A 72,089-nucleotide genomic window follows, 5' to 3' on the forward strand; every position below is an offset into this window, starting at 1 on the left:
AGTTCTGGAGCTTCAAAGAAATACTCAAAAGTAAAATGTCCATACGAATGAAGACGAGAGTCATGAACACCTGCCTACTGCCCTCATTAACATACGCCTGCCAAACTTGGAAATTTACCAGAAAAGTAAAAAACAAAATTATATCCAGCCAAAGGAGTATGGAGAGGAGCATTATGAAAATAAGGAAAATCCAAAAGATCCGCCACACTCATATAAGACAGAAAACTCAAGCCATTGACGCTCTCAATTATTCACAAAAGCTCAAATGGCGATGGGCTGGTCACGTAGCGAGGCTAAGCGACGACAGATGGACAAGAAAGACAACACAATGGACAGGCCCACTAGGACAGAGAAAGAGAGGAAGACCAAATGCACGCTGGGTAGACGATATCATAAAAGTAGCAGGTCCTCATTGGTTACGAGCGGCAGAGAATAGAGAGTACTGGTCTTCTCTGGAGGAGGCCTTTACCTTTCATGGAGAGGGTTCTTGCCTAAAAAAACATTAAATTGATTACTGCGAAGATGTTATGCAAATTATAACACTAACTTAAATCGACAACTAATGAATTTACTTATACATTTTTAAATGAAACTACAAAAATAAAATGGATTTTAATATATTATTATTATATTGTAATTATTTGCTAATCATAATCACATTAATTTTAATTTATTTATTTCTAATCTATTCTATATGCACACTGTAAATGAAATTGTACTATGGAACGCAAGAAATAAAAGGCTTTTTATTTTTATTTTATTATTTTATTTATACATATTAGGGTGGCGCAAAAAACAGACTAATTTTTTTTTTTAGTCTCACGTCAAAAAATATCGGTTTTCGATGTTGTCTGTTTTCGACGGTGGCTGTCCTTTGGAGACAGCTCAATAAAAATTATTAAAAGGTCGCGGTTTTTTTCTTGTTACGGTATATTTTTATAGACCAAAAAAAAAATTAATTCCTGAAGGTTTCAATTAAAAATTCAAATTTTAAAAGGTCGCTCAGATTTTTTTTTAATTTGCTAGTTCGTTACTTTGTATTTTGTATAGCGACCTTTTAATATTCAAATTAAAATTCCGTACATTTTTTCCTTTTATTTAATGAAGTTAACTACTAATATTATAAATGTGAAAACGTGGATGTTTGTTACTCAATCACGCAAAAAATGCTGAACGGATTTGGATGAAATTTGGCATGCGTGGAGCCTTTGTCACAGAAATTCAGAAATTATGAATTCCCGAATTGCCCCGGCCGGAAATTAAAGGGAGGCCGTCTATCTCGCCGACTAAATCCTTTACATTTATGTGTTTGTTTCTTTAACGTAACGAATAGCAGCGATTCAAAAAAAGTTTCCATAAAAAAAAAATTGTACATAATTTGATCAGCGGCTTCTGAATTTCTTAATACTGTAATAATATTTATTTCTTATCACTAGTCAGTGTAAAGTAAACTTTAATTATTTTGAATATTGCTCAGAATTACTGTAGATTGGATAGATTAAAAAGGGCATTGAATGTTCGACTCAAAAAAAATCACTGGGTATATAAATGTATGCATATTGTTTTTTTTTGTTTGTTTGCAATATAAGGATGCATTTTTATTGGTCGATAGGAAAGTGAGAACACATCGATTCGTGGTTTTTATTGGTCGCTACCTAATCATGAAAATTAAGCTTATTTGCTTTTTTTTGTTATTCTATTATTTATTTATAATTAAGAGGGGAAAATCCTCATGGACATGGATTGTGTCGGACTTCTACCGGCTAAAAATCCATCCTGCCTTCTACAGGTTAGTGTACCTGCCTTTTGGCCTACCACTTACGTCATTGTCCATTACCTCCCCCCCTCTTTCGTCACTTTCCTTTACTTTTATTATCTCTTCCATGTATATTTTTATACATTACCATTTCTCTGACGCCTCCAGCTTTATGGAGGTTAGTTTTTCTGTCTTCATTTCTTGCCGGCTCTTCTCAGTGGAATCTGCCTTCCGAACCGGTGGTAGAGTCACTACAAACAGACTTGACGTTTCATAAGTGCTTATTAATTAGGCCTACTTGAAATAAATGAATTTTGAATTTTATTTCACTTCCTATTTACTTCTTCACATTCTCCCTTTCTTTTTTAAATCGTGGCCAGTGAAAATCAGTCGAACATCTGCCTGGTCAGAGTTTGGTGGTTTTATTACGGTCAGATAATTTCTCTTGTCATCATCTTAACAGCGGGGAAGTCCGTCAATCGTAATATCCAGCGGCCAGCTTGTCACTGTCATAACTGCGGGGATTTCCCGTAGGTGGAACGACCAATAAGAATGCGTCCTTTTATTTTGTTAGGTAAGTTATGTTTTTTTTTAAAAAGGATGTGCATTTCGAGACAGTTTTACTGATACTATAATATCTATTTATCTAGATAGAAAATATACGTAGGGTTCAATAAAAACAAATCAAAGGTCCCGGCCTTGCAGTTCCCATCATTAAAACTAACAACTTTTGTTTTGCGCCTTTACAAAATTTAGTATTCATTTATTACATACAAAAGAAATTATCATCGTATCAACCCTTTACCGGCCCACTAAAGGGCACGGGTCTATTCCCACAATGAGAAGAGCTTACTTACTAGTGGAATTTAAAAAAAAAAAGGCATAGTTTTATGAGCTACATGGGCTACTTTTTATCCAAGCTACTAAAAATGCAAGCAAGCCAGCAAGCGAGAGCGCAAGCGTATCTTCTAACAGGAACTTTGCATTTTTCCATGATAAAAAGTAGCCCATACCACTCTCCGGCCCATAAACTATCTCTATGCAGAAATTCACTTACATCCGTTGCTCTGTTGCTGCGTTTATGATGGACGGACAAACACACTTTCGCATTTATAATATTAGTGAATAGTAAGTTGTTTGTTTGTCATGCCTTCACGCCCCAACTATGTAATCAATCGATTTGATTTATGGTATATAGTTAGTTGAAAGAACGGAGAGAAACAAAGACTGTTATTTATACCAGGACAATAGACGGTACCTAAGGGATTTGTAAAAAACGTAATAAACGCGGGCAACTGCTGTTATCTTTTATATTTATTCTGATATTATTATATATACAACGTGTAACGGAATTACGAAATAATATTGAAGTATACATAAGTATATTTCACAAAAATACCCACGGCTTTAATTATAGTGTACATTATTCTACAATAAGTAGGCAGTAATGAAAAAAATATTTAATCCGCCATTTTGTTACGGCCACCATCTTAGACTGGTTTTAAACAAACATAGCTAAAAACCCTCCCGACTTATTCACCTCTAAAACAAAAAAACATTTCAGACACACACACAGACACGAAACTTATAACGCTACGTCGTTTTGCGTCGGTTTAAGGACCGTTACCAACAATACCAACACGTAAGTACTTGCGTCCGAGGAAAATTAATTTAAAATAATATCTCTAGAGACAATACAATGTTGAGTGACTCAGTTAGCCATTTTCATCAACATTTCGACGTTGTTTGGATAAATTTTCGAAACGCTTTAAGAATTTCTATAAAAATGACGCAGTACCGAATTCCATTGCTTTAATTTGTTCTGTTATTTCAAAACATGAGGACGCTGCTGGCACTAGCCTTAATTGTGAGTAATATTCCTTTCTAATATACTAAAAAAACGACGGAGTGTTAGAAGTTTTACGTGTCTGTGTGTTTTGTGTTTGTCTGTGGCGTCGTATTTTGCGAACATATGAACCGATTTTGATTTGGTTTTTTTGTTTGAAAGCTTAATTAGTCGGGAGTGTTGTTAGTATGATGAAAATCGGTCTAAGATGCCCGCCGGCACAAAATGGAGGATTACATAGTATTTTGTTAACTCACTCAAAATGGGTGTCACATGAAAGGGTCTGACTAGTAGAATAATGTACACTGTAATGAAAGGGGGACCGAGTTCGATCCCCGGCACACCTCTAACTTTTCGGAGTTATGTACGTTTTTAATTTAAAGCAATTGAATGTAAGTGGCTTTAAACGGAATCACAACGAAATAAATAAATACGTATACTACGACAATACACACATCGCCATCTTGCCCCAAAGTGAGCGTAGCCTGTGTTATGGGTACTAAGATATACATAAATACTTATAATATACAAATAAGTACTCAGGCACTGAAAAACGTCTATCAAACATTATGCAGTTGTGGGAATCGACCCCACAGCATTGGACTTATAAAGCAGGGTCGCTGCCCACTATTGGGCTGTTAGGCAGTAGTCATTTCCCTAATCGGTTTCTACGCGACATCGCACCGGAACACTAAATCGCTTAGCGGCACGTCTTTGTCGGTAGGGTGGTAACTAGCCACGGCCAAAGACTCCCACCAGAACGGACTAGAGAAAATTCAGAAATTATAAATTCCCTAAATCGGCCCTGCCGGAAAACGTGCTCGGGACCTCCTACGGTATTAGGTCCCGGGTTCACACCGCTCACCGTTTCGTCAAAAAATATTAAAAATGTGTTTTTTATTCTTTTCCAGGGCTTGATAGCGGTGCATGCTATGCCAACCTTGAGTAAGTTTATAATAAGTTAACGTTTATTAGCATACATTAAAGCTTGGCTAAAAGATCACGATTATGAGGGTACAGAGAAAATATTCCATAAGAATATCTAATTTAACTAAAACAAATTACAAATTAAACATAAACACACACGCACACACACGCATATAAACACGCACACACACACGCATACAAACACGCCCACACCCACAAACAAATAAAATGTACCTACCTAAGCACCCGCCTCAAAAATTTATATAATTCTCTTCATTTATTTATAACCCCGTGAGGGGTTGCTAATCCCCCATCGGGCGCGTCCCCAGGTGGTGGATCGGGGAGTTCCTTCCAGATATGGATGGTACCGGGGAAATAAAATACTCGGCGCGAACCAAAATTAGCAACGACTGGAGAGTCGTTAAAAACTCCTGAAGGTTGGTATGTGCGCAGCACCTTCAGTACTGGGCAGAGCTGATAAGGACAACTTGGAACCGAAAAGGTCTGCTCAGACTAGCGGCTGGCGGGAGGAGTTGAGTTCACTCTGCTAACTCTGCTAAGCATATGTAGTTCCTATTCCTAAAGTTCGTAACCCTGTAAATCCTTCAAACTTTCGGCCTATCTCCATTCTTCCGTTTCTGTCTAAAGTTCTCGAACGTATTGTCCATCAGCAACTTAGCCTCTATCTTACCAGATATGATATTTTAAGCCCCCTCCAGTCCGGTTTTCGTCGTGGTCATAGCACAACAACAGCCTTGATCAAGGTCTGCGATGATATTCGTTTCGCTGTCGACAAGAAACTCCTTACCGTATTAGTTCTCTTAGATTTCAGTAATGCGTTTAACAACGTAGACTTTGATCTACTTTTGGCTGTTCTAAAGACAGTCAGCATTTCACCTCACGTTGTCAACTGGTTCCGGTCTTACTTATGTAATCGTCAGCAATGTATTCGTTCGGACAGTAAACTATCTTCCTTTCTTCCACTTCTTTCCGGAGTACCTCAGGGTGGTGTTCTCTCTCCGCTTCTATTTTCAATTTTTATAAACTCAGTGTCATCTGTTTTATCTTCGTCCTATCATTTTTACGCTGATGATTTGCAGTTTTATGCATCGGCGGCTATTGATAATCTTGCCGTTGCCATTGATAATATTAATACTGATTTAAATAAAATTGCGGCTTGGTGTCGGTCATTTGGTCTCCAAGTAAATCCAAGTAAATCTCAAGTAACTATAATAGGCAGCTCTTATTTCCTTTCCTCTCTATCATATAACAGGTTACCACCTGTTCTATTTGAAGGTACTGTTATACCTTGGAATAGTGCAGTCAGAGACCTTGGGCTAATTTTGGACAATACAATGTCTTGGGTACCTCAAGTTTCTGAAATGAGTCGCAAAATTTTTGCCGCTGTTGGATACTTGAGACGGTGGAAGAAGTTTCTACCGTTAAAAACTAAAATTCTCTTAGCTAATTCTCTTCTATTACCTATTTTAGACTATGCTGATATTTGCTACTTGGATTTATCAGAGACCATGCTCGATAAACTGGAGAGGCTGCAGAACGTATGTATACGGTTTATCTTTGGTATACGTAAGTTTGATCATGTGTCCGAGTATCGTTCTCGGTTAAACTGGCTACCAATTCGATCACGTAGGAACTTGCACGCTCTTTGTCTTTTATATTCTATTTTATTTTATCCTCAGACGCCACCATATTTAAAAGAGCGATTCAACTTTCTTGGTAGCAATGTTCAGTGCTATTTGAGGGCTAAGGATGACAACAGGTTGCATGTTCCTGCCAGTCACTCGCATGCGTATGGAAATTCTTTTACAGTCAAGGTGGTTATACTCTGGAATGGATTGCCAAGAGACATAAGACAGTCTAAATCATTAAGCATCTTCAAAAGTCGTTTAAAAGAATATTATTTATCTACGGAGTCATAAACTAATATATTTGCTCTGTATGTATTTGTGTATATTTATATTTATTTATATATATATATATATATATATATATATATATATATATTTGTTTATATGTGTATGTATGTTTATATGTGTATGTATTTATTTCTGTATTATTTGTATTTGTATTAACTGTTTATGTATTATTGTTATATATAGTAGATGTAGTTTATGTTATATATTTTTAAAATTGCACTATCCCGTTTCCATACTCCTGTTCTTCTTTCATTAAGGGTTGTCTGGAGGAGATCGCTTAAAGCGATAAGACCGCCTTTGCGCATTGTTATTCTTCTTGTATTTATGTTTTCAATTTATATTATAAATTGTGTGCAATAAAGACTTTATCTATCTATCTATCTATCTATCTAACCCGGCTGGCGCACTGCAACCATGGGAGGGAACTTTGGGGAAACATTTGGATGGCGGAACAAAAGAAAACATTTAAACTACCCCAGGAGGGTACCGACTGCACTGCAGAAGGAGAATCCCTCACTGACAATATGTCAGTCAGCCCCACGTATTCTGGGGGGGGCGATGTCCGCTCACCCAAATCGTCAGTTGGAGTTAGAGGAGAGACAGATAAGAAGAAAGAAGAATCGGAAAAAGGAAAAGAAGATCCATTCAAGAGAAGCGGACTGCAAAGGTCCCCACCATTTTCTAAGAATTATGCACAGGAGACGTACAAAGCAAATTCCGAACACAACCGCGAAACTAAAGAGCAGCCTGCTAAGAAAATGACACAGCAAATATTTCACCCTAGCCTTTTCCACAAACATCTGAAAAGAGACCACACATCAACAGGTGAGATCAGGAAGGAAAGACACATTGCTCAAAATGCAAATCCAATTATACACAAGCCAATGATAAGCAGTCCAATACCAGCTTCAACAGTTAACCTAACTAGACAGAGATCATCATCCCTAGGTGACACCGCAGGTATCATACAACAAGAAGTGGATAGAAATTTTATCATATCTCCAGGAACCGCTACTGCTTCCCAGACAGATACCCCTAACCACGTTAATGATCCAATAAATCCCCCAAGCTGGCAAAAAATGCCTAGCTCAAGAGGTCCTAAACGAAAACGGGTTAACACCCCTCCAATATCACCTAATGTAGAGACAAATAACAGCTTCAGCGATCTTCCATTAGACCCACCCGATGACAGTGGTGCAACAACAGGCATCCACAAACAACTAAACAGACCTCCTCCCATTATCTTGTATGGCGTTGAAGACGTTAATGAATTGTTCAAGTTACTGGAGTCAACTAGTAACTCTGAACACTTTAAACTCAAAATTGTAAATAAAAACAACCTTAGAATTGACATAGATAATGTTGAAGAGTACAAAAAGATAATTGATGTTATCAGACAAAAAGGATTAATCGGTCACACATTTACCAGGAAAGATACTAAATGTTGCCGTATTGTTATTAAGAATTTGCATCACTCAACCCCCCTTTCTGCAATAACTGAAGCTGTGGAATCTACGGGGAATAGAGTTCGAGGGGAAATAATTAACGCGAGGTATGGCCCAGATAAAAATCCCACATCTACCTTCTTTGTTAATGTAGAACCCAGCGCAAATAATAAATTGCTAAAAGATATTGAATACGTATTTCACCAGAAAGTAAAAATAGAAACCCCTAGAAAGTCAACTACAGTTGTACAATGCCACAGATGTCAACAATATGGTCACTCCAAGAATAATTGCATGAGACCATATCGCTGTGTAAAATGCGGCGAAGGCCATAAAACATCTGAATGTCCGAAAAAGGATAGAAACTCCCCAGCTAAGTGTGCCTTATGTCTACTTGATCATCCCGCGAATTACAAAGGGTGTCAGGTTTACAAAGAGATACTCTCGAGGAAAAAAGGTGCCTTTTTCAGAAAACCATTTCCAGTCATTAGCTCAGAGGGTAAACCACTTACTAGCGAAGTGAAGTATAGCTCGAACATACGCGAGAATCCTCAGACCTCGCGACCTGTAAGGAATGCACCTCAAACATATGCGGAAGCAGTTAACTCTCGTAGATCACCTCCAAAAGACAATGTACTTTAAGCATCTCATGGACCCCTACGGTCCATTGAAAATTTACTGCTTAAACAGAGTGAAAAAATAGACGTCCTCCTTCAACAAATAAGCACCCTTCTGGGACTTATAACCACACTCATCACTAACGTCTCAAAATAAACCATTTACGCATAGCTGCGTGGAACATTAACGGCCTCACTGGCCGTAAAGATGAACTATTAGCCTTCATGTCTGCCAACAAATTAGATGTAGTTCTCATATCAGAATCACATGTTACTGACAGGAGCTTATTTGTGGTACCAGGATACTGCAGCTATTTAACACCCCACCCCGATGGTAGTGCACATGGAGGTACGGCGGTAATTATCAGGAATTGTCTAAAACACCATTTATTAGATCATTATAGAACTCCTCAAATACAAGCTACTACAATTAAATTAGAGCAAAAGTCAGAGTTCATCACGCTTTCAGCAATTTACTGCCCGCCTCGTCACAAGATTGATGAGGCTCTATTTTCAAGCTACTTTAAAACATTGGGAAGTCGCTTTATAGCGGGAGGCGATTGGAACGCTAAACATACTTTCTGGGGCTCTCGCTGTACTCTGCCGCGGGGAAGTGAACTCAAAAGAAGTATAGACAAGAACAACCTACTTACACTATCAACTGGTGAACCTAGTTACTGGCCTTCGGACACTAAAAAAAGGCCTGATCTCTTAGACTTCTTTGTGACAAAAAACGTTTCTCACCTCTTTACTAGCATAGCACCAAGTCTGGATGGGTCTTCCGACCATTCACCAATAATTTTAGAGCTTTGCAGCACTGCTGTAACCACTAGAGATAATAATGTCTACCTCTTCAATCATAAAACGGACTGGCAATCATTTAGAGACTTCATAAACGAAACAATAAACTTAAAAATTCCTCTCAAGAATAAAGATGACATTGACTATGCTACGTTATATGTAACAAACCTAATTCAAGTTGCAGGTTGGCTCAGCACCCCTCATTTGAATCCCAAACATCACGGCACCCTTCTTCCATTAGTCATCAAGGCAAAAATTGAGGAAAAAAGGCGGCTTCGACGTAATTGGCAGAGCTCACGCTGCCCTGATGACAAAACTAGCTTAAATCGTGCTATAAAGGAACTCAAAACCATACTGGCAGATTCGTCAAACAACACGATCAAGGCGAATCTTGAATCATTGTCAGCTACAGGCCAGGGGGACCAATCGCTGTGGAAGGCTACGAAAACACTTAACCAGCCTCAACCCCACTTCCCGCCTATTAAAACCGGTGCAGCTTGGGCTCGCTCTGACATTGAAAAAGCAGAAGCCTTTGCGGCTCATCTTTACACAGTATTTCAACCCAATCCTGGTCCAGACGACCCCGATATCCAGGAAATACTGAACCAGGATCTTCAGATGAGCCTACCACTCAAGCCAACGTCACCTAAAGAGATATATAATACTATTGCTTCCCTTGATTCTGCAAAAGCTCCTGGTTTCGACTTGATTACTCCTCGCATTCTCAAGGAGCTCCCCAAAAAATGCCTAACTTTCTTGGCTAACCTATTTAACCGTATCTTCCAATTAAACCATTTTCCTGACATCTGGAAGGTATCCCAAATTATTATGATACACAAATCAGGCAAACCTCAAGAAGAAGCCAGCTCCTATCGTCCAATTAGTCTGACTCCTGTCCTTTCAAAGGTCTGGGAAATGATATTCTTAACGAGGTTGAGTAATGCCTTAGATGAAAGCGACATAATTGCCGTCCACCAGTTTGGCTTTCGTAAACAACACTCGACAGTCGAGCAAGTCCACAGGGTATATCACACAATCCGACAGTGTCTTGAAAAGAAGGAATATTGCTCGGCAGCATTTCTCGACGTTCAACAGGCCTTTGACAGAGTATGGCATACAGGACTTTTGGTAAAAATAAAAAAAATTCTACCACATTCTATGTTTTTGTTGCTCGCATCTTATTTGGAAAATAGAATGTTTCAAGTTAAGCAGCGCGATGCTAGATCCAGCTTCTACAGTTGCTCCGCAGGTGTGCCCCAGGGGTCCGTCCTTGGACCTGTCCTTTACAACATCTTTACCAGTGATATACCGCATTCACCTGATGTTACCATTGCGACATTTGCCGATGACGCTGCTTTTCTATCCTGCAATAAAGATGCTAACCGTGCTAGTTCCACCCTTCAAAAACAGCTCGATGCAACACACGTGTGGCTTTCCAAATGGCGGATTAAAACTAGTGCATCCAAATCCCAACACATCACCTTTGCATTAAAGAAAGGTGATTGTCCACCTGTTAAGCTAGGAAACGAAGACCTACCTCCAACTACTTGTGTCAAGTACCTGGGCTTCCGTCTGGACCGGCGCTTGACCTGGAAATACCACATCGATCACAAAAGAGATGAACTCAATTTCAGATTCCGAAATTTGCTCTGGCTGCTTGGCCGGCAGTCTGCGCTGAGGCTCAATAACAAATTGCTCGTATATTGCGCAATGCTCAAACCCATCTGGCTTTACGGCATACAGCTGTGGGGTATCTGCAGTAAGTCTAACATGATGCGCATCCAAAGGGTCCAAAACAAAATTCTACGGGTAATCACTGATGCTCCCTGGTTCGCACGCAACGACGAGATTCATCAGTATCTCGAAATGCCAACGGTATTTGAGGAAATCGGCAGGTTCTGTAAAAAACACAAAGAACGCCTTGCTAAACACCCCAACCATCTTGCTAGCTCACTATTAGTAGCTCCACGTGTGAAACGCCTAAAACGAGCTGATGTGCTCGACAATTGACGGACGGTTGAGCGATGGCTCCCTCGTCTGTAAATGCCAATAACTCACCCAGCACATCTGATTATAGTCTCGCGACTGATTGCAGATTTATAAAATAAAAAAAAAAAAAAAAAAATTATTTATTTCTTTTTTTTTTTTTTCCTTTATATAATTTTCCCTGTAAAATTGTCAAACGTTTGTTAATAAGACCATAGATATAGGGAAGACACTGTCTCCTGTAACACAGTTTTAACTACCGCAGAAGACAGGGCTTCACACTCATGAAATGTATACGTTTATTTAGATAAAATAAAGATATTATTATTATTATCATCACCAGTGAGTGCCCGGGTTTGGTCCCCGGCTGAGGCAATTTGGGAATTCATAATTTCTGTAATTACGCTGGTCTGGTCGGAGGCTTCGGCCGTGGTCACTGACTCTCTCTCACTCGGACGTTTCGTTAAGTGCTTTAGCGTTACGACACCAACCCTTCTTCTCAACAGCAACTGTTGCTTTACAGCAACTGTTGCTTTACAGCAACCTTCCGAAGGACATGACCTTTCATACTGAAATAATCACGTTGATCACGAATAAAAAAATCTATGACGTTCAACCGTTACGTTTCTTTTTGTTTTGAATTGTTCATCCAACTTTTTCCATATGTTTTCAACAGTCGTGCATTTCTCTGGCAGTTGATCTAAAATTTCTCGACACTGCTCACCCACCACGTGCAATAAAATGTTCACCTGTATTTCCAATGATTTTTTATTTATTTCACACGCTTTACTGTATATTTCATAACTTCTTTTCCACTTGATCCATTTGTCATGAATGTTATTTGCGTCCGATGCATTTTTGTCAAAACAAAACGAAGACGGCGGCGTCAATATACTTTCCATGTTTCCAGAGTTTTCTACTTTAATTTTAATTTCCCGACTGCGCCATGTATGGACGTGTCAATGATACACCAGCGTTAGGCATGTACTGACTTAATTCTTATAACTATGCACCTCATACAATATTTATTATTAACCCACCCTCACAGTGGGTGATTTCAAAAAGAATTTTAACACTGCCTCCAGAACCTACAAAAAAGCTATAACCAGTGCTAGATTGAGGCACATCGATAGAATTGGACAGAGATTAGTTAAGATGCTTTCTGGCTCGCGTGCCTTCTGGTCTCTGTCCAAAGCTATACAAGGCAACTTCTGCCGATCTACATTTCCACTTTTACGCAAACCGGATACCCTTGCCCACGCCGCTCAAGAGAAAGCCGAAATTTTGTGCACACTCTTCGCCTCAAACTCGTCTCTTAATGATGGAGGGAGAACACCACCTTCGATCACGCGATGTCTAAGCTCTTTGTGTGACATTAGTTTTACCCAGAGTTATGTGCGTAAGGCTCTTTTCTCTCTCGACGTAAACAAGGCCAGTGGGCCTGACGGTATTCCTGCGGTCGTGCTTAAAACGTGCGCTCCTGAGCTGACTCCGGTTCTAACGCGACTGTTTCGGCACTCTTACTCTGCCGGCACGGTTCCGTCGTCTTGGAAGACTGCCTTGGTGCATCCCGTTCCCAAGAAAGGCGATAAGTTCGACCCTGCTAACTACAGGCCAATCGCAGTCACCTCCCTACTATCTAAGGTGATGGAGTCTATCATAAACAACCAGTTGCTAAAATACCTGGAAGAGCATCAGCTTATTAGTGATCGCCAATATGGGTTTAGGCATGGTAGATCAGCTGGTGACCTTCTGGTTTATCTCACTCACCGGTGGGCGGAGGCAATAGATAGAAAAGGAGAGGCTCTAGCAGTTAGCTTGGACATCGCAAAAGCCTTCGATCGGGTATGGCATAAGGCACTTCTTTCGAAGCTACCATCCTATGGGCTGCCTGAGAATTTGCGATAGCCAGCTTCCTTAATGAGCGCAGCATTAAAGTCGCAGTCGACGGTTTTTGCTCTAACCCTAAGCCCATTAATGCTGGCGTTCCGCAGGGTTTAGTGGTATCGTCCACACTGTTTATTTTGCATATCAATGACATGCTGGACAATAATGGCTTCCATTGTTATGCAGATGATAGCACGGGTGATGCTCTCTATAAAGGGCCTGCACAGCTCTCTCCTTCTCAGCTGGTGGAGTGCAGAAGTAAGCGTGTGTCTGAAATTGAGGGTCTCTTGGACAAAGCGTCCGTATGGGGAGCACAAAACATTGTTCAGTTTAACCCCACCAAGACCCAAGTCTGCGCGTTTACAGCTAAAAAAAACCGCGTTCACCGCGGCACCTCAGTTCCAGAACACTCTCCTCACTGTTTCCAATAGCATTGGGATCCTCGGTGTCAACATCTCGAACGAAGTCCAGTTCCGCGCTCACTTGGAAGGTAAAGCTAAATTAGCTTCCAAAAAGCTTGGTGTGCTCAACAGAGCAAAACGTTACTTTGCGTCAAAGCATAGACTCCAGCTCTATAAAGCGCAAGTAAGACCTCACATGGAGTACTGCTCGCATCTTTGGGCTGGGGCACCTCTTTACCAACTCCTTCCATTTAATCGGATACAAAAGCGGGCAGTTCGACTTGTTGACAATCCCTGGGCACCGAAGAGATGTTAGCTCCCTTTGTGTGTTCTATCGACTCTATAATGGAGAGTGTTCCGAAGAGTTATTTGCGTTGATACATCCTTCCCTGTTCTCTGACCGCACCTCACGTCGTAGAAATAAATTCCACCCTCATCATCTGGATGCCTGGTATTCTTCTACTGTTCGAAATACCAGATCATTTCTACCGCGATTGTTCCACAAACTGTGGAACAATCTCCCATTTGATGTGTTTCCTCAAAAATTCTATCTAGGGTTATTTGGGGCGAATTCCTTAAAAGCCGGCAACGCATCGGTGGCTCCTCTGGTGCTGCAGATGTTTATGGGCGGCGGTGATCACTCACCGTCAGGTGACCCACTTGCTCGTTTGCCCGCTATTAATATATAAAAAAAAAAAAAAATATTCATTGACGGTCTGAATATTTTTGTTATCAAAGCTATGATATTCCGCATTCATTTTTAAGACATGTTAGTTCACTACATACCTTACTCGTAGCTTGTAAATAACATATAAACTAGAGATAGTCTCATATTATCAGAACCGTATTGGCACGACTATAGTTCAAGTAGAAGGCCTACACATAGTATCTCTATGGACCACTATAGCTACATATTCAGTTGTATTAACTGAATTTTATAGAACCTAACTTCAATATTACTTTACATATTATTTGAGCAGCTGAAATTAATTAAATCATAATAGAAAAAGATTTGTAGATATTAATTATACTCTATAGGGGTATAGAGTATAATTAAAATCTACAAATTTTACATTAGCCTATTTTCAAGTTTTTAGTTATCTACCTAATATCTACTTAATACTTCAGTTTCATCTACACTATAGTTAGAAGTAAAACTTAATTACCAAGTTACGCTAGTTAAGACTTTGGTTTAATAGATATACAGAAAAATAGATAAAATTAAGGACGATATAAAAATAATTCAACGAACTTAATTATAGTAATAGGAAATCATAACTACTCGTGCGTTATCGTAGGTACCTACTCAAGTGGTATGAGAAAATTTGATATAGTAGGTTCAGGAATGTACAGCTATTTCATTAATTATTATCGACTGACATTTCTTTGAAATCATAAAATAAATTGTCAATGTCAATAGTTAGAGTTAGTATTTTTTTTTTTCTTTTTCCCTAGTGCCTTTCGCTAGGAATTATTTGCAAATAGCAAGATTCAAATATGTACATCTATGGAAAGCACATTGCCAAATACGTAGTGCCAGATCTGTGGTATGGTTTGCTTAGTAAAAGTATCTTCGCAAGTGACGGAACGGAACTGCATTTAATTTTCCTCGCCAAGTAGTACCAGGTCGTCTGCAACCACATCTGATACGTGGAGGTATATGATCCAGTACATAAGATTGAAGCAAACGAAGCAGACCGGGAATACGATACGCGAATACTTATCGATGTCAGACGGCGTGGTGCCCAGGATTTTGTTGATGCCCTGCAAAATTTTTAGTCTTGACGTTCACAGTTAAATCAATGACACAAAATATAGAAATCACGCGTGTTTTAGTACTATTCGAAAGTACTTATCGAGAGCACGTTTTTAGTCTGATGATTGATTTATGTAGTTACAGGTAGATGAGGCTTAACACCTACGCCACAGGTTACGTAACGTACCGCCCTGTGTCCATTACAGGGCGGTACGTTACGTGTTCCTTGCTTGAACTGCGAAGTGTTTCTCTGTTTATAAGCAACTAGCGTACCCAGCCCGCTTCGCCGGGCTAGATTTTGCTTTATTTTATTTAAACAACTAGCTGTTACCCGCGACTTCGTCTGCGTTTGATTTTGTTTTTTGATGTGGCATTAAATTTAGTTGTAGATCTAAAAAAAAATTAAGTATTCAGTATCGCTAAGTCTTAAATGCGGGATTTGCTGCTGTCCGCTGAGGAGTTCTGTCCTCTATCTCCAACCACAGTTTGGGCAAAATTAAACACATATTATAACCTCTATAGTACAAAAATAATTATTTAATTCGGTTATAATTTTTCGGAGTTATGGTGTAAAATCGTCAAATACTCATCCCCTCTCCCAAAGGAACCGAGCTTAATGTCGGGATAAAAAGTATGCTATATTACTTCTAACAATTCCAAGAATATGTGTACAAAGTTTCATGAGGATCGGTTAAGTAGTTTTTTCGTGAAAGCGTAACAAACAAACTTACATTGACATTTATAATATTAGTAGGGATAGGGATAGGGATTTTGGGGGGTGCGTTAGGTTTGATTGAATTAACACGCACCAAGACTTTAAAATCAGAAGTATAAAATTTAAATATAACAAGAGCACATTACACAGCAAAAATTGAGGACATCACGAAATAACAATATGAAGGAAGGTGCGCACATAAAAAGTCTAATGATAGGAAGGTTTGGACTGCACTCCAGCGCCCGGCGCGTAGGCGACGATCGCGGTGGGAACTTCGCTGCGCCGGCGCGGGCTGCCGGCCGCGCGACCTAGTTTATTTTCGCATACTAAAGCATTCATAAAAAAAAAAGTCACCGTGTATATATATATATATATACACGGTGTGACTTTTTTTCGTCTTACAATATTGACCCAGCTAATGCGTCCATTGTCTACTATTCATTGGCAAGAAATAATAAACATTTTAATTCTAGTTTGGTGTATAAGAAGCATTCTATATCGAGTGTTAGCGGCGCGTTGTCGTGCCATGCAGTAGAAATAAAATCCACAATTCACACAAGGCAGCAGTAAAACTTTTGGAAAGTAGACGACCTCCCTGGCGCAACGGTGAGCGCTGTGAATTCGGGAATTTATAATTTCTGAATTTTAGCTGGTCTGGTCTGGTAGGAGGTTGGGCCGTGGCTAGTTACCACCCTACTGACAAAGACGTGCCGTTAAGCGATTTAGTGTTCCCGTGCGATGTCGCGTAGATATCAATTAGGGGTATGACCACCATACTTTCTAACAGGTTAGCCTGCTACCATCTTAGACTGCATAATCACTTACCACCGGGTGAGATTGCAATCAAGGGCTAACTTGTAGTGGAATTAAATATATATATACATATTAGGGTGGCGCAAAAAACAGACTAATTTTTTTTTTAGTCTCACGTCAAAAAATATCGGTTTTCGATGTTGTCTGTTGTCGACGGTGGCTGTCCTTTGGAGACAGCTCAAAAAAAATTATTAAAAGGTCGCGGTTTTTTTCTTGTTACGGTATATTTTTATAGACCTAAAAAAAAATTAATTCCTGAAGGTTTCAATTAAAAATTCAAATTTTAAAAGGTCGCTCAGATTTTTTTTTAATTTGCTAGTTCGTTACTTTGTATTTTGTATAGCGACCTTTTAATATTCAAATTAAAATTCCGTACATTTTTTCCTTTTATTTAATGAAGTTAACTACTAATATTATAAATGTGAAAACGTGGATGTTTGTTACTCAATCACGCAAAAAATGCTGAACGGATTTGGATGAAATTTGGCATGCGTGGAGCCTTTGTCACAGAAATTCAGAAATTATGAATTCCCGAATTGCCCCGGCCGGAAATTAAAGGGAGGCCGTCTATCTCGCCGACTAAATCCTTTACATTTATGTGTTTGTTTCTTTAACGTAACGAATAGCAGCGATTCAAAAAAAGTTTCCATAAAAAAAAAATTGTACATAATTTGATCAGCGGCTTCTGAATTTCTTAATACTGTAATAATATTTATTTCTTATCACTAGTCAGTGTAAAGTAAACTTTAATTATTTTGAATATTGCTCAGAATTACTGTAGATTGGATAGATTAAAAAGGGCATTGAATGTTCGACTCAAAAAAAATCACTGTGTATATAAATGTATGCATATTGTTTTTTTTTGTTTGTTTGCAATATAAGGATGCATTTTTATTGGTCGATAGGAAAGTGAGAACACATCGATTCGTGGTTTTTATTGGTCGCTACCTAATCATGAAAATTAAGCTTATTTGCTTTTTTTTGTTATTCTATTATTTATTTATAATTAAGAGGGGAAAATCCTCATGGACATGGATTGTGTCGGACTTCTACCGGCTAAAAATCCATCCTGCCTTCTGAAAAAAAGCGAGCAAGCATTGGCTGTATATCCATACACCCACCCGGATCCCCGTTTGGAAGAGGCTACAGCGGGCTTGGGGTTGAAAAAGACTCCTAAAACGTCTGGTGCGGAAAGCAAGGGGAAACCACTGCACTATTCTCTCAAGAAAGTCGATATAAAAAAGGGAATCAATACTTACTTTGTTGAATATAAGTTCTGCCTCTCGGCAGTGAAGTCATAGTCAATCATCTCAACCCCTGGATATACATTATATGCCGTGCTCCCTTCTTTTTCTAGATACTTGTTAAGCTCAAATTCAAGGTTGCACATGGAGGAGATGTCATCATCCTAGAAATTACAAAATTATATGTTAAAAGAAGCTTATTATTTATTATATGGACCTTTGAAAAAGTAGATCGAAACTGCAACGTTTCCTACTAGATGACGCTACAGTCGCTATAAGACTGATTTGAAAGGCATATACTAATTTTCGGCAGCGACGGTGGGAGTGCCGTAGCTTAATTGGTGAAAGCGCTCAGGCCGCGATTGCCCGAGAGTCGCAGGTTCAAATCCTGTCGGTTCCGAAAATTTTTATATGCATTTTAAATTAATAAAAATTGATAATTCCTCCAAGTGTAGGTAAAAACACTAATAAAAAATTATAAAAATTTAAAAGAAGCTAATGATTGTGGCGTAACGTTGGAATACTTATTCAGTGTTATACTATTTGACGGCCGACTGGCGCGACCCTGCTTTTTTTTTTTTTTTTTTTTTGTTATTATAAGTATATGTGTATTATATTCATAAAAATATTCATCAGTCATCTTAGTATCCACAACACAAGTTACGCTTACTTTGGGGCTAGATGGCGATGTGTGTACAGTATGTGTCGTAGTATATTTATTATTATATTAATATAATTTTATTACGCTCTGGCATTTGAACGGGGATCTTAGTTAAAGTTTAACAAAATACTGAATATTAATATTATGCCGGTGCTATGCTGAGCTAAATAAGGCCCTTAAAAAAACGGTGATAGTAGCTTGGAATTTTGGCCTGCATTGGGGCCCAGTTCGATCTCCAAGTGTGTGCGTTGTGCCTTAGTGATAAACTATCACTCGCTTCAACGGTGAAGGAAATAAATAATAAATGAATATATATCGACAGTACACACATTGCGATCTAGCTTATTTTAAACTAAGATCGCTGGTGAATATTTTTCTTAATAATATACATAAATACGTATAATAGGTATACAGATACACACACAGAAAATCTAATTAAAAATCTTCTTTTGAAGTCGTTTAGAAATTGAACTAAAACAATTACTCGTTAAATTATAATTCAGTGACATACTAAGTTCATGCAACATAAAAACGACATAGGTAGGTACACGAGAATAGCTGTGTTTGCAAACGTAGCGCAAATTTAGCCGTGATTTACAAAGGTGTCCGACGGTCGAAATGATTTATCTGGAAATTTCCAAAACGTTGAACCCGAATAGAAACAATGCAGGCACGGCCGCATGGCATGCATGCACGCTTTGTTGTCAAAGCTAACCCAACAATAATCACAACTAGAATATTATGGTAATGATATTGTAGGCCAGTACCCAGTACCCACTTTGCTGTTAAATTTTGGATATATGTCTGCAAAATAGCAATTGAAATTAGTATTGAATTGTTCAGTTTCGCTTCGACCTGCTAAAAATATTAAACACTGTTATTTTCGTGAACTTAACGGGATAGAAAGGGGATATTGATCCAATGGGGATGGCTATAGATACAGTGGATGGCTATAGATATCCAGCACTCGATTTAAATTATGTTTTTAGTTTAGGGGTGTCGTAGGAGTTCAGCTTCAACCTTTAAAACTACTCGTTTGCAATCTTATATCTTTAAACGAGCAATTCTTGTATATGTATATATATAATTGGAATCTCGGAATCGTCTCCAACTGTTTTCATGAAATTTAGTATAAAGGGGGTTTCGGGGGCGATAAATCGATCTAGCTAGGATTCATTTTTAGAAAATGTCATTTTATTTCTGTTTTCCGGTAATAACCGATTTGGTGCAGACGAAGTTGCAGCTAGTTTGAAATAATTACGATAACATAAAATTCCACAAAATTTTGCGTACGCAATTTTATAAAGTTAGGTCCTGTGATATGTCAAAATCATGTGACTAACGAGTAAAACGGAACGCAAAGCGTGTTTGCGGCCATTTTGTTTTTGACAGTTGTCAAACGGCAAGCGTCATTCCGTTTCTCATGTAGTCACGCGAGTTTTTTCATGCGTATTTACCTTTAACGACGACAGCTACTGTGCTTTTTGAACTATAAATAAAGTTGAAATTACAACTGTCAATACCTCGACTTAGAAAACAGTCAGTCACAGAGAACAGACCAAGCGAAGAGAGCTTGGGACTTGGGGCACCCCAAAATTGGACGTTGAAGGGCGTTGTCTGAAGACACCACCATACTTCGTGGGTGTTTTTTTGTAAACCACTCATAAAAAGAACCCTGCGAAAACATTAAAGTTGGGTAAATAAAACATTACTTACAGAGTCGTTCGACTAACGCATTTCTTTGTTTTGGTTATCCTGAAAACGGAAGAAATGGTTAATTAAAGGATTTATTATAGCTACTGTATATCTATTAAGAGCCCCTTTAGCAGTCTTTTTTTTTTTTTTTACTAGCGCTTGACCACAATCTCACATGATGGAAAGTGTACAATTTTTTTTTGTAAATATTAATTTTAGTTTGTAATAATTATTTCCCTAGAAAAATATATTTTTGGTTGGTTTATTAATAAAGAATACTTAGTAACCAAAGAAATAAAAAGTGTATTTCTGGCCTGAGATAGGACCCTCTTGCCTGGAAGATGCCTATTCACTCTTGTCTTAAACATATCCAGAAAACACAGAACTAGGAAGGACGTTCCAAATCCCAGCCATGCATATAAGAAAAGATTCAAATCGCTGTGTGCGAGTTTTTGGGATATTAACAACATGGAGATGATAACCCGCCCTGTGTTTTCCGGTGCGATGGTAAAATCGTGAAGAGGAAACGAGATCGAACAGTTCCTCAGCACCGAAGTACAAGTATCCTTATCCTTATTAATATTATTATGTCAATGTAAGTTTGTTTGTTACGCTTTTACGCAAAAACTACTTAACCGATCCTCATGAAGCTTTGTATACATATTCTTGGAAGTGTTACAAGTAATATGGGATACTTTTTATCCTGACATAAAGCCCGGTTCCTTTGGGAGAGGGGATGAGTGTTTGACGATTTTACACCATAACTCTTTAACTCAAAATTATAACCGATTTAAATAATTATTTTTGTACTATAGAGGTTATAAAATGTGTTTAATTTTGCCCAAACTGTGGTTGGAGATAGAGGACAGAAGCCTAAGCGGACCGCAGCAAACCCCTCATTTGAAGCTTAGCGATACTGAATACTTTAATTTTTTTTTCTACAACTAAATTTAATGCCACATCAAAGAACAAAATCAAACGCAGACGAAGTCGGCGGGCAACAGCTAGTATCCTATAAAACAATGGTAATTTGACCGCCTTACGACGATGATAGCCCATTGCTGGAATAAAATGGCTTTCCCAATGGGGCTTGGGTTAATGACCACGCTGGGCTGACTTGGTGATCGCAGTAGATGTTACTTGTACAACAGAGGACGCTGCTGCCCGTTTACTCGCCTCATACGACACCCGCGGAAAGAAGCCCTTCTCGTGGTGACGACTGTATTCTGATCTAACGCCAACACACGGGACACTGAGCAATACTAATAAATAATATTTAATTTAAAGTTTAACATGTCAAACTTCTAACAACAAGAAATAACTGACGGAATCAGTAGATGGCCCACCTGATCATCACAAAACCATTATTAGAAGATGACTGGATCATTTATTGATTAACCTTATATGATTATAGTAATAATACCCGCAACATCTCTCCCCCTTATAATAAGTCTAAAATATTTAATTAAATATCACACAATCATCATATCAAACGTTTACCAATAAGAAGCGGTTAAGGCCTTTGTCCACCACGCTGGCCCAGTGCGGATTGGTGGACTCCACACACCGTTGAGAACATTATAAGGAATTCTCAAGCCAGCAGGTTTCCTCAGGATTTTTCCTTCACCGTTGAAGCAAGTGATATTTTAATTGCTTGCAAATAACTAAGTTAGAGGTGCGTGCTGGGATTCGAACTCGCCCTCTCGAAAGTGAAGTCGAAGTCCTACCCACTGGGCTATCATCGCTTTGCCCACCAGCAGGGCTAGCACGGGCGGGAGATAAAAATGATATCCCCCGATTATATCCCCTTGATATAACTAACGTGCCCACCAGCTAAATCACTGGAACATGGAATAGGAGAAGTTTACCCCCGTTTATTAATACACATATATTATTTGGATATTATATCAACTTGTGCGCCAGTGCTCTGAGAGTTGATACAGCTGTGAGAGATGATAAATTTATATTTTTTCCCCGGGGATATAATTGTCTCCTGCCCACGCTAGGTGCTGATGGTTTCCTGGTAAGTATGCAATAAACACGTCAAGCAACTTTCCGCCCTGTGTCTCTCAACCTAAGGCGTAGGTGTTAACCCTCATGTGCCTGGTAATACAACGATAACCACACCCTTTAGACCGGAACACAGCATCGCAACAATACTGCTTAGCGGCAGAAATTGTGACGACCTCCCTGTTGCAGTTATGAGCGCTGTAGTTTTAAGTGGGAGGTCCCGATCTGAATTTCTGAATTTACTCTGGTGTTGTCTTGGCTTCAACCGTCGCTAGTTACCACCCTACGTTGCGATGTAGCGTTCCGCTACGACGTCGCGTGCCGATTAGGGGTATAAGGTTTAATATAACAGGTTAGCCTGGTGCCAGGGGAGATGCAGTCTAGGGCTAACATTAAGCAAAAAAAACATGGCGGTAATTTTATGTCTATTTTTTTACGCTTTTATTGCAACACCAGATTATCAATCTATCTAAAGTACTGTAAATATAATAAACAACTCGCCTCTGGTGATGAATCCATTATTATTATCCTTTAAACTAATCGAGTTGGCAATGCTTTTGCATTAATTAGTAATAACTAGTAAAACGTGTAGTTTTTTTTCGTGTTTATGATAAGTAAAATGTTTTGTTCTTATTATTAAATTGTGTAAACACTGAACATAAAATAAACTCTAAATCTTTCTATTCTCATCAAAACTATAGTAGTAACATGATTTTCATTTCATGTTATGTTTTGGTGAGGTTAGGGTTTGTGTGTCATATTTCGTTGTCATCTAAAAATATGTCTATAAATTGACGTATCTAGTTTTCGATCATAAAGATGGCTTCACACAATATTCCAATACCGTAACTTATGTAATAATTTTATCGGGTTTCTCTGGTAACTTATATAATAGCTTACATGTGTGATTGAAGCTAATGGAGTTAATACCCGTTATTAAAAATAAATGTCATTAAACTTATTCTTAGTTTTCATTAACTTGTGCTGTTCGGTGAGGTTAGGGTTTGTTTGTCATATTTCGTTGTCATCTAAATGTCTATAAATTGACGTTTCTGTGACGCCGTTTCTCATTTTCGATAATAAAGATGGCGTCACACAATCCTTCAACACCGTAGCTTACGTAATAAGTTACGATAGTAACATATTAATTCAATGAGAACAATTAAATATAGAACATATTAAAATAAGTTAATAAAAATTGGTCTCATCCACTGGACACAGATTCACTGCCGAAGACGTGATCAGCAATTTTTTTTTATCTAGTGATGTAACGTAAACAATAGATAAGAACAATACTTTTTAGTGTAAAATATGTTTCAAAAATAGAGTATTAAAAAAATGCGTTAATTTATTATGAATACAACTATATTAAAAGAAGAAAAATTATATGTATTTTTTCATACACTACAAGTTAGCCCTTTACTGCAATCTCATCAGGTAGTAAGTGATGGTTCAGTCTAAGATGGTAGCGGGCTAACCTGTTAGGGAGTAGGGCTATATATCCACACCCCTAATCGGCTACTACGCGACTTCATACCGGAACGCTAAATCGCTTAGCGGCACGTTTTTTTCGCTAGAGTGGTAACTTAGCCGAAGTCTACAATCAGACCAGACCATAGAAAATTTGAAAAAAATAAATTTCCAAATCTCCCCTGCCGGGAATTAAAACCTCAGCGCTCACCGCTGCGCCAGGGAGGTCGACAAAATGCGTCAAAATGGTCTAGATAGTGTTAATAAAATAAATAAAACCTAATAAAATATATATATGTAGTATTAGTATGTATTGTATATGTAATGTATTTAATTTGCACCGTCTGGGTATTGCACTATCCCGTTTTATATATATTGTATATGTCATATATCTCTTCAATCAAAGTTTGTCTGGAGGAGATCACTTCAAGCGATAAGGCCGCCTTTCAATCAATCAATCAATCAAAGATACTTTATTGCACACAAGAGAAGAACAAAAAAAAGGGAACAAAGTTACAAGTCATTTTAATTTGTGTAACAAAGGCGGCCTTATCACTTATAGTGATTTCTTCCAGGCAACCGTGCATATGTTTTGTATTATCGTTTTTTTTTGTTAACCTGGCTTTGTATTTGTAGGTGCAATAAAGACTTCTTCTTCTTCTTAAAACTTCAATCTTGACGGCCGACTGGTGCAGTGGGCAGCGATCCTGCTTTCTGAGTCCATGGCCGTGGGTTCGATTCCCACAACTGGAACATGTTTGTGTGCTGAACATGAATGTTTTCCAGTGTCTGGGTGTTTATCTGTATATTATAAGTATTTATGTATATTATTCATAAAAATATTCATCAGTCATCTTAATACCCATAACACAAGCTACGCTTACTTTGTGGCTAGATGGCGATGAGTGTATTGTCGTAGTATATTTATTTATTTATTTAAAAAAAAATCTTCAATAGCCTATACCAGTCCAGTCCAGTCCAGTCCCGGTGTTGGACTGAAGGCCTTCATAGAGTTTATCTTCATTACATCACTGAAAGTGGTAGGACCGGAACCGATCATACCAATACCTTTCAGTGAATATAAAACATGGCTACATAAACAGACGCAATCCTCACACTCAGAGCTATGGATAAACGAAAATGAGTGTAAACATACAAAGGAGGCCTTTCCAAACCTTAACACACGACTAACAACCAAACTGCTAAAACTAAGTCGGACAAACTAAAGACGTAAGTAAGCATGATAACAGGGCATTGTCAACTAAACAAACACCTTTTCATTTTAGGTATAATCGACAGTCCCCGGTGCAGAGCATGCATGGAGGCAGATGAAACACCGACTCACGTATTGCTCCGATGTATGAGTAGCAGAGCAACGCACAGCATACCTTGGCTCCCCAGCATCACTCCCTGAAGCAATTGGCGACCTGAGCGGCCTGCTAAGCTTCTGGAGTGAGCTCGGCTGGCTGGAGTGACCCAGCGTTGAGCCTTACCAGTGGCACTACGTACAACGGAAGGTTCCGGCCGACCAAGTGCTGAGACAAGTCCAGAGAAAGAAAGAAAAGAAAAGAAGAGTTTATCCATAATCACCTTCTTGGCAAGGAAGGCATAGGTTAAATAACTTTTTCAATTCCCGCTCCTAAGTTAATGAAAGTTAATATAAAAGTCCGGTCTTTTTCAAGTTATATCGATGAAAATTGGTAGAAATTTCGGTATACATTTTCAGGATTTACAAATTTTCCATCGCCAAAGGGGTTATACAGGGCATAAAAGTTTAATTTTTAGAACGCGCTAAACTCAGAAAATATTCAATCGATTTAAAAATTGAGGAAGATAGACGGTTGAGAGGCTTTTAGTGTAGGAGACGGCAGAAGTTTTTTTTTTATAGAAAACTTTTTTTTTTTTCTTTTTATTTAAATAGGTTAGTCACATAATGTGACTATGTCGCTCCATTAGTTATATACAGATATTTATTCTCTTAATCTAAAATATGTTCTAACTAATTTAAATATCAGTTTTGATTCTGATCTAAGAGGAAACTTATCATAGGTAGTTAGACGAGGTCGCAATTGACTTCTAAATAAAACATCAATAGCTATTTTACGATTTTTAATTCACATTATATTTATCTAGCATCGTTTACACTTCGGCTTTTTAGTAACCCAGGTGACCCAAGTTACACCTTTTGTGCTTATCCCTGTCTCCTCAGAGTTGCAAGAGCCATTGCTGTCATCACACGGATCCTTTTCTTCCTTTTCTTCTTCTTTTTCTTCTGATTCACAGTCGTATTTGTAATTGCACTTCACTTTACATTTAATTTTCAGTTTCCCCAAGAATTTGTTACTGCATTTATCTTCGCATTCGTCTTTTGCTTCGCATCGTAGACTGTTAGAGAGAAATTTTGGAATATCTTTATTGTAATGAATATGTATGTCACAGAATTAAGAAAATACAGAACCCTTCATTCCAACCTTCATTCAAACCATTAATTATTACATGCAGTGCATTGTGCAATAATGAATAAATGAATAAATAGTCCGAAAAAATCGAAAATGCCCGGCGCACGTATCGCCTCACACCCGCGTAATATTGCTAGCTAACAAACATTTTCATTTTCCCCATATTATGGTTAACGTTTAGAATATTAGAGGAAAAATAGTTACTGTCAATGCAATGACTTTTCGGGAAACACTCTTCTAAAGTGGAGTGGTTTATGATACTTTAATGTTAGTCGAGTTCACGATTTCTGTTTGTTCCTATTTCTGTGAGGTATGTAATATACACGGCTAAATACACAATACCAGAAAGCTCGCGGCCTTGTAGTTCCTATCTTAAAACTTATAACAAAATTCAGTAATAATTAATTTCATACAAAAAATTAATAACCATGTTATTTATGTAAATTGACGTTACACTGTGCGAACCCAACCGCCGCGAGCGAGCGAGTCGTGATTCGCGCACTGTTGCCGATGTTACATAACCTTTAATATTTTAATTTATTTTCAAATAAAATAAATATATTACTACAATATCGCCATCTAGCCCCATGTTATGGGTACTAAGATGACTGATGAATATTTTTTTATGAATAATAGGTATACATAAATACTTATAATATGCACATAAAAACCCAGACACTGAAAAATGTTCACGTTAATCTCACAAAAATTTTCCAGCTGTGGGAATCGAGCCCACGGCTTGGACTCAGAAAGCAGGATCGCTACAAACTGAGCCAATCGGCCGTCAACCGTCAATTTAACCCTGTAGCATAGTAGCATAGCTTTTTGTGACAGTCATTGAGTGTACGTACTGGAATGCAAGTCACCACACTCGAATTTACACTATTGTGATCCAAAAATACATTAGCACCATCTCTGAGAATAGTCATGAACTACTGCGGATCATGAATAATCTATTCCGTATTTTAGCAATCCAGAAAATACGACTCAACCTGGTCAGAACGGGCACCTAATCGAAAATAGCCACTGGGAAATCAGGGATCGCTTAATCTATTCCATTAAAATATAATGTCAAGACAGCAAAACAAGGTTATATTATGCGGCCGCTTGGTGCTCCTTTTACATTTTAGCACCATAGGCTGGTGCTCTTTTTCTGACCCTGTCTTTATACAGTAATAATAATGAATTCATCAGGATGTTACCTATTTGAGATTCTCAGCAGTTTTTTCACGATGGGTGACCGTAAGTCATCTCTGTCTTCTTTTTGCGATACCTTCTCTTTTTTCTCCCTCTGAACTTTGAACCGCTGTCTCTTTTCCTCATCTCGATGAAACGGTTTCGTTGTACTCTTTTTGTGTTGTTTCACTTTATTCTTAGGCATGAATACAAAAATAGTAAATTGAACAAAATATTTTATCCGAGATGTTAATACAAAATTTAAAAAGAAGAAGTCAGGGTCGAGTATTATATGTCAGGCCTCCTCTTGTTGAGTGTGGCGCTAAGGTTGGGTGAGTAAAAAGAAGCCGCATCTAAAAGAGGGTTGGGATGTCGGATAGACAATCGCATAGTGACACGTCTTTATCGATAGGGTAGTAACTAGCCACGGCCGAAGCTTACTAACAAATACGTGGAAACTACCAGATATAAATAAATAAATATACTACGACAATACACACATCGCCATCTAGTCCTAAAGTAGGCGTAGCTTGTGTTATGGGTACTAAGATAACCTAAGAATTATATAACATATACCTACATAAATACATATAACATAAAGATAAACACCCAGTCACTGAAAAACATTTATATTCATCACACAAACATTGTGCAGTTGTGGGAATCGAATCCACGGCTTTGGGACTCAGAAAGCAGGATCGCCGTGCACTGCGCCAATCGGCCGTCAAAGAAATGTACGGACGGAATTACAAACTGGTTCTTTTTTTGAATAGTTAGCTTTAACCGTCACTTCAATCATGAGAGCTCCAACTGATTACTGCCGGACAGTTTGAAAACGTTTTTAATTACGACGCCCATACCCAATGAATGTTGATTTCGAAAATATTTACCTAACGAGTGGGACACGTTTTGGATACGCTGAATTTTCGTGCAGCAAAATAAATTTTATTTTTGTGAACTCAATTTTAAACGGCCCGGCATTAGATAGCCTAAAGTGATAACTAAAGGTTTTGAGCAGAAATTCTGGACTCTGCAAAGTGATTTTTTTGGTAGTATAGCATTGACCTAGTTAATCTCTCCAATGTATACTATATCCAATGTATAATTTATTGATCGGTGCGTAAGTATACTTCATAAACCATGTAAATAGTGTTATGTCCTATGGAATCTTGTTATGGGGTAAAGCAGCTGATATCGAAACTATATTTATATTGCAGAAAAGAGCTGTACGGTCAATATATAAACTTACGAACACGCGAATCCCTCCGTGAGAAGTTTAAAGAAATAGGCATACTTACTGTAGCTTCACAATATATTTATAACAATATAGTATTTGTAAGACAACATATTAGTCTTTATAAACAAAAAGTGGACATAAACAGTCGACTTACAAGAAATGGTCATAAATTAGTGTCATCTGCATATCGTCTGCGTAAGGTACAGGGATCATTTGTGGGATTGAGTATACGCTTTTATAATATGATTCCTAAGGTGATTTTGGACCTGCCAATGCACAAGTTTAAAGAATTTGTTAAAACACATTTATTACAGCGAGGTTACTATACAATTGATGAATTTTTTAATGACAAGGTTGCTTGGAAGCATCCGGCTCCGCTTTCAGCTCTCACAAGATAGAAAAATGAATGTTAAAATGCAAATTGTTGATGTTGGAAAAGAGCAACTGCTGAGTTTCTTGCCGGCTTCTTCTCGGTAGAATCTGCCTTCCGAGCCGGTGGTAGAGTCACTACAAACAGACAGACTTGACGTTTCAAAAGTGCTTATATTAGGCCTACTTGAAATAAATGAATTTTGAATTTTGAAATAGATTAAATCGTAAGAAGCACATATAAACTAATTCAATACTTATGACATCCATATTGAAGATAAAAGACCGACACTTACGCGGCGCGTACCTAATAAAGTGACAAAAGCCAGTTGATTTTAATATTGCATGTGATGTTAGGTCTGTATCTGATTTCTTTCAGTGAAACTATGGCAGTGGTTTACTCAAAACTATTAGCGATTCACAGATTAGTTTCAGATACAGTAAATAATCTCCCTCTAAAGCCAATTAGGTAATGTTTCGGTTGACATATTCACGTTCAAAACAAAAAAAGGAATAAGAAAATTAAACTGATAGTTTTGTGAACTAATAGTATAAATCAATTGGCGCAGTGGGCAGCGACTATGCTTACTGAGTCCATGGCTGTGGGTTCGATTCCCAATACTTGAATATGTTTGTGTGAGAAACATGAATGTTTTTCAGTGTCTGGGTGTTTATCTTTATCCTCGTCCGCGATTATTGGGAACCGTTTGTTATCCTGGGATAACAAGCCTATTTTACTCCCCGTCATTTTAACTAACTCTATGCCAAATATCAAGCTGAATGGTTGCTTAGTTAGGGCGTGAAGGAAGATAAACAAACAAATATTTTCGCATTAATAATATTAATATGGATTGCTTAGAGCAGGCGTAGAGTTACTGTATATCGAATAGATCCAAGACGATGTCGATGTTCGACTGTAAATATATTTTTGTTTTTTTGTTATCTACAATCAGCCGACAAACTATAAGTAGATTTTTTGAAGTTCTTATTGACTTTGACAGTTATGAGGGCCAGTGTCCTCAAGTCTGTACAGTATCGAGCACATCTGCCCGCTTCAGACGACTGGTTCTTTCCACAGTCAGTAGGCTATCTGCCATTGGATTGGGCTATTAATTTCATCGATTACTGTTGGCACTCCTAAGTAATGATGGATCTCAGTGTTGCGTGTAAACCAGGCAGCATTTGCAATCGTTCTGAGGTTTCTATTTTGGGCTCTTTGAATGGACAGAATGTTAGATTTGCAGGTACTCCATACCTGGATACCATAGAGCCAGATGGATTTAAGAATGGAGCAATACACCAGTTATTTATTAATATAAAAAAGAAAATCATTATTAACGCTATACGCGCCTACTACTGGACACGTGTCTCCTTCCACAAATGAGAAGTCTTAGGCCTAGTATATTAACAAAGTTACCTAATATATTAACAAAGCATTCACGTCGTTTGGATGATCACCCAGGTTCAGGGTGACCAAGACGCTGACGCAAATCGGGATTGCAAGGCTTGTCCAATAAGTATCAGATAATACAGTGATTTAACTATGATAAATAGACACTATATTTTACATTTGACTCACTATATCCTTTGTTTTAGTAATCAAATTAAAATAATACATATTTATACATTAAAGAGAAATACAACCGAATTGAGAACCTCCTCCTTTTTTGAAAATACGTTATTCATTACGCTTCTTTAAATTAAATTTCAATCCGAAAACTCCCAACACAAACTAGGCACGCACTAAAAAGCTAAATTAAAAATCATTCGTTAAGTCCCAGGTACCAGTAATCAATCCACTTTACTCGTCAATTAAATCTGCCATTTTATGGCCACAGCGGCCATCTTGGACCGATTTTCAACACTCTAAACTAATTCAGCTTTTAAACAAATAAAAACCTGTTAAAATGTGTTCAACCATTCGCGAGCTACGATGACACAGACACACACACAGATACACATACACATCAACTTAATACTCTATCGTTTTGCAAACTGAAACAAGCCGCGGTTGGGTTTGTAAATTATATACCTGATCATGTCCCAACAAATGATGTAACTGATGAACAGTTCCGCTCCCATCACTATCTTCCGGTGATAAAGCTTTGTTCACATGACTTCGGTCAGTTTTGAGTACAGCATCATTACCAAGTATGACAATAACGGGTTGCTTATGATGATGGAACTTCTTGGTCAATAAAGACAGAACGTTCGAAGAATCACGTCTGTCTGCTTCGGTTTTCTGTTGTCTCTGGAATTTAAAACATTATAAACGCTTTATGGTGGTGGTGCCCAGCAGTGGGCCCACTGCTGGGCCCACTGCTGGGCACTTGTCTCCCACAATGAGAATGTTATAAGCCGTAGTCTACCGTGCTGGTCAAGCGCGGATTGGTTAACTTCACACGCCTTTTTTTTTTTTTACTACAATACACACATCGCCAAAGTAAGCGCAGCTTGTGTTACGGGTACTAAGATAGCTGATGAATATTCTTGTGAATATAATACATATAAATACTTATAATATACAGATAAACACCCAAACACTGAAAAACATTCATGTTCATCACATAAGCATTTTCCAGGTGTGGGAATCGAACCCACGGCCTTGGACTCAGAAAGCAGGGTCGCTGCCCACTGCGCCAGTTGGAGATCATAATGTAGAACTCTCAGCAATACTGGTTTCCTTACGATGTTTTGCTTCACCGTTGAAGCATGTTAGCGTATCATTGATAATTATTTGCATTCAAATTCAAAATTTCTTTATTTATTTAGACCTATCAAAGGCACTTATGAAGCGTTCATACATATATGTTTACATAATTGTAAGTGGATGGTGATAACTTCGTTCGCCAACTTAAACCTAAAGCTACGAGGGTTCCAAACGCGCCCTGGTCTAAGAAGAGCCCGTGTTAGGAAATAGGGAATTACAGCACTTTATCTATGATAAACCCGATGATTATATTAAATATATCAACAAATCATAGTTTGTATACTCATTGATAATGTATTGAAAATAGAATAATGGACTTTATTAGACTGTCAAATAAAAGTATAGGATCTATGGCGGGAGACGCGAGTTTGACAAGTTAGATTGGCGGCAAAGAAAAAGTTAGGACGGATTTAAAGTAATGAATTGAGAAAAGGAGATTAAGTAAAGTATTGTGGATAGAACGTTACAAATTGGGAATAGATGATTTATAATGGAAACGATATAATTAAGGAAATATTGTTGTGGCAAAACAAGAGTCGTATATACTGGTGATGGTGTTGAGATAAGTTGTTAAAAGTTGTTGGTACTTACTATGGTTGTACTTGATGTTGCATCAGATAAGTATATCTCATCCTTTGGTTTATTTAGGTATCATATATGGAGCCCTAGCATAACTTTATACCGACAGTTTATGTAGCAGAGGTTGCTCTATACAAACAACTTGTTCCAAAAGTCCTGATGTTATAAGTGATAATAGTAGTTATGTTCGACCTGTCTTATATGTCTTGTATCAAAGGGCCTAGCGTTATTACATATGACAATGTTGTAATTGTGTTTATAAGTTGTTTTAATTGATTGAATAAAAGAGCAACGGTAGAGTTTCTTGCCAGTGGTCTTCTCTGCCGAAGACAGCATTCCGAACTGGTAGTAGAGTCATTTGAAGGTAACAAGTAATATGAATTATAGAGAAGCTTAATATACAGTATTAGAGTCAGTCCAGTTGTTTTATTTCACTCCTTGGGAAGTCAGGTTTATAGAGTACAGACCCACAACATTGCTCTAAAGCAGGTTGGTGGGCTTTAATGATGTCTTTTATAAAATGAATACTTTAATATAAGAAACTAGGTATTTAGCTTCAATAATACTGTTAATTAATGAAAGATCTAAGTGCCATCCTGAACATTGTGGGTATTGAAGTGAATATCTGAATACCTGGGCCTCCCATATCTATATTTTTTTAGCATCAGAAGTTGGATCCTATTCATGTCCAGTTTATGCCTTTCTCTAATGCAGATTTACTTTTTTTAGAACCATCCCGTCAAATGTGGACATAATAAAGAATTTGATGTTTTTGATGATGCCTCAACTTTTTGCTGCTATGTGCTGAAACATAAACACTCTGGAGACAAAGCACCATGCTTGTTGAAATTCTATATAAGGATATGTGGTCCGGAGAACCAATTGATGTGATATTTTTATTTTTTATTTTTGTTGTTTCTACTTTGCAAAGATAGTACTTATTATTTGAAACTGGTATGGCCTAGTGGCTCTTTTTTACTTGGAGTCAAAAATAGATTTGATTTATATTTGTTTTGTTTGTTATAAACCAACTAGTCAAGTTAGCCAAACAGAATGTGTGATAAGTTTGATTAATTTGAATTATCAAGTTTTATTTAATTAATCAGGTTAGCCAAATGGAATTTGTGCTAAGTTTTATTTTATTAGACTGTCCAGGTTAAAATAATTTAACTGGTCAGGTTAGCCGAACGGAATGTGTAATAGATTTTTCTTTTGATTCTTATTTATTACATACAAGATTTCAAGTTTATATTGAGCAACTAGTCAGGTTAGCCGAGCTGTTAACTTTTATTTAGGAACTTTTCTATGTACTTCGAGAACGAAGTACTTGTCAGGAAAGCCGAGATAGGAGGGATTATGTAAATTATTCAGAACATATAAAAGAATACACATAAAATAAAACAAAAAAAAAAAAATTTTTGTTGGTAGAATAGAATAGAATATGATTATGTATCAGAACAATATATATATAGGGAAAATTACTACTGAATAGCTAAATGAAATAGTTTAGTGTCTATGTTGGATTGTGCGAAGAAAATAATTGGGAGTCAGCTTAAATGTTATGGGTTAGGTTAGTAATCTTTCAGTATGATGGTTAGAGAAGTTCTTAAAATTATCTAAGAATAAATACAAATATAAACTAAATTAATGTTGCTGCTGCAAAGGAAAATATATTAGTTGCATTATAAATAATTATATTATACTTAGGTCTACAGTTGTTTAAATTTTCAATTTCTATTTGAAATTTTAATAGTCCTTGTATGATAAATGATTCTGTTAAACAGGTGGTTTAATTGATGTTTAGATTGAAATAAAACATTGAATAGAAATAACAATTGAACAAACATTGAATATACCTTGGCTTTTATGATGAGATGATAAAAAAAAAAAAAGGTGTAAACTAATAGAAATAATTCCATCTTAGCGTTTTTATATTAATTTATTTATATTTATCTTATATATTACTTGACTTGGACAGTGGAAAAAAATATGAATATCACCAGTGGGTGATGATGTTATTGATATCACTTGAGAGTGATGATGTTATTGATATCACCAGTGGGTGATGATGTTATTGATATCACTTGAGAGTGATGATGTTGTTGATATCACCAGTGGGTGATGATGTTATTGATATCACTTGAGAGTGATGATGTTGTTGATATCACCAGTGGGTGTTGGTGTTTTGGTATATATTGGTTTGACTATTAGACTGTACCGATTGCATCTGTGACTAAATGAGACTAACAATGTCAATGACAGAATTGATGGGAAATACAATTAACTGTGTGGATATTTTGATAAAGTTGGACTGGAGGCAAAAGGATAAATTTTTTTGAGATTTATATTGAGATGGAAATATTTGGATTGTGATTGTACATGTTAAAATGTACAAGATAAATGAAAATGAGTATTTTTGATTTACATTGTTGAAAATTAATCATTTTACTTTATTAGAAGTATTATATTGTTGTAATATGTTAAATGGTGTGGAATTTTAATGAAAATGTTTTTGGTCTCTTTCACTTTAATTATAAAATGTTATGATTATGCCTATCTTTGGATAAAATATTGTTTACAGTTTATTGATAAAAGTGTATACAGAATGTAACTGATTTGATGATTTTTTATGCTTATATACCATTTGAACTAATGTTATAGAGGTGTACATAAGATGATGTACTTATAAGGATGTTCTTTGAACCTAAAGACTTATGATACAATACATATACCTAAAAAGAATAACCCTATGTACTTCGAGAACGAAGTACTTGTCAGAATGGCCGTGTTAGGAAATAGGGAATTACAGCACTTTATCTATGATAAACCCGATGATTATATTAAATATATCAACAAATCATAGTTTGTATACTCATTGATAATGTATTGAAAATAGAATAATGGACTTTATTAGACTGTCAAATAAAAGTATAGGATCTATGGCGGGAGACGCGAGTTTGACAAGTTAGATTGGCGGCAAAGAAAAAGTTAGGACGGATTTAAAGTAATGAATTGAGAAAAGGAGATTAAGTAAAGTATTGTGGATAGAACGTTACAAATTGGGAATAGATGATTTATAATGGAAACGATATACTTAAGGAAATATTGTTGTGGCAAAACAAGAGTCGTATATACTGGTGATGGTGTTGAGATAAGTTGTTAAAAGTTGTTGGTACTTACTATGGTTGTACTTGATGTTGCATCAGATAAGTATATCTCATCCTTTGGTTTATTTAGGTATCATATATGGAGCCCTAGCATAACTTTATACCGACAGTTTATGTAGCAGAGGTTGCTCTATACAAACAACTTGTTCCAAAAGTCCTGATGTTATAAGTGATAATAGTAGTTATGTTCGACCTGTCTTATATGTCTTGTATCAAAGGGCCTAGCGTTATTACATATGACAATGTTGTAATTGTGTTTATAAGTTGTTTTAATTGATTGAATAAAAGAGCAACGGTAGAGTTTCTTGCCAGTGGTCTTCTCTGCCGAAGACAGCATTCCGAACTGGTAGTAGAGTCATTTGAAGGTAACAAGTAATATGAATTATAGAGAAGCTTAATATACAGTATTAGAGTCAGTCCAGTTGTTTTATTTCACTCCTTGGGAAGTCAGGTTTATAGAGTACAGACCCACAACACTGCTCTAAAGCAGGTTGGTGGGCTTTAATGATGTCTTTTATAAAATGAATACTTTAATATAAGAAACTAGGTATTTAGCTTCAATAATACTGTTAATTAATGAAAGATCTAAGTGCCATCCTGAACATTGTGGGTATTGAAGTGAATATCTGAATACCTGGGCCTCCCATATCTATATTTCTTTAGCACCCGCAACAAACTTAGCCGGGTAAATTTTTGTTTTGTTATCACCATCTTACAGTAAATTTATATTAAGCTATGAAGCTAGAGCAATTCACACCCAAGCTTTTTTATCGTTTAAGTAATCCTTAATATTATAATGTGATTTTTCTGTAAGCTTACGTTTTATATAAACTTTGAACTTATTGAGAGACATTTCTAAGATCATTCATCATGTCAACCCACTACCGGCCCACTACAGAGCACGGTTGCCCTCCCACAGTGAGAATGGGCTTAATTAGGGTTTGGGGCATTATTATAATAATAATAATAATAAATGATCTTAGGAATGTCTCTCAATAAGTTCAAAGTTTATATAAAACGTAAGCTTACAGAAAAATCACATTATAATATTAAACCGTATGCATCACCCACGTTCCTCTGTAATGAGGTTGTACATCCCACGCAAGTGTGGAGGACGTGGTCTTCTGAATGCCAAGAACCTTCATAATCGTGAGGTGTGCAATCTTAGAGATCATTTTCTTAGAATGAATATGGGTATGTGTAAGGATGTCGTTGCAGTAGATAAGGGTCTTACTCCACTATTCCTTGGCAAAGAGAACTGGCGCTAGCCAAAAGTACTTAGCAACTCAGATCGTGTGGCGGTATGGAAGAGTAAGGAGTTGCATGGCAGATTTTACAAGGCCCTGTCGGGACCAGATGTAGATCAAATCGCATCTGTATCCTGGTTACAGTTCGGTGACCTATTTGGGGAAACCGAGGGTTTTGTCTGTGCAATTATGGACGAAGTCATCAAGACGAGAAACTACAGGAAACACATTATGAAAGATGGCACTCTAGACATATGTCGAGCGTGTCATCGTCCTGGGGAGTCCCTCAGGCATATAGTTTCCGGGTGTTCTCATCTTGCCAACGGCGAATACTTGCACAGACATAATCAAGTAGCCAGGATAGTTCATCAACAACTTGCTCTTCGGTTTGGCCTTATAGGTACGACCCAGCGTCAGTTCTTGAAAATAGCAGTGCATTGCTCTACTGGGATCGAACGATTATCACTGACAGGTATATTACAGCTAATAGACCTGATATAGTGCTAGTCGATCGATCATTGCGCCGTGCAATAATTGTTGACATAACTATTCCACATGACGATAATCTGGTGAAAGCTGAAAAGGAAAAAGTATCTAAATACTTGGACCTTGCTCACGAGATTACCGCCATGTGGAATGTTGAGTCGACCGTTGTTGTTGCGATAGTCGTTTCAGTCAATGGTCTTCTCGCGAAAAGCGTCGACCAACATCTCAAGAAGCTTTCGTTTGGTTGTTGGATCAAGGTTCGGATACAGAAGGCAGTAGTCCTTGAAACGGCGCGTATTGTGAGGAGGTTTCTCACTCTGGAGCCCTGACCACCGGTTGCTTGGGCATTCAAAAGCCCCGCAAGCGGAGGGTGGAAGTATTTTCCTCATTTTGACTTAATCCTAAGGTTGCGTGGCAGATATTTGTATTCTACTTCACTCCGTGTTTCTCTCTAAACTTCCTTTATATTCCTCACTGGGTGGTGGTGTAAAATAAATAATAAATATATACCCACCCCATACTTACAAGACTCAGTAAAAGTATAAAAGAGATTGATGTAATATCCAAAAATAATTTTACGGACGCCATTTTTGTTTGATTTCTGCTGCGCGGCGTCTGCTACGTAAATTTTGGATTGAAAAGTAATTCATTGAATGTTCGCTTCAATAAATTTAATTAACTGGATTAATTATTTCCTGATTAAGAGGTTTAATTTTATGCGGATTTTAATATCTTTCGCTCAGATTTCGCTATTATTATTTTCATGTATTTAACTGGCTGTCGAGCCCCGGTTTCGCGTGGGTATTAAGTACAACTTTTGACCTCAAATTTAGCCGTGTGGATTTGTTTCTCCGGTATCATCATTACCGACCCATTTTTACATTGTGACGGTCGATTGGAGCAGTGGGCAGTGACCCTGCTTTCTGTGTCTAAGGCCGTGGGTTCGATTCCCACAGCTGAAAAAATGTTTGTGTGATGAACATGAATGTATTTCAGTGTCTGTATTATAAGTATTTATGTATATTATTCATTAAAATATTGATCAGTCATCTTAGTACCCATAACACAAGCTACGCTTACTTTGGGGCTAGATGGCGATGTGTGTAATGTCGTAGTATATTTGTTTATTTATTATCGGCCGACTACAGGCCCGGTTTAGGCAGTATTTTATCATACTTTTTTCCGGATTGGTCGACTTCACACTTTGCGAACATTACAGAGAACACGGTAATATACTCAAAGGCGAGAAATGAAATGTTTTTCTTCACCGTTAAAGTCAAACCAGTGATATGCATTGCGTAGTATGCACTTCACCTCTCTCCCCCCACTAGGCTTATCATCTTTGGGTATTTAATACAATATTTGACCAAGAATTTTGATTGTCCAGTATTATCATCATCAACACACAGGGCAAGCAGTGGCGTGCATTACAAACAAGCACAAAAGCATTGCATACCCAAATTATTTTATATAGCTCGTATAGGAGGGGAATGTTTCTATTTTAAGCTATATATCTGCTTTATGCATACCCTGGCCGAAGAACCTGTGCACGCCACTGAGGGCAAGGTACTTTCCAGATTCTCTATTCTTCCAAGGTCTCCTTCCAGATTAAGAATCGTGTAGGCCGTAGTCAACCGCGTTGGCCAAGTGCGTATTGGTAGACTTCACATGCCTTTGAGAACATCATGGAGACCTCTTTGGCAGGCAGGTTTGCGAACGATGTTTTGTAAATAGTTTATTTATTATTATTTAATCTGTGGTAAGCAGGCAACTTATGATCAAATAACTTGTGTTCAAACGTAATATAATAACTACTTTGATAAGGTGAACCATACTTAGGAACTTTTTCGGCCAGTCCTGTTTTTCAATTAAATAACATATTTTTATTTCATGAATGTTTTTCAGTGTCCGTGTGTTTATCTGTGAATTATAAGTATTTATGTATATTATTCATAAAAACATTTATCAGTTATCTTATTAACTATAACACAAGCTACGCTAACTTTGGGGCTAGATGGCGCTGTGTGAATTGTCGTTGTATATTTATTATTATTTGTTTATTTAAGCTTCGTTCATCGGTTAATTATGAACGCTCATATAATAGGCTCTCAAAGTAGGAGCCTGTACTTGAAACTGTTCTCCAGTAGATATATAAAATCAAATCGGATTTTAGACTAACTACTATTCTTTAGTGCACTATTTTTAGGTACCTCTTAGTAGTAGTAGAGCTTTATGTGTGTCTCATTCCGGGAAGTTCTATTGACATTGTGAGATGGTGGTAACAAAAAACAAAGCACCCGGCTAACTTTGTTGTGGGCTTCTTCTTAGACCAGGCCGCGTTTGGTACCCTCATAGTTTTAGTTTTAAGTTTACGAATGTGGTTATCGCCATCATCTCACCACCCTGTAATTCTTATGTACGTATCAAAAGTGCCACCTATGGGCCTACTTGAATAAAGATATTTTTGACTTTGACTTTGACTTCAAGCTTATTTCTGCCCCTAAGCAGCTTTGCTGTGTTTTGATCGGAAGGGCCTAAAGGCCTAATGCCTACGCTTCACATTGATGGACACAGGACGGCGTCTTGTAGGATGTGTTATTTGCATGTCCCTTGAATTGTTGCTCTGTTTATTGGCGATGGTATTCCATACACCATCAGGTGGGCCATTTACTTGCTTCTTCAATTATTACTATAAGAAAAAATATTAGCCCCCGTAAGGCAAATAAATTTATTTTTCACTGGTTTATTTTTGGTTGTATTTTTTTTAGACGAAAACATATCTAACCTATTATGAAAACCGTATCAAAATTGGAGTTAACGGACAAAGAGAGAGACGCTGACAGCGATTGATCCATAAAAATATACCAAAATTTAAAAAGAAAATGGAATGATACAATATAAATATTAAAAGCAAAAATAAACTCGTTGTGCAGTTTACTAGGCTACATAAAATTGTTAATTTCTTCAAGAGCAATTGTATATTATTTTATAACAAATTATGGAATGAAATTTTTGAGATGTCTCTCAATAAGTTAGCTTACAGAAAAATCCTATTATAATGTTAAAAATTACTTAAACGATAAAAAAGCTTGGGTGTGCTTGCTCTAACTTCATATAATATTAATTTAATGTGAGATGGTGTAACAAAAAAAAAAAAATTACCCGGCTAAGCTGGTTGTGGGCTCCTTTTAGACCAGGGCGCGTTTGGAACCCTCGTAGCTTAAGGTTTATGTTTGCGAACGAAGTTATCACCATTCCCTTACAATTATGTAAAAATATATATGTATGTTATGTATGAACGAAATTACAATTTGAAATAAATATATAAATGGTTACCGTACACCTGAAAGCACAGTTTTCCAAGGCATTCCTGTGACATTCCTGCAACGCGGCACGCTTTGAGTGTCTTAAAATATTTTATCGTCGTCTCGAAGGAGACTCCTCGAGCACGGTTCCATGATCAGATTTGAGCACGTCATGAGTATAGAATGAAATTTGCGAAACATTTTTCACTGGCAATACTTTCACGAGCGCTCACTGTGTGTTCAAGTATCTTGAATTTTTCATTTTTGTTCTACTACCATTTTAGCCAGTGCATTGCTATGTTCAACTATGGATCAAGATATCTTGGGTTCGATTCCCGTATCGGGCCTAAACCTGTTAGCTACTATAGGATTTGGCTGGGTAGGCTTAGCCGCGGCTTGTCACCACCCTACCGACAAAGACGAGTGGCTCGTCTTAAGCGAATTAGCGTTCCGGTGCGATGTCGCGTAGAAACCGATTAAAATATAACTGCTGCACGGTTAGCCTGTGTGTTAGACTGTGTCCTCACTTACTACCAGATGTAATCAAGGGCTTAAGTTAAGTGGAATAAAAAAAGTACACCTTAAAGAAAAAAAAGCAAAAGAAGAAGAAGAGAGGTTACAGAATATGTGCATTTTATGTATATTTTCATAGGGCATTCGTCAAAGCAAGTGCTTAGTGTGCAAGTATTTCTTTGGATCGCTCGAAATTTCTCGACGTTTCCGGATCTAATTCTTCACGTTCCTCAGCTGTCTTCAAAGTGGCAAAAAAACTTAGTGTATAATTACTTACACGTACGTCGAGGGGGTCCAGGGGGAGTAGGGGAGGGACTCTCTTAAAAAAATATTTCGCAGCTGAGACATAGTTAGGCCGACAGACAGAAATGAAAAAAAAAAATACAGTTTTGGCTTCAGTATACAGGGCCTTCTAAAAAACTTTCCATTTACCGCTATGATTCGATTTTTAAATTTCGAGCGTAAGTGTATCTACCCATAGGATTTTTTTTAAACTACCAATAACAACGCGCAGTGTGTCAAACGCCCAACTCATTATTCCCCAAAGTAACAATCTGTACGGAACGCAGACCCTGGATTGTCTAGTGCCGACTTTGCTGAACAGCTTGCCTTATAAACTAAAGCAGGAAATAGACACTAAAAACATAAGGGAGAAACTTAAGACATTTTTCTTTCAAACTAAGAAATCTTTCAAAATACTTATAATAAAACTCGAACTGGAAGATTTCTGTACATTTAATATATTTTGAAAACTTTGACCGTGGGATGCTTTATAATCGATACTGAGTCCAAAACAGATTTTTATTTAATTTTTGTCTGTCTGTCTGTCTGTCTGTCTGTGCGGGAATCACGTGAAAACTAATGAACGGATTTATATATCATTGGGTATAGTGTTAGCTGATATCTCCGGTCAAATTTTAGGATACCGTTTATTCCGATAAACTATAAGTTTACTACTGGAAATGGGGTGAATTTTTTTATCAATTTTACTTCATAGCTCTGTTAAATTGGAACCGATTTGAATAATTCTTTTTTTATTTGAAAGCGTATACTATCAAGCACATACTGTCTAATTTTAATGAAGATCTGATAATCAATTTCGGAGATAAAGGACATAACTCTCCACACATAAATAATAAATATAAAAACAGCGAGTCGAAAGGCATATTGGACAACGAAAGAATGCAAGCGTATCATCCTACTGATATTATAAATGCGAAAGTTTGTGAGGATGGATGTATGGATGAATATAGTTTGGAAATAAAACTGGACCTGGCAGATAGTGCTGCAATTAGATTCTAGGTATTTTTAAGATATTAAAATCTGTAATAACCGGTGCAGAAGAAGTTGCGCGGGTCAGCTAGTATAATAATAAATAGCCGGAACATCCTGTGTAAAGTTTACTCAATTGATAAAGTGCGATATATGGAACTGGTTTTATGAGTAGTACTAGATGAAACGCAATCTTTATTTTTTTTTTTTTAGAACTACCCATCATATTTTGTATGCAGCTTTAAAAATACTTACCTACTTATTACTCCGAGCGCTGAGAGATGAATACAGGTGTACGGATAAACCCGATTGGGTTTTTGTTACGCCGTAATAAATAAATAAATAATAAATAATACTACGACAATACACACAACGCCATCTAGCCCCAAAGTAAGCGTAGCTTGTGTTAAGGGTACTAAGATAGCTGATGAATAATTTAATGAATAAAATACACTACAATAAATATTTATAATATACATATAAACACCCAGACAATAAATAAATAATAAATAAATATACTACGACAATACACACATCGCTAGTCCCAAAGTAAGCATAGCTTGTGTTATGGGTACTAAGATAGCTGATGAATATTTTTTAATGAATAATATAAATAAATCCTTATAACTTACTGAAAAACATTCATGTTGATCACACAAACATTTTTCAGTTGTGGGAATCGAGCCCACGGTCTACGACCCGGAATGCAGGGTCGCTGTCCAATCGGCCGGCGGGTAAGCAGCAGCACGCATCTCTAACTTATCTAAGTTATGTGCGTTTTAACAAATAAAATATCACTTGCTTCAACGGTAAAGGAAAACATCGTAAGGTAACCTGCATGCCTGAAAGTTCTTCATAATGTTCTGAAAGGTGTGTAGAGTCCACCAATCCGCACTGGGCTAGCGTGGTGGACTACCGCCTTAACCTCTTCTCATTGTGGGAGGAGACCCGTGTCCTGTAGTGGGCCGGCAGTAGTAATGATTTATTTGGAAGGGCGGTCGATTGGCGCAGTGGCCAGCGACACTACTTTCTGAGTCCAAGGCAAACATTTTACAGTCGTGTGCCACAACTGTAACATGTTTGTGTTATGAACAGGAATGTTTCTTAGTGTCTGGGTGTTTATAGGTTTATGAATTTTTTATGAATTATATACATAAATATTATAATTATTTATGTATATAATTCATAAAAAAAATTATCAGCCATCTTAGCACCCATAACACAAGCTAGGTACGCTTACTTTAGGGCTAGCTGGCGATGTGTGTATTGTCGTAGTATTATATTTATTTTTATTTATTTATCAGGTACATATAAAAGGCTACAATAAATAAACTGCAATAACAGTAGGACACAACAATAATTAGTTATAATGTTAACCCACTTGGAGTTTTCATTTAGGAAAATTTAATTTATGTTCATAAAAATATCACTAAATTTAGAAAGAAAATGGACTGTAACAATTTGAATATCAGAAGTAAAAATATACTTGTAGTTCAGTTTACTGGGCTACATAAAATAAGTAATTAATTCAAGGGAAATTGGATATTATTTTATAACACATTACCGGATGAAATCTTACAGATGTCTCTCAATAAGTTCCAAGTTTAAACAAAACGTAAGCTTAAAGAAAAATGCTATTTTAATACTAAGGGTTATTCAAATTATAAAAAAGCTTTTTTATCTAAATATTAACTGACTGTGAGATGGTGTTTACAAAAAAAATACCCGGCTATGTTTGTTGTGGGCTTTTCTGAGACCAGGGTGCGTTTGGGACATTCGTAGTTGTAACTTGTCTAACGTAGTCCACCTTTACCTCACACTTATTTTAACATATATGTATGAACGCTTCATAAGTACCTGTGATAGGCCTACATGAATAAACAATATTTTAAATTGAATTTGATATCAAGATGGAGAAAAAAGAAATTAATGATGATAATATGTCGAGAGACTCATTCTGGATGAGGTCACAGAATAAATAGGCTTTCGTATTGAAGACAATTATTTCCAAATGATAATTAATCGAGTAGACAATTGTTTACATAACGATTAATTATTAAGATCGGGAAGTTACAGTTAATTAACAGAGTTCCTGATTAAGACGCTTTGTCGTAAACCGACGTTGAAAGAGAAACGTGGAATCATTTATGTGATTTCGGGTAATTAGAGGCGAAAGATTTTTCTCTGATGAGAACGTTGCGAAGTTATAATTATAAATTATATGAGTAATATTTGTTATTATAAACATGTACTGCAGAAGGTGGGGTTGGACTTGAATAATAAAAATAAAATGAGCATGAAAAAGTATTTATTCGAATATCGCGGCACAAAAGTACATTTTTATACACCAAATAAAATTAAAGATGTTAAAATTAAAAAAAAATATGATGTAAGTCGCCATTTTGTAATGGCGGCCATGTTGAATTTGCAATTTGTCACAGTGTATAGTGTAGTATTCTACTAGTCAAGCCCCTTCATTTGATACCCATATGGTCTTAAAAATATGCAATTCGCCATCTTGTGAACGCGGCCATTTTGAACCGATTTTTATGAAATATAGCTAGGCTAACAATCCCGACTACATCACCTTTAAATCAAAATAGGGTCATCCGTTCGGGAACTACAATGCTACAGACATACACAGAGATACGTCAAACTTATACAGCCGTCGTTTGTGCGTCGGAGGTTGAAAATAAAGAGAGCAAGAAAACGTGTTTATTCGAGAATTGAGAGGCAAAAGAACATTTTTATAGACCACAGAAAAATAAACTCAGTATAAAAATCTTGTGTTTGGTTTTAAACTGTTTCCCACTCTGGATGTGTTATGGCGCATCCACACATGCCGCCGGCTTATGCCGCCGGGTTTGCCGCCGACTTTCATGGCGCATCCACACATGCCGCCGGCTTATGCCGCCGGGTTTGCCGCCGACTTTCAGACCGCCTTGCCGCTGACTTTGCCGCCGGCTTTACCGGCGGCCTGCAGTCGCGGTTGCAATTTACGCAGTAGTGTTGTGACTTTCGTTGAAATTAGTCGTGTACGTAGAATCGAAAGATGTTGGACTATGATATAGTTGCGTGTATCGCAAGTGTAGTGTTGTATGTCATTATTCATAAAAAGAACCGCAAAATCAAACGAAGATATTGGGTCAGACCAAGTCTTCGAAATAGGCCTAATGTGTCCCCGATACTTGAAGATTTTAGAAGGGACGACATAAACCGAAGAAATATTCGTTCGAAATTTAACACTTTTCTAAGGATCTCTAGTGAAGAATTTGAAATATTACTGAATTTAACTGGACCCATGATATCAAAAACTGACACCCGCTGGAGAAATGCTGTGTCAGCTTCCGATCGACTAGCAATTACTTTGAGATACCTGGCTACAGGAGACTCTTATTTTTCACTCGGTACACTGTTTAAAGTGTCTCCACAAGTTATTTCTTTAATAATTCTAGATGTTTGTCAAACTTTGGTGTCTACATTATCCAATTATTTAAGGGTAAGTACAAAATATCCGTAACACATTAGGTAGTTAGAAACTGAACACCTACATTAGAAAACAAAACAGACCACATACATTCACACAGTTACGGCATGTACAAGACACAATTATAATATTTGATTTTATACTGTAGGGGAGAGTGCAATGGGTAACAGTGAATCAACTTTTTTGTAGAGCTAAATATTGCCACAATTTAACACTTTTAGAATGTGTTTTTATAATAAAGCCTGAGCAAAATCAATAAGGTACACACTGCCATAGCAATCTTAGGGCTACCTTTCTCAGGTTTATAGATATGACTATTTTTTTAAAGAAAGGATTTCCCTTTCTTTAAAAAAAATAGTCATATCTGATGACGCCATGTGACTTTTGATTCATATTAAATACTTTTTACAAACTGCAGCATTACATTTTTAAAACTTCAAAATATTTTGCTTTCATACTTACTTTTCCGTCGCACCCCGGTAGCGAGTCAAGGGCAATACAAAATAGAACGTAAAATGCTATATCGTGTAAATGTGCGCATTATATAGGCCGCGTTCGATCCACTGTACCCCTTGATCCACCGTTACCCACTCTCCCCTACCTGGAACTTCACACACATTTTACATACATATAACTAGAACTAAACACACAAATATCACAAACAATTTTTTTTACAGATGCCGAATACACATGGAGAATGGCTATCAGTGGCTCGAAGTTTCATGCAGAAATGGAATGTACCTAATTGCGTAGGTGCCCTCGATGGGAAACATATACGTATACTATGTCCAACTAATAGCGGTTCTGAGTTTTTTAATTATAAGTCATATTTCAGTATTGTTTTGCTAGCTTTAATCGATGCCAATTATAACTTTTTATACGTAGACATTGGATGTCAGGGCAGAATATCTGATGGTGGAGTTCTACGAAATTCAACTTTATTTGATATGATACGAGATGGAACTTTAAGTCTGCCACAAGCGATTCCATTACAAGGGAGAAATACACCTGTACCTTTTTATTTCATCGGTGACGATGCTTTCCCCATCTCACAGAATATAATAAAACCGTTTTCTGGATATCATGCAAAAGGATCACCTGAGAGGGTTTTTAATTATAGACTTAGTCGCGGGCGCATGGTTGTAGAAGACGCGTTTGGCATTTTATCTAATAAATTCAGAATTTTGCATTCACGCATTGGTTTACAAAATGAGAAAGCAAAAATTGTCGTGATGGCTTGTGTGCATCTGCATAATTTTATGAAGAGAAATGAAAGAACTACTGATGGAGTTTTGAACGAAATGCAACAAAATATACCGCAGATCGCTCTAAATGTAGAACCAAGTGTAATTAGAAATGAGCTAAAATGTTATTTTCTATCGGAACAAGGTCAGCTTCCTTGGCAATATCAAATATAATGTTTGAAAGAAATAAAATATGAAGCTTTTATTAAAATAAAATAATTTAACCGAAAATATAAACATTTATTTTAGTTTTAAGTAAAGGCATTGCGTTTTTCGTCATTTTAATATGTAACCTTATTTTAATCTATTACACTATTTTCGGTTAAATTATTTGGTTCAATTATTTTCCAAGACTTGTAACAGACTGTCACTTGTATTGACATCTGGGCTATTTTGCATTTCATAGTCTGATTGAACAGAGTAAGAGCGCGAAGTTGAGGGCGACGGTGACATTGCTAACGTTGTAGGTTGGCCGGTGAAGTATCCTGGACGAACATTTTGATAACGAAGAGGCTGAGTAGTATTACTAGTATCAAAATTCATCGAACCCATTCTCATTTCTGCTTCATAGATAATATTCTGGATTTGATGTTGTACTGTACACATCGTGTAATGATCCATCTTCCTCAACTTGCTACTTATATAGTCTGCAAATATAGCAGCATCATCGCGTTGCCTTGCATTAGACGTGATCTCCCTCAGTAATTGCAAAGCTTCATCAACTTCAGGTTCTCTCTCTATATTTCGCTTTCGTGAAGTCCTTGTCGAAGGTAGCGTAGTCTGGGGAGTGATATTATCTTGAGAAGACTGAAAATAAAAAGGAAATCTTATAAATAATTGCAAACAAGCTTCAATACTATATTTTGAATATATCCTATCAGTATGTAAATATTAAATAAAAACCAAGCTTATAAACATAACATGTATGTATAGTGTATACAAATAATTATGTAAGTTTAAGCTACATTTACTCAGTAAATAATTGATATTATTTCTTTATATATTTTTTTTCATCTTACATATCATACTTCATACTTCATACTAATATATACTAATATTATAAATGCGAAAGTGTGTTTGTTGGTTTGTCCTTGAATCACGCCGCAACAGAGCTACGGATCGACATGATTTTTTGCATGGGGATAGTTAAGGTCCTGGAGAGTGACATAGGCTACTTTTTATCCCGGAAAATCAAAGAGTTCCCAAGGGATTTTAAAAACTTAATCCACGCGAACGAAGTCGCGGGCATCAGCTAGTTGGCCATATATCACGTCCTCAAGTATTGCAAATGTCTCACCAGTAACCCTGTACACTCTTCACGAGCGCTTATTCCCGAATACTTCGCTTTCGGTAAGTGTTATGCCGACTACATAAGGTCAAAAACGAGAGTATGCTCGCCCGCGCTCCGTGGTATTATGTATTGTTACCGGGTTGTAGGTAGTAGGTATCTAAAATATTAATACGCGAAGCAAAAACTTTGTACCTACCCCTATTAACGAAAATATTGCATAATGAAATATGTATTTTAAATTTATTATGGTCGACCAACTAGTCTACTTAGGTAATTATAAGAATTTGATGGGTACTTACACTAGGTGTGTGGCTGTTCAGAGTCGGTACCGGTGCATTCTTGTCATTAAGAAATGATAACGCCTTATAAGCAAACCATTTCGGCAATTGAACATCATCCCGTCCAGATCCACTCCTTTTAGATTCTTCAAATTTGCGTTTTTCTCGAAAATAATGGCTAGATAAATTCTTCAGTTTTCTCTCAATTTCTGTTGATGCTATGTTGAACACAGAAGCAATATCCCTAACAGCATCGTTTCTTTTGTTGCGATTCTTGAAATCCATATGCCTTGGGTTCCACAATAGTTCATTTTCTTGATACTTTTCTATTAATAAAAGTACAGCACTATCATCCCAGTTAAATTCTGTCATTTTGTTATTTAAATGAATACGACAACACTACCACTCCGTATCGAAGCCGCAAGCAAACTGCCGCCGGCACCAAAAGCCGCGCGTGCCGCAGGTAAAAGATGCATGAGCCGGCGGCATGGCCGGCGGCCCGGCCGCCGGCCATGCCGCCGGCCGTGCCGCCGGGCATGTGTGGATGCGCCATTAGGTCTGTAGAGGAACGAATCCTACTCATATTGTCATATACTAATATAGTCATTTCTTCTTCATCTTTTTATAGCGAGACGAGACAATTAATTAGTTTATTTTAAATTTAATAAGCATTAAAAACATTATATCATGTTTCCGAATTTCGACAAAAACTCAAGTGGCTTCCTATTCGTCGTCGCCGGGATATGCATGTACTTTCACTTCTGTACTGTGTGTTATTTCATCTAAAAACTCCCTCGTATTTAAAAGAGAAGTTCACTTTTCTTGGTGAGCAATCTTATTTAAGATCGTGCCGTGCGCTGACGCTGTGTATGCCTTATCATAGGACCAAATTTTATAAGCGTTCGTTTAGCGTACGAGCTGTGGAACTGTGGAATGCGCTTCCATTGAGCATACGACGATCCAAATCACTGGCGATATTTAAAAGAGCAGTTAAGGCCCATTATATTGTTAACGACTATTAATAGTATGTATACACTTACTCATTTATTGTATGTTATAGTATTTAAATATGTAAGTGTTGTTATTATATATATTAGTTTATTTTTATTTATTAATTATATTATTTAATTTTTATCTTTTTGTGTACACTAGTTTATGTATTAGCATGTAGTTATTCGCATGTATGTATTTTAATATTTGTACCACCAGCAGTCTATTCTCCTCTTCTTTTTTTTTTCTAATTCTAAGGTTGCCTGGCAGAGATCGCTATTAAGCGATAAGGCCGCCTTTTGTATTACTACTTCTTTCGATATGTTTCTGTTTTTGTTATATTTTAAATATGTTAATGTTGTGGTATACAAATAAAGAGTTTAATAATAATAATAATATATCACTGAAACTGATTCTAAAACTAGTTCCTAAATATTAATTCTCCTGGAACTCCCTACTGTCCAATTCTGAGCAGAGTTCCTAAGCTGACAGGGCGCGCGAGCTTTAATTGAATCTATAACGAGCACGTTGTCGGCCGCCGGAGTCAAGTCTGGAATAACATTAGATAAGATATTATATTGAATCCTAGCCCACTGGCTCAGCAACACCAATCCTGATATTGCGAATCTACATTAAATAATCGTAGGTTTGTTAGTTTGATTTTTGCAAAGAGAAAACTTGTTTATGAGCCGGAAAAATCCATAGTTACTTGGGGTTAGATCTACAATATAATTCATATATACTAGAATTTTCCTTTCAAAATAAAGGCATAGTTTTGGCATATAACGCAGAATATCGTCTTTACCGAGAAATTCATTACAATAATCCAATTAAATTGAAAATATCATTAGATCCATTATTTTTGAGAAATGAGATTTTATCACCAGACGAGGCAATAAGTTAGTATTTATAAAATTTAATAAGCACTAGAAACATTATGCAACTAAATTGGCTTTAAATTTGGTTCCTAATTCATGTGGATTCACTGCATGAACATTCTGAGCAAAGTTCCTAAACGGGGCAGCTCACGTGAGATTTAATTGAATCTTTAACGAGCGCGTTGTCCGCTGCCGGTTTCGAGTCGAGTACCTATATTAGATAAGAAATATTAAATCCTAGATTTTGTGATACCAATCCAATAATTATCTGTCTATTAAGACAGGGTTGTATAACATAATATAATAGCACCAATAGCTGTTAAATGTTTATAAAAATAATGTAATTATATCTGAGTTCTTAAAAATCTTTAAGTGATTTAAATATATAAGCCTTTTCCGGAAATTTGCTATTTTCTTATAACGATTGGTATCACAAATATCCAATATAGCGAGTTTACTGCATTTTCTTTTAAAGGCCTTTAAAACTGACCTCATAATATTCAAGTTAGTATAATATGGAAGGTACTTTAGATGCGTAGGTAGGTAAGTACTGATTCTGTCATCACATGAAGCAGTAAATAAATTTCTATGAACTAAATAAGTATTAGAAACTGAAGCTAGTTCTAAATCTAGTTCCTAAATATAAATTCTCGTGGAACTACTGTCCAATTCTGAGCAGAGTTCCTAAGCGGACGGGGCACGCGAGCTTTAATTGAATCTATAACGAGCGCGTTGTCAGCCGCCGTAGTCGAAGCTGGAATAACATTAGATAAGATATATTGAATCTTAGTCCACTGGCTCAGCAAAACCAATCCTGATATTGCAAATCTACATAAAATTATCGGGATTTTAATATAAATGGTTGCATTGGATTGGCTTATTTCACGCAGCATCGGTATTACGCGATTGTTTGCATCGTCATCATCATCTTCAGTTAATAAAAAGGACATAGGATTTTGGAGTATAGACACATACCCTCATTTATTTATTTACTCCTCATGCTTAAATGGGTAGCTGAAATAATTTGGAATTAGATGTTGAAATTGATATCAACTTTATCATCCACACCAAATTAATATCTTAATTAAGGAATGGAATAATAAAAATAATTATAATGGAAGCTGCGAAGAAAACAAAACTCATTTAGCTTGGAATATGGGTACAGGGTGGACGGTAAGTCTTCCAATATTTACTAAAACACATTGTTTTCATGCACCCACCTTCAGTGTAGTTACGTTAAGGAGGTTCACAAACGGGATATAAATATCTTGCTGTGGCCTTAATACAAGTTTTGCATATACCGTCAACTTAAAATTACCCTTATATTACTGGTTTAAACATTAAGAGACACAAATCCTTTACTCCTGTTTTTAATTTTACTAACGTTCTGCCAAAAGTCCTAGCCTGCCTAGTCCTGCATTGTAGGCTTTTGGAGCTTTAATAAGATAAGATCCATTTTACTCCGATGTTAAAGTATTATGTCGATACTCGATTGTTTTCCGAACGAGAGCTACCTATGGCTCAACGCTATGCGCACGATCTGGCACGAAAATTATAACTTAGAGGAATGGAAGAGGGGTCCCAATGTACTGGAGATGCCACCTAAAAGGAGCAGTGTTAGTAAACCCTCTATTAGATGGACAGGCGAAATTCAAGGCTTATTTTTATTATATTATAGGCTTTCAAGTAGGTCTAATATAAGCAATTTTAAAACGTCTTTACCACAGGTTCGGAAAGCCGATTCTATCAAGCGTGCTGTAGGAAGTTGCTGGGCACAATCAGCAAAGAGGAGTGTGGAACTCCCTACAAAAGACCTATGTCCAACAGTGGATGGCCAGTCGGGTAAAATGATGGCGATGTTAACTTAAGCAAGCAATTTAAAAGTCACTTTACGATATGCGGCCAATAAACTGGGCGCTTACGAGTGCTGTGTAGAAAACCGATTACGTATTACAATGGATTACAAAATTCAGAGAATTTTGTGAAAACGATTCACAGGCTTATAAAAGACTTGCTTTGACTTTGAGTTCATTTTCCCCCCACCAGGTAGTAACGCTTTTAAGAATTATAGTCTTATGTGTCTGCTTACACATAAGAAATAGTTGAGAGATAAAATTATGTCACTGACAAAAATCTGCCTCGTTTCAACATTAAAAACATCTTTGACGGATTGGCGTAGTGGCGTAGTGGGCGCAGTGCTTTCTGAGTCCAAAGCCGCGGGTTCAATTCCCACAACTGGAAAACGTTTCTGTGATCAACATTAATGTTTATCAATGTATGGGTGTTTATCTGTATTTTATAAGTGTTTATGTATTCATAAAATTATTCATCAGTCATCTTAGTACTCATAACAAAAGCTACGCTTACTTTGCGGCTAGATGGCGATGTGTGTATTGTCGTAGTATATTTATTTATTTATTTATAAATCTTCACAAATTCAGAGTACGCTCTATAGATATCCGGCTTTTACTGCACCGTCACTTTACACTCCAAATGGTACAACAAACCGGGATGGGATTATTTATTAAAACCGTAGTATCAGATATCTTTAAACACTGAGTTGCAGGCTAGATATTACATCTAGCCTTTAACTCAGTGTAGCAACTTGCCGGCTAGAAATTGCCATAAATCTAGCCCGTTTGTGAAAAGTATAACAGCTGCAATATCCATACGTCTCAGTTTATAGTGGGTGGGATAGCCTAGTATTTAATTGCGTTTCATATTTCAGGAGCTACCTGAGTTATGGCGTCTATTGGTGAGTATGCATTCGGTTTTATGTTCGTACTCAGTACAAATGGGCGAAATATAATTAAAGTGTGACTTCACCTTTATGTTGTAAAAGTACACTAAACTTTTCTCAGTTTTTAAGAAAAGTAAAGAACATTTCTTAGCATTTAAGCCGAATTTGCTTAAAAAATAAATACATTTTCTAAATCTAGGAAAAAGTTACCATCCTGAAGATTCTATTTTAAAAATTGGTGGCTTCATGAGTACGTTCTTGTTAAAGCGGAATATTTTAGATATTTTGCTAAATTTCAACTTTGGCCCTATTCTGTCTGTCCATCCGTCCGGCTTATTAAGCTGTTTGTTTTTTTTTTTTTTTTTAAATATATAGACAAGTGCTTGACTGCAATCACACCTGATGGTAAGTGATGATGCAGCGTAAGATGAAGCGCGCTTGCCTAGAAGATGCCTATTCACTCTTGATTTAAAGGTACCCAGATTATAGGTATCGGGGAAGACGGAAGATGGGAGGGCATTCCAGGCCTCTGCGGTGCGGATCAGAAAGGAAGAAGCAAAACGCTTCGTACGTGTTGATGGTATTTCAACAACGTAACGGTGCAGATTCTTTCGGTATCGGCCGTATAACTTCTGTATTAAGCAACACAGTATTTTCAACTACGTAAATCTATGAGCCTAACCCGAAAGTGAAGTCATTATCATTTATTCTATCATTTAGATCAACATTTTCATCATCAAATCAACCTATTACCAGCCCACTACAGAGCATGGGTCTACCCCCACAATGAGAAGGGATTAAGGCCCCGCTGGCCCAGTGGTGGACTCCACAAGCCTTTGAGAAAATCTCAGGCATTCATGTTTCCTCACGATGTTTTCATTCACAGTTGTAACCACTGATATTTTAGTAATTACAACGCACATAAATAAAAATAATAAGTAAGATGTGTGCTTCAAACTCGGCACTCCGAAAGTGAAGTCGAAGTCCTAACCACTGGGATAAGATGGTTTCATTTTCAGGGACTTGCAAGAACTCAAAATTACAACATCGATTTTTTTAATAACTGTTACTAAAGTGACACGAGGATCTGCTGCTGAATTTGAAGATACAAACTAATAATTAAAATAAAATAGAAAATGTTAAAAGCGTGAGAGTGATTTTTATTACTTTTGTCGATTGGTTTTACCGATACTCTCAATAAGTTCAAAGTTTATATAAAACGTAAGCTTATAGAAAAATCCTATTATAATATTAAGGATTACTTAAACGATAAAAAAGCTTGGGTGTGAATTGCTCTAGCTTCATAGCTTAATTTTCTGGAAGATGGTGATAACAAAAAAAATTACCCGGCTAAGTTTGTTGTGGGCTCTTCTTAGACCAGGGCGCGTTTAGAACCCTCGTAGCTTTAGATTTAAGTTGGCGAACGAAGTTATCACCAACCCCTTACAATTATGTAAACAAATATGTATGAACGCTTCATAAGTGCCTGTGATAGGCCTACATGAATAAAGAAATTTTGAATTTGATAGTAAAGCAAAGGCTGACGAGTAACGAAAAGAGAAATCTTATGCTAATAAATAAAGCTAACACTGCATGCTCCAATGAAGAATGTTTCAAAAGCGGGGGTTTTGCCTTTTGAGAACTTCCGCTGAGTGCGCTGCGTACACGGTTAAAGTTTCGATAACATCATGTATGACAAATTTATTTCCCGCGAAATGTTAAAAAAAAATCCGCAACAGCACATGTCTTTCCTCTGAGGTTGACATATACGCGAACGAAGTCGCGAGGGACGGCTAATATAATATAAAGAGAATACTAAAAACTTGGTAAACCTCGTAGGGCAAAGATAATACAAACACTACGTAAAATAAATGGTTATTCTTTGTTTCTTGCTATTCCTAAGTCAATAGATAGAAAGGTAAAAGTATAATTCCGAACACGTAAGGTCTTAGTACGCGGCGAACCACTACTTAAATTATGCATGTACTAACCAAAACGTGGTGGGTGAAGTTTAAAATTCAAAGCGAAACGAAAATTTTAACGGAAGTGGTTCCCTAATCAAGGGTCAGGAATTGGAATTTTAAATGGGTTACGACCACGAACTGCCCCGGCAATTCCTTTGCGCCATCGTTGCCCCTACCATGGGATCACTAGTTCGCAACTTACGCAAAGATCGATCATTATATATCTATCGATTCATCTGATCATATTTTTATGATGCACGTTAGTCGAATACCCCAGTTAAGCATGCGGCATCGTATTATCATAATCAGGCGGAAATGTTCTTGGTATGTTTGATGAAAATCGGTCCAAGATCGCCGCCGCGACAAGATGGCGGTCGGTGGATTACATACTTTTTTTATAACTTTCTCGGAATGTATATCAAACGAAAAGAATAATGTGCAAGATATTGAGAGTCGTGATTTCTTTTTAAATTTCAAATTTATATATTACTAGCTGTTGCCCGCGACTTCGTCTGCGTTTGATTTTGTTTTTTGATGTGGCATTCAATTTAAATGTATTTCTAAAAAATTTAAAGTATTCAGTATCGCTAAGCCTTAAATGAGGGGTTTGCTGCTGTCCGCTGAGGAGTTCTATCCTCTATCTCCAACCACATTCATCAGATCTAAACAAAGTTTGGGCAGAATTCAACGCATATTATATATTATTGAAAACCCCACAATAGTGAGAGATGCTTCCCAGGGATCAAACTGCCTATAGGAACCGAGCTTAATGTCGGGATAAAAAGTATCCTATATTACTTCTAACATTTCCAAGAATATGTGAACAAAGTTTCATGAGGATCGGTTAAGTAGTTTTTGCGTGAAAGTGTAACAAACAAACTGTCATTGACATTTATAATATTAGTAGGGATAGGGCTATCGTCCGTCCACCTCGGGGGTATCTACCTAAAATGGTTTTCAGAGCAGGGGAAGAAATATATATTGAGTTTTCAGTGCCACTTGGTATTATGTAAGGAATGTAAGGATTCCGATTAAATCCGTACAGGCATTTAAATTGAGTTATTAATTATGCAGCCCTATTACTTAAAACAATCTCTTCTTAGCTATGTTTGATGAGAATCGGTCCAAGATGGCTGCCGCGACAATAAGGCGGTTTACATATTTATTTACAACACCCTCAATATGGGTATCAAATGAAAAGGCTTTACTATTAGAATAATGCAAGCCATTGAGAGTCGTGGATTTTTTTTTATATTAAATTTATATGTTATATCGCTGGCCACCTCGGGTTGTCTCTACCTAAAATGGTTTCCAGGCGAGGTAAAAAAATATATAATATATATTTTTCTTGTAAATAATTATTACCAGTGCCACATGGTTTTATATAACGAATCTAAGGATTCCGAATAAATCGTGAAAGACATTTTAATTGAGTTATTATTTATGCGCAGCGGCAGCCCTATTGCTTGAAGCGATTTCTTCTTTCTTCTCTTTGCGTTATATCTCTTTTTTTTTAGTATTCTGATCTGCTTTCCCCACACTGCTTCACAGATTATAAGACTTCGTAAACCATGCGTGAACGTAGTAAGGGCCTTAGGCAGGTCGACCCTTCGCCGGGTCAAAGTGCAAAATTTACGATTTTACTAGATTTACAACACTCATAAAGGATTCAGAAGATAGACTTTACTTTCCAACTTCAGATGACCCTTGCGGAAGTTAACGCAACCCTTGTATAGTTGGGTTAACTTGACATTTATTACCCTGTCTCAGAAAACGGGTTGTAGGTTAGGTTATTGTCAAAACCACCGCTAAGAGAAGATGTTGAGTTGGAGGTTACCGGTTTTCGACTATTTAGTTATCAAATTCAAATTCAAAATTTCTGTCCTATCACAGGCAAGTATGAATCATTCATACATATATGTTTACATAATTGTACGAGGGTTCCAAACTCACTCTGGTCTAAGTAGACCCTACAACAAACTTAGCCGGGTATTAGAAAGGATATAGATTATTTATTTTATCGGTACCAAACCTATGAAATAGTTACAAAAGAAATTTTAAGGGCAAGAGTCCGCCAACCCCCATTTTGAAAATTGGCTGAGAATTATGAAACAATCTATACTACTTAGATTAAAGACATTTTCACCATTTTATACAAATAAAAAGGAGTAAATAATTTTGCATTAAACAAATTAACCTTCTTATATAACGGTTTATGGAATAAAGGCAGATAGCAGCAACTTGATGCTAAATACACTAGTGATGTTCTACTAAGATTTTGTCGATACAAATATATATCATAATAATATGGGTAAAGAAAGGAAATAAGGGACTGCCAATGGTATTTGAATATTTCAGTTAAATTTATGTCCCTATTTTTTTAATCCGTCACTATAGCATGAAACAAAAAAACCATGCTACCATATTTATTTCAGTAAAAAAGAGAAAGTTAAATGGAATTGAAATTCTAGTTTATTTTATCTTTTTGCCTAATCATATATTTTTATTAAATTTTATTACTAGTGAGCCCTTGCCTGTAATCTCTGTATGTAAAAATCTAGAATAAGTGACGATACAGGTTAGGATATAGCGGACTAACCTGTTAGGACTACGGCTTTTATACGCTTAACCGCTTGGCTGTACGTCTTTATTCGTAGGGTGTTAAACCTCTCACCAAAACGGACCAAAGAAAATTCATAATATTTCAATTTCCAATTTGCCCCTGCTGGGGATTAAACTCGGGACCTCCCACTTATAAGACCACTGTGCTAGAAAGGTAGTGAATAACAATGCAATCTGTTGCTGACTAAGGAAAGGATACATCACACGATCACAAACACATTTTAGTATTTAATTTTATCGATATCGAAATATATAGTGGATTAAAACGGAACAACACTAGTTGTTTAAAGGCTAGTTTATTGTAGGTAAATTAGATTAGTCCCACCGGATCGAGCAGGGCGTAACGTAGCTCCGGTATTAAAACATTAAAGAGAGTTTTTGAATAGCTGCAAGTTTTTAATTTCAATTATGTAGCCATGGCCGGCCTTCTGGGCGAAACGTCGAGTTCTGTAAACTCCTCCAGATCGCTTTCTGCAATTGGGGAAATTTATGTAGGTATATAACTTAATGAAAAAGTAGAAAAAAAAAATGTATTTTTAATGTAAGTTTGAATGAGGCAAGTAACTTGTGCCGGTAGCTTACGCTAACATCTTGCGCCAGTAGCTAGGGCAGTTACTTGCGACAGTAGCTTGCACCAGTAGCTCATGCAAGTTGCTTGCGCCAGTAGCTTGTGCCAGTAAGCTCGTGCAACTTACTTGAACCAGTAGCTTACGCCATCATCTTGCGTAGGAAGCTAGTGCGAGTTACTTGCATGTGCTATTGGCGCCAGTAACTTGCGCTAGTAACTTGCGCCAGTAGCTTGTGTTAGTTACTTACGAAAGCAGCTTGCGCCAGTAACTTGCAACAGCAACTTGCTCAAGCTCACGGGAATTAGGAATTCTACGCAGATGTAATCGTGAGTATCCCTAAGGTGCACAGTACTAATATCTTTATTTTAGGAGTTGAGGAGAGTTGTATAGTATGTACTAATTAAAACAGTATTTTTTTAAATCGCGCTTTCATAAAACAGATGTAATACCTAATACAAACTTGAGAGTCTGTAACGTAACGTATAAATTATGGAATGGATTTTGAGATTCTGCTGTACAGACAGGCGATCCCAGGATTTGTTTTAATTTCAGGGTAAATCAAAATTTCATCGAGGACGAAGTCGTGAGCTACAGCTAGTGGTATGTATACAACTTATTGTTTTGCCACTTGTAGTATTCATTCTTATGTTAAAATTTGGCGTCAACATAATTAAAGTTTTATATTGAGGGATAGCACCAACGGGGTTCATTTATTGCCAGTCCCGTATATTGCAGGCCAATAAAACCCGCATACAAATATCCCGGGTCCACTTTTGAAGGACTCTTCAACTGGACACAATATTTCGAACAAAGATCTTGTTTAACATGAACTCCTGGTACTTTAATTTTAAACTGGCTTCAGTTAGTCTTAGTTCCATTGTATTCTTGTTAAATTAAACCGATTTAGTTAACCGATTGTCGACCTCCCTGGCGCAACGGTGAGCGGTATGAAATTAATTACGAGGTCTCGGGTTCGATTCCCGGCAGGGGCAATTCGGGAATTTATTATTTCTGTCTGGTCTGATGGGAGGCTTTGGCCTTTGCTGGTTACCACCCTAAAGACAAAGTCGTGCCGCTAAGCGATTTAGTGTTCCGGTGCGATGTCGCGTGGAAACCGATTAGGGGTATGACTACCATACTCCCTAACAGGTTAGCCCGCTATCATCTTAGCGCTACTACTATTACTTACCTCCATTACATATTTATTATTGCATCATCACTAACCACCAGGTGAGATTGCAGTATAACTTGTAGTGGTATAAAAAAAACAACATTTTGGGGTTCTGAACCATTATAAGTTATAATACAACCATCCTATCTGTCTGTGGTAGTAAATAATTCGGTTGAGGCTATCAACATGATCGGACTTGAGAAAAAGTAAGAAATAATAAATTCCCAAATTGCCTCTGCCGGAGACCGAAACCGAGACCTCCGACTTATAGGACCACGAAGATAACCACTGTGCTATATATATATATATATATATATATATATATATATATATATATATATATACTCTGCTTATAAAGGACATCTCCAACAGATCAAAATTCAAATTTCAAAATTCAAAATTCATTTATTTGAAGTAGACCTAATATAAGCACTTTTGAAACGTCAAGTCTGTCTGTTTGTAGTGATTCTACCACCGGTTCGGAAGGCAGATTCTACCGAGAAGAAGCCGGCAAGAAACTCAGCAGTTGCTCTTTTCCAACATCAACAATTTGCATTTTAACATTCATTTTTCTATCTTGTGAGAGCTGAAAGCGGAGCCGGATGCTTCCAAGCAACGTTGTCATTAAAAAATTCATCAATTGTATAGTAACCTCGCTGTAATAAATGTGTTTTAACAAATTCTTTAAACTTGTGCATTGGCAGGTCCAAAATCACCTTAGGAATCATATTATAAAACCGTATACTCAATCCCATAAATGATCCCTGTACCTTACGCAGACGATATGCAGATGACACTAATTTATGACCATTTCTTGTAAGTCGACTGTTTATGTCCACTTTTTGTTTATAAAGACTAATATGTTGTCTTACAAATACTATATTGTTATAAATATATTGTGAAGCTACAGTAAGTATGCCTATTTCTTTAAACTTCTCACGGAGGGATTCGCGTGATTTAAGTTTATATATTGACCGTACAGCTCTTTTCTGCAATATAAATATAGTTTCGATATCAGCTGCTTTACCCCATAACAAGATTCCATAGGACATAACACTATGAAAGTACGCAAAATAAACTAGCCTAGCTATTTCAACGTCAGTAATCTGTCTAATTTTTCTGACTGCGTAGGCAGCCGAGCTTAGTTTACCCGCTAGTGAATCTATATGGGCACCCCACTGTAGCCTATTATCCAAGGTCACGCCCAGAAAAACTGTGGAAGTCTCTATTTTTAGTGATTCACCATTTATCATTATATTTTTATCAATTTTCTTTACATTTGGTAAGATAAATTCGACACACTTTGTTTTTTTTGCATTTAAAAGTAAGTTGTTAACTGTAAACCAGTGCGACACATGCGACATAACACGGTTTACTTCGTCAGAGTTATCTTTACTCCTATCAGTCTTCCTCCAGACCGCCCAGACCTTCCAGATCGCCCTTCCTCGCCTATAAAGAGAGCACAACTCTCCGTAGGGCATGCAAGAAACATTTGCCACAAAGTGTCCTGTCCATCCATCAATCTTAGGCGTAAGTGTTAAGCCACTTGTGTCTGTTAACTACACCGGAAACCACGCCCTTCAGACCGGAACACAGCATCCCCGTTTAGCGGCAGAAACAACCATGGCGGTATAATTTCCCCGGACGAGCTTACAACAAAAATTCTTCGTTCTAATAATAATAATAATTTATTTGCTTGGGCACATAATATATTTATTTTGGGCACAATAAGTTGTTTCACAATAATTAAAATGCACTCCTACACAATCTACTGTCAATGTCAGTGCGTATATCTTTTCTGATTTAGAAATTCACATTCAAACTCATTCGAAAAAAAAAAGAAGTCAGAAGTCAAATTTTACATCAAATCGTCATTTATATATTCGCTAACACTACAGTAGGTTTTATCGTTAAGTATTTTGAAATCGGAAATCTGGCAGTTTATGGCAGCCATGCAATAACAATTTTTAAATTAACAATTTTTTGGTATTTTGCATAGTAATATTATTAAATTCTTTGTTATAGGTAAAAAGCAACACGGAGAAACTATCCCCATTCAATATATAATATGATACTGAACTTATCTTTAACTAAAATCTTTGTCCCATACATTCCTTGTACAATGGAATACTAAGCAGGCATTTTACTGGGAAATATGTTTATATCGGCGCGATAATGAATCGATATTTCAGGTGAAACTCGTAAAAGCGACATAAAACGACTAAGCACCGATTGTTTCGATAAAATATCGATACGACGTTATTACGGTCTGATTGTGGAGCTATATCGATTTGAGATTGAGATTTTAACAGAATGGGAAAAAATCCTTGTTTTACAAATACCTATATTTGTAAATTTTATTGTGAATTAAATGTTTTTTAATTTACCGAAATTTTATTTTAGTTTTCTTTTATTTTACTCTTTTCGATTAAAAATAATTATCTAAAATCTAGAAGAACGTAAATTGGAACCCAAATTGAAAAGTGAAAGTTGACAATATGAATGCAAGTAGATCGTATGAATATTTATTACTAGCTATTGTCCGCGACTTTGTTTCATGATCATCATATCAACTCATTACCGGCCGATTACAGGCACGGGTCTCCTCCCACGATGAAATGGGTTTAGGCCGTTGTCCACCACACCACACTGGCCCAGCGCAGATTGGTGTACTCCACACACCTTTGAAAACATTATGGAGAACTCTCAGTCATGCAGGTTTCATCACGATTCCTTCACCGTTGAAGCAAGTGATATTTCAATTGCTTATAAAGAAAAAAACTACTTTGCTTAGATTTCTTGAAATCATGAAGCGTTTTTATTTGGATATGAGTAAATACTAAATATCCTATTCTATCCTAGTTTCATAAATACGAAAGTTTGTAAGGATGGATGTATGTAACAGATATGAACCAACTGTACCTACATCAGAATAACAAATAGACAAGTCCAAAAACGTGTTAATTCTTGAAAAAGGTCTTAAAATATGAGCGTGAGGTCATTCTATTCAGAATACCGTGCCATAGCATGAATGATACGTTTTTATTGATGGCAATATATATATAAAATATAAAAATATATATATAATATATAAACGTTTAAAGTGTTACAGTAATTTCGCAAAGTGGGAGAATAAATAAACTTTTGATAACCATAACTTGATATGTGCCAGTTCATTTTAAATTAAAAGCATTTTAACGAAAAATAAAAAATATATATATATATATTAGCAGAAAAACAATTGCAATTATTATTAGACATATGTCTATCTTTTAAAGTTGTCGACCTAAGGACTCACCCAGAAGGTTGTCCTGGACTTTATTACAAATTAAAAAGTGGTACCGCGATACACGATTTTTGCGTAACGTTAATCGTTAGCTCTCAAAAGCAATGTTTGTTTTTGCAATATTTTGTTGCGTTACGTTGAATTCGAAATTACGAAAATAAATGACGACATCTCAAATATAGACTATAAATAAAAAAAAAATTGTTATGAAATTATGATTCTATGAATGGGATTTATTCAAAAATAGAATTATGAGAATAACCAATATTCCCATATTATTATGTAGAGGGATTATTAAAGTAACGAATATTTAGAATTTGATAATAATGTGTTGCAAATAGTTCAAGAACCTTGAATAGAGTTAGAAATCCGTTTTGCGCTATTTTTAGGTTCGAGTATAATATAACTCAGTTTCATTGCCCAATTTACATGTTTCTTTAAATTCAATTTTACTGGATTACACTTGCACACATTTCTAATTCCTCAGATACAACTGAGGAATTATAAATGTTTCGGTATCTTATTTAAAAGATTTAAAATGAAGAACGACTAGGGTTTAAAATAGACATTTTAAATTTCATTTAATTGGATTAAGTGGGGGGTGTAAGTGGGTGTGGGGGGTGTAAGTGGGTGTGGCTAGTACCAGTCAGCCTCCCAAATTGCCAACCTCACCTGCACGTGGTGCACCCTGCCGTTTAACCGACGAGGCTCTGGCGACCGACAAGTGGCGGTATAACCACTTCGAATTGGCTAGGCTGAACAAATGGCACAGACCGGTGTCGGGCAGCAGCGACGCCGGGGCGATCAGTCTAGCCCTGCGATGACCAACCCGCCTGCCCAGCGTGGTCATTATCGGGCATATCTTTAATGGGAAGGAGAAAAAAACCACAGCCCCTAGTTCCCGGCGGCCCCGCTATTCCTGGCTCTGGCAGCGGTTATGGTAACGGCGGGGCAAGGGGTGTTAAGAATCTCCGGCAGAGATTCCGCTGCCAACCCCGACGACTTGACCTGGCAACATACAACGCACGCACGTTGAGGACCGATGGAAAGGTGATTGAGCTGGAAGAAGTGGTGAGCAAGTTGCGCTGGGATATTATAGGATTGTCTGAAGTCCGGCGAGAGGGGGAGGACTCGATAATCTTGGAATCCGGCAACTTGTTTTACTACCGGGAGGGTGACCAACAGTCACAGGGTGGTGTCGGGTTTATCGTCCACAAGTCTCTCGTCAACAATGTTGTAAAAGTCGAAAGTGTGTCGAGCAGGGTAGCATACCTTATACTCAGAATTACCAAACGGTATTCGTTGAAGGTCATACAGGTATACGCGCCGACTTCGGCACACCCAGACGAGGATGTAGAGGTTTTGTATGAGGACATTTCAAAAGCCATACATGCCTCGAACACCTACTACAATATTGTGATGGGGGATTTCAACGCGAAGCTTGGCGAGCGAACTGGTTCAGAGTTGAGGGTGGGGCAATTTGGGTATGGGCAACGGAACCACAGGGGTCAAATGTTGGCTGACTTCATGGAGAAGGAGGGCCTTTATATGATGAACTCCTTCTTCAAGAAGCGGCCACACAGGAAATGGACCTGGATAAGCCCCGATGGTTCCACGAGAAACGAGATCGACTTCATCATGTCTACCAAACGGCATGTATTCAATGATGTCTCTGTGATCAACAGGGTTAAAACCGGAAGTGATCACCGTATGGTAAGAGGCACATTGAGTATAAACGTTCAACTTGAAAGAGTCAGACTGGTGAAGTCTACACTCCGGCCTACTCGTGCCCATATTCAAAACCCCGAGAGCTTTCAACTAGAACTACAGAACCGGTTCGGTTGCCTAGCAGATTGCGACACTGTGGACGATTTGAACAACAGGCTGGTGGAAACTGTCCAAACAGTCGGGTCCAAATTCTACAAGGCCCACCGTAGAAACAAGGCCAATAGGTTCTCAACCAATACACTCAAGCTTATGACGGAGAGGCAAGAGATGAGACTACAGTCTATAGCAGACGCGTCCGCTTACCGGCGGATTAATAGGCAGATCTCTAAATCACAGACTCGTGATATGCGGCACTTCAATACAGAGCGTATTAAAAATGCCATCGAGCAAAACAGAGGCTCTAAAGTGTTCGCTAGAGATCTGTCTATCGGTCAGAGCCAGTTGATGCGACTGAAGACCAATAATGGTAGTCTTGTCTCTTCCAAACCTGAGATCTTGGGTGAGGTTGAGAACTTTTATGGACAGTTGTACACCACAGTACAGACGCCTGTTGAAGATTTGGCTAAGGATCCTAGAGCCAAATTAACTCGACACTATACCGAAGATATCCCAGACGTCAGCCTATACGAGATTAGTGTGGCTCTCAAGCAGCTTAAAAATGGCAAGGCGCCGGGTGATGACGGAATAACGGCAGAACTCCTGAAGGCAGGTGGAAAACCGATACTGAAAGTCCTTCAGCGATTGTTTGATTCCGTTATTCACCAAGGCACAACGCCAGAGGCATGGCACAGGAGTGTGGTGGTTCTGTTCTTCAAAAAAGGTGATAATACCTTGTTGAAGAATTACAGACCCATCTCGCTGTTGAGTCATATCTACAAGCTGTTTTCGAGAGTCATTACGAATCGTCTCGCTCGTAGGTTTGATGACTTCCAGCCTCCCGAACAAGCCGGTTTCCGTAAGGGCTTTAGTACCATAGACCACATTCATACGCTGCGGCAGGTTATACAGAAGACTGAAGAGTATAACCGGCCACTTTGCTTAGCGTTTGTGGACTATGAAAAAGCCTTTGATTCGGTGGAAACTTGGGCTGTGTTTAGGTCACTGCAGAGATGCCGAATTGACTACCGGTATATCCAAGTGTTGCAGTGTTTGTACAAAAACGCCACTATGTCAGTTCGTATACAGGATCAGACTACGAGACCAATCCAATTGCAGCGAGGCGTGCGACAGGGAGATGTTATCTCCCCGAAACTATTTACCGCTGCGTTGGAGGACGTCTTTAAGCTTCTGGAATGGAACGGACTTGGCATCAACATTAACGGCGAGTACATCACTCAACTTCGGTTTGCCGACGATGTAGTCATAATGGCAGAGACTCTGGGAGACCTAAATACGATGCTCGATGGCCTCAGCAGAGCTTCTCAACAGGTTGGCCTACGAATGAACATGAGCAAGACGAAGATTATGTCTAATGCTCATGTTCCGCTTCAACCAGTAATCGTTGAGAACACTGCACTCGAAATTGTTGACGAATACGTATACCTAGGACACACGATCCAGTTAGGTAGGTCCAATTTCGAGAAGGAGGTGAACCGCCGAATCCAACTCGGATGGGCAGCGTTCGGGAAACTCCGTGCCATCTTTTCGTCAGAAATCCCTCAGTGCCTGAAGACGAAAGTCTTCGAACAGTGCGTGTTGCCAGTGATGACCTATGGCTCTGAAACATGGTCGTTAACTATGGGCCTCATAAGAAGGCTTAGAGTCACTCAGCGGGCGATGGAGAGAGCTATGCTCGGAGTATCTCTACGCGATCGAATCAGAAATGTGGAGATTCGTAGAAGAACCAAAGTTACCGACATAGCTCAACGAGTCGCGAAGCTTAAGTGGCAATGGGCCGGGCACATAGTTCGGAGAAAGGATGGACGTTGGGGTCCCAAGGTGCTGGAATGGCAGCCCCGTACTGGTAAGCGCAGCGTTGGTCGACCCCCAACGAGGTGGACAGACGACATTAAGCGCGTCGCAGGTAGCCGTTGGATCCAAGCGGCTCAGAATCGTGGAACTTGGAACTCCCTACAAAAGACCTATGTCCAGCAGTGGACGTCTATCGGTTGATGTGATGATGATGATGATGAATTGGATTAAAAGGGCTTTTCTTTCAGTCTCTATGCTTATCAAGGCACGCGGTCCCGGACCTAGTTTCAAAACTCTAAGATAAACAAAACAGTTTCCCCGAACGATTTTTATATAAATAAATATATTACGACAGTACACACATCGCCATTCAGCCCCAAAGTAAGCGTAGCTTTTTATGAGTACTAAGATGACTGATGAATCCCTATCCCTACATCCCTACTAATATTATAAATGTCAATGTAAGTTTGTTTGTTACGCTTTCACGCAAAAACTACTTAACTGATCCTCATGAAACTTTGTACACATATACTCGGAAGTGTTAGAAGTAATATTACTACTGAAGTAATAGGATACTTTTTATCCCGAAATTAAGCCCGGTTCCTTTGGGAGAGGGGATGAGTGTTTGACGGTTTTACACCACAACCCCGACAAATTATAACCGATTTAAATAATTATTTTTGTACTACAGAGGTTATAACATGTGTTTAATTTTGCACAAACTGTGGTTGGAGATATTGAACAGAACTCTTCAGCGGACAGCAGCAAACCCCTCATTTAAGGCTTAGCGTTACTGAATACTTTAATTTTTTTTAGATCTTCAACTAAATTTAATGCCACATCAAAAAACAAAATTAAACGCAGACGAAGTCGCGGGCAACAGCTGGTATATAATATTAAGATTAATATTAGTACCCACTGTCACCACTTTACAAGACGAATGAATACCATTAATTCAAGCTAACCTCAGATTTAAGAAATGGATTTTCCCCAGGAAATAGTGATCGTAGTTCCCATATTTGATTCAGTTGACATAAAATGAATCGGCTAATTTAAGAAACCAAATGAGCTGTCACTCGCGTTTAATGACGTAATCGCTTTCAGGCGAAATTTTAATACCGAATACTCCCCGCAAGCTCAGCGATCTACGAATAAAGGGAGTGCGTCGCTCATTAATACGGAATTATGAAAACAAATGAAATACAACGTTAAACGTGCCGCGAGGGATTGAATGAAACGGATTCATTTGTAATTTGCTCTTCTCTTTTGTATGTTGTCATGACATTGTTTGATTAGGGCCTTTGTGTTTTATGTGATTTAATAATTTACGGCTTTTTATGTACAGGGTAGGGTTATTTTTATATACATGAATTGATTGACACAATGATTTGTGTAAAATGAATTCTGTATATTGTATGCGGTAAAAGAACACAGCACAGAGTTAAGAACATACAGAAACCGTATACCCGACGAATATTGCAGAATCAGAAACCGCTCCACTTTAGAATGGTTTTTCGGACAAACGGTTAGTCACTTCATACTAATTAATGGATGACAGTAATTATTTTACCTCTAATGTTCTAAGCGTACACCATTAAATGTGAGAATGGGAAGAAGTTTGTTAGCTAGCAACATTCCGCGGGTGTAAAGTGAGACGTGCGCGGGGCGTTTTCATAGTGTTTGGACACAATGCACTGCATACAATAATAGCTGAATGAGGATTCTGTATGTTCTTAATTCTATGGTACACAGCATATTGTGTTGAGCGCTAAAACCCAGTCTTAGTAATGTGACAGACAGACCATGTTTTTATATACGAAAAAGTAAGATATAGGCAATGTTTAAGATAAATAAGAAACCTAACGATCCATTTTTGAAGTAAAACTTCTTTAGGCGAACTTCTTTAGGAGTAACTCAGATTTTTTTTCTGACGGTAGTAACGCTTACGTCAGACGTCTGTATAGTTTCCGCTATTTAAATTTTGTACAATTTTGTACTCTCTATTAATCTATTTATCAAATGAAAATAATTATAAAATGTGAAAGTGATATTAATGAATTTTAAATAGAATATAAAATGAAATGTGTTCATCAATAAACAGTAATAGAAGTTTTACTTCAATCGTGCGTAAAGGTTACACGCACACACTTTTTTTTAATGTATTTTCTTATCTCCGTGTTTAACTGCATCACGTAGATTTTTTTTTAAATATATATTTTTTTTAAATATATTACGACAATACACACATCGCCACCTAGCCCCAAAGTAAGCGTAGCTTGTATAACACAAGCTACTCTTACTTTAGGGCTAGGTGGGTACTAAGATGCCTGATGAATATTTTTATGAATTAGATATACATAAATACTTAGAAAATACGTATAAACACACCGAAAAACACTTATGCTCATCACACAAACATTTTCCAGTTGTGGGAATCGAACCCACGGCCTTGGACTCAGAAAGCAGGGTCGCTGCCCACTGCGCCAGTCGGCCGTCAAATTTAGCCGTAGAATATAAGCAATATTATAAGGAGCTGCAATTAGGCTTATTTCCAGACTGTAGACGCTACAGTTAGTGCTAAGAGGAAAGCAGGAAGGCTATTACACACTAATTTCCCAACAAGATAATTCGGGCGGAAAACTCAAACGGAACTACACTGCTGGGTGGCACGGACCGTGTTCACAAATTTATTCTCGTAACATGAACACGCTTTTTCGATGAAAAATTATAAAATATACGCCACTGCAAAAGAATATAGGCTACCTTTTATCCCGGGAAATAAGAGAGCTCTCGCGGGAATAAAAAAACCTTAATCCACGAACGAAGTCGCGGGCAACAGCTAGTATATTATATAGAAGGACTTGTTGCCTCGTTCTTCGTCCGCGTTTATTACGGTTTTTTACAAACCGTAGCAAACATTTGTTTTTCTGGTATAAAAAGTCGCCTATATAGTCTAATTTCCACTAACCTTTTTCCTATTATAATATTAAGGATTACATCTGTGATAAAAAAGATGAATTGCTCTTCATAGCTAACTGTGATAACAAAAAAATCTGGCTTAAGTTTTTTTGTGGGCTCTTCTTAGACCAGGGCGCGTTTAGAACCCTCCGAGCTTTAGTTTTAGGTTAACGAATGCAGTAACATCATCACTTAACTCAGTATTAACATGTTATATGTATGAACGCTTCATAAGTGCCTGTGATAAGGTATACACGAATAAAAAAAAACATTTTTGAATTTTGATTTATTTTTAACTCTAACTCTAAAGAAATACTTAAGTACATAAAATTCATAAAATTTTCCACTATACTCAGCTGCATTGAGTACCTTAATAGTTGAACAATAACTCCACTACGTTTGTACGTTAAAATGCCTACCTACACTGTTTTTAGTAGACATAAAAATTATGAAGTCAAATTATAAATTCCACACAGACGATTCCTAGCGATTGTACTTTCATTTTAATTGGAATATAGTTAAGTACTTGGATTCCATTGAAGTCGAATAACGGTGTTTTTGCAGACGGAGCGTGGGGGGAAAGGTTAGTCGCTGGTGTCAAGTGACATTTCGTTGGGGCGACGAATTGATCGCGTGCTGTGGGGAGTGGAGAAATTTGTTTTATTTATTACACTAGGTTTGAACGCTAGCTCGACCGTTAATTTTTTTTTTAGTAGATTTAACTATCAATTGCCTATAACAGTCCACTGTAGCACGTCTAGCAAAGTAGGAAATAAAAATTATAATCCCCGATTATTTTCCTTTGTCAAGGGTTGTTGCTTCCCAGACAGCAACACACAATAGAATAATCATAAACTCTGACAGCCAAACGGTTCTCAGTTCCCTGGCCAGCAGCAGCACAACCTGGAGTGTCATATACGACTGCCACAACGCCTTGGAAACACTCGCTGCCTCTAATGACATCACCCTAAGGTGGGTCAAAGGGCATGACGGGAACCCAGGCCACGAAGCGGCGGATTCACTAGCTCGCCAAGCCACAACACTGAAGGTAGTAGGGCCAGAACCGATCATACCTATTCCGTTCAGCGAGTACAAAACATGGTTACATGAACAAACACAAAGGGAGCATCCCCAACTTTGGGCCAATGCAACAGATTGTAAGCAAACCAAAGTAGCTTTCCGTAACCTAAACCAACATCTAACTAACAAACTACTCCGCCTGGATAGAAGCAAACTTAAGAAGGTGGATCGACTCATAACAGGGCATAGCTCTTTAAACAGACATCTTTCCATTGTAGGTGTCACCGACAGCCCTCTTTGCAGAGCATGCATGGAGGCAGATGAAACACCTACGCACGTGATGCTGGAGTGCACGGGCGTGACAGAGCAACGCGAGATCTACCTGGGATCAGCAGCCACTATCCCAGAAGTCCTCAGCAACCTGGGCGTTATGCTGGGATTCTGGAATGAGCTTGGATGGCTGGAGCAGCGAGCAACATCGGGAAATTTCTACGTACAACAAGCGAAGCGCTTACGTGCGGAAACTGCCCAGAGAGTAGAAGAAGAAGAAGCTAAAAAAATGTATGAGCCATCATGGGACGCCTAGCTATTCGCCTAACCATTTGGATGGGTCACATCGAAATTGTTTTGTATGAGCATACAACAGCAGTCATATTGGCATAATGAAAAGATGAAGCAGTTTTTCTAAGAGTGACCTTAAATTGTAAGCTACAGTGGGGTACCCATATAGAAAGCCGCATATGCAATCAGGAAAATTAGACTGCTTACCGATGTTGAAACAGTTAGTCTTGTTTATTTCGCATACACTCAGAGTATTATGTCCTATGGGATCTTGTTGTGGGGAAAAGCTGCAGATATTGAAAGTTTATTTATACTACAAAAACGAGCTGTACGATCAATACATAAACTTGGATCACGCGAATCGCTTCGTGAAAAATTTAAATAAAATAGGTATACTTACTGTAGCTTCGCAATATATTTATGATAATATAGTCTTTGTGAGACAAAATAGTACTCTTTATAAACAAAAAGCTGATATTAACAATCGACTTACCAGAAACGGACATAAATTAGTGATATCTGCATATCGTCTGCGAAAGGTGCAGAACTCCTTTGTGGGGTTGAGTATACGCTTTTACAACATGATTCCTAAGGTAATTCTTGACCTAACAATACATACATTTAAAAAATGTGTAAAAACAGATTGGAAGCAGCCAGCCTCGCTCTCATCTCCCGCATGATAGAAAAGTGATTGTAAATGTTGATGTTGGAAAAGAGCAACTACTGAGTTTCTTGCCGGCTCTTCCCGGTAGAACCTGCTTTTCGAACCGGTGGTAGAGTCACTACAAACATACATAATTGACGTTTCAAAAGTGCCTATAAAGTTGGCCAACTTGAAATAAATGAATTTTGAATTTTTTTGAAAAGCATTACAATCATAGTGCGATTTTGCCTTCTTTGCAGG

At 37.5% G+C, this 72,089-nt stretch overlaps 3 protein-coding genes across 3 annotated transcripts; 1 reads left to right on the forward strand and 2 right to left on the reverse strand.

Moving 5' to 3' along the window:
- Positions 1 to 15,202: 15,202 nt before the first annotated feature.
- Positions 15,203 to 37,991, reverse strand: LOC120636765. Its single transcript, XM_039908328.1, has 7 exons — positions 37,923 to 37,991; positions 31,241 to 31,459; positions 27,629 to 27,798; positions 26,111 to 26,352; positions 24,932 to 25,035; positions 18,147 to 18,295; positions 15,203 to 15,383 (listed from the first exon to the last, which is right to left on the reverse strand). The coding sequence occupies exons 1-7, from the start codon at positions 37,983 to 37,985 to the stop codon at positions 15,203 to 15,205; spliced, it is 1,128 nt and encodes a 375-aa protein (XP_039764262.1). The 5' UTR covers positions 37,986 to 37,991.
- A 7,382-nt stretch (positions 37,992 to 45,373) lies between these two features.
- LOC120636781 lies at positions 45,374 to 47,407 on the forward strand. The gene is made up of 2 exons (XM_039908350.1): positions 45,374 to 45,986; positions 46,652 to 47,407. Exons 1-2 carry the CDS (start codon positions 45,540 to 45,542, stop codon positions 47,390 to 47,392), a joined length of 1,188 nt encoding a protein of 395 aa, XP_039764284.1. The 5' UTR covers positions 45,374 to 45,539; the 3' UTR covers positions 47,393 to 47,407.
- An 85-nt stretch (positions 47,408 to 47,492) lies between these two features.
- On the reverse strand, positions 47,493 to 49,288 carry LOC120636786. The gene is made up of 2 exons (XM_039908354.1): positions 48,809 to 49,288; positions 47,493 to 48,025 (listed from the first exon to the last, which is right to left on the reverse strand). Exons 1-2 carry the CDS (start codon positions 49,157 to 49,159, stop codon positions 47,555 to 47,557), a joined length of 822 nt encoding a protein of 273 aa, XP_039764288.1. The 5' UTR covers positions 49,160 to 49,288; the 3' UTR covers positions 47,493 to 47,554.
- Positions 49,289 to 72,089: the final 22,801 nt, after the last annotated feature.

Source organism: Pararge aegeria, assembly GCF_905163445.1.
Source record: "Pararge aegeria chromosome W unlocalized genomic scaffold, ilParAegt1.1 SUPER_W_unloc_1, whole genome shotgun sequence".
In the NCBI taxonomy this organism is placed as follows: Eukaryota; Metazoa; Arthropoda; class Insecta; order Lepidoptera; family Nymphalidae; genus Pararge; species Pararge aegeria.

What these genes read in the sequence shown, in the direction of transcription:
- LOC120636765 (XM_039908328.1), bottom strand. Translation starts at nt 37,985, where the DNA reads ATGGCGTCCGTAAAATTATTTTTGGATATTACATCAATCTCTTTTATA. An exon ending in ATTTGTTGGGACATGATCAG is followed by an intron (nt 27,799 to 31,240) that starts GTATATAATTTA and finishes TTCATGCCTAAG; the next exon opens with AATAAAGTGAAACAACACAA. An exon ending in CAGAACTTATATTCAACAAA is followed by an intron (nt 15,384 to 18,146) that starts GTAAGTATTGAT and finishes GTGAACGTCAAG; the next exon opens with ACTAAAAATTTTGCAGGGCA.
- LOC120636781 (XM_039908350.1), top strand. Translation starts at nt 45,540, where the DNA reads ATGTTGGACTATGATATAGTTGCGTGTATCGCAAGTGTAGTGTTGTAT. An exon ending in CATTATCCAATTATTTAAGG is followed by an intron (nt 45,987 to 46,651) that starts GTAAGTACAAAA and finishes TTTTTTTTACAG; the next exon opens with ATGCCGAATACACATGGAGA.
- LOC120636786 (XM_039908354.1), bottom strand. Translation starts at nt 49,159, where the DNA reads ATGACAGAATTTAACTGGGATGATAGTGCTGTACTTTTATTAATAGAA. An exon ending in TGAACAGCCACACACCTAGT is followed by an intron (nt 48,026 to 48,808) that starts GTAAGTACCCAT and finishes TTTTATTTTCAG; the next exon opens with TCTTCTCAAGATAATATCAC.